Consider the following 72,089-nt stretch of genomic DNA (forward strand, 5'->3'; position numbering starts at 1 on the left):
TTTATTAGGGCAGGGGGCTTTTTATTGACAACAACACTTTTTTTTTTTTTACACATATACTAGAAGCCCCCCTAGGGGACTTCTAGTATATACACTTTGATCTCTCATTGAGATCTTTGCTGTATAGTTATACAGCAAAGATCAATGAGATATCAATGAGATAGCCGAAAACAAACGAGTGCCGAGTCGGGGACGGCGCCATCTTGGAGCAGTCCTCGGCCGGCTTCAGTAACGGAGATCGCTCCTCCGGGACCTCCCCCACTAGACACCAGGGAACGGCTGAATCCGGTAATCGGAGGCAGCTGTCATCTTTGACAGCTGCCTCCGATTATCTAATTAGCGGGCACAGCGATCGGACCGTGCCCGCTAATAGCCGCGATCCCGGGCTACATGAGGCACCCGGGATCGCGGCGGTTCAGAGCGGGGTCGCCGCGGGGCCCCGCTCTGAACGCCCGCACCCGCACGAGGACGTACAGTTACGTCCTCGTGCGGGAAAGAGTTAAAACTGCCCATTGTATGGTTGGTTTTATCATATGATATTATATACCCAGAATGGCACAGTTTTCTATAGGTGCATCATTCCCTTTTTTTACTGTAGCTATCCTATATATTTAAACAAGCACTTTTTCCCATTTATTTTGGCCAATTGTACATGTACTTGGTTAAGGAATCTCGCAGCAAATGTTAATTTCCTCTACAGCTCCCCCTTAGGAGAAATAAAAAATAACACAGCTTAGTCCTCCAGAAGCATCATCCAGTCCTCCTATAAGACACAGCGAGCCACGCTGTAAATGTATGCTGATCTCGTAGATCACCACTCATTACACGGTTCAAGTTTAGTTTGGGGTGGGCAGCATTAATGATTGCTGGATTGTTTGTGTGGTCCTTTCATGCAATCAGGCATCAGCTGCACATCCCCTATTATGCAGGGAGATATGTGGCTGGCAGCCGATGAGGAGGCCAAAATGACCCGATCAGCTGATGAATGGGTGTTTGCTTCTTTATCATCTTACTGCTGATCCCATTACATGGGGCAATATCGGCCTGTTTGGTGATACTTGCCCTGTGTAAAAAAATGGCTCCTAAAGTGGTTATCCAGCGTTAGAAAAACATGGCCACTTTCTTCTAGAGACAGCACCACTCCTGTCTCCAGGTCAGGTGTGGTTTGCAATTAAGCTCAATTCACTTCAATGGACTTGAGTTGCAAAACCTACACCTAAACTTGAGACAAGAGTCAGGCTGTCTCTGGAAGAAAGTGGCCATGTTTTTCTAACACTGGATAATCCCTTTAAAAACTCTTTGCTGTTTGTTTTTATAACTTTTTTTTTATCCATTCACCGCAGAGGTATGCATTTTTATTTATTCCTCTCGGCTTCTTCAGATTACAGCTGGACGATATACATGAAAGCCGAGCCAAGCTTTGTCCCTAACTGATTCTCCAGTTTTATTCTTCAAGGGAAGAGCTGGAAGAATCATTAAGTGACAATACTGTCTGTACGATGATGGACTGCAACAAGTGCTTATTGACCTGTGACTATTTTACAGATTTCAAAGCTGATCTAGACATGTGAACCACTTACTTGGCATGGTAGACATCCCTGGAATTACTGACATGTTCTACATGTATGACATGGTGTATGACTGGTATTTTTTTTTAGATTTTAAAGTGTAAATAACTAGTCATTTAATTCTATTAATAATATGTATAAACAATGAACCGTGTAGGTGACGTTTGACAGTGTTGATAGCCCTTAGTTGTGTTTCTATTTTCCAGCTATAAATTTTCTATGATATGGTAAAGTATTTCTGGGTTTTTTAGCAAGAGATGCTATACTGGAGTATCTTAAAAGGAGAACATTTTTATTAAAGTATTGTATTGCCCCCCCCCCCCCCCAAAGTTATACAAATCCCCAATAAACATTTATTACGGGTAATGCACATAAAGTGCTCTTTTTTCCTGCACTTACTGCTGCATCAAGGCTTCACTTCCTGGATAACATGGTGATGTCGCGACCCGACTCCTAGAGCTGTGTGGGCTGTGGATGCTTGAGAGGATGATGGCAGAGGGATGCTCTGTGTCCCTCCAGTGCCCTGTGTCCCTCAGTGTCCCCCTGCCATCATCCTCTCCAGCAGCCACAGCCCGCACAGCTCTGAGAGTCAGGTCGTGACATTCCCATGTTATCCAGGAAGTGACATCCCCATGTTATCCAGGAAGTGAAGCCTTGATGCAGTAGTAAGTGCAGGGAAAAAAAGCACTTTATAAGCATTTCCCGTAATAAGTGTATATTGGTGATTTGTATAACTTTTGGGGGGCAATACAATACTTTAATAAAAATTTTCGCCAGACTTCTCCTTTAATGAAAATAATCTTGTAACACAGCACCAGCATGAATTTATGAGGGATCGCTGCCATAATAATCTGATCGGTTTCTATGAGAAGGTCAGTTATAGACTGGAGCTGGCGGAGGCTGTGGACATTGTGTATCTAGACTTTTCAAATGCATTTGATACTGTGCCGCATGTAAGGTTGGTCTATAAAATGAGGATGCTGGGACCAAGGGAAAATATATGTAAATGGATAAATAACTGGTTGAGTGATAGAAAACAGAGGGTGGTCATTGATGGAACATACTCAGATTGGGTCACAGTTACTAGTGGGGTACCACAGGGGTCAGTGTTGCGTCCACTTCTTTTTAATGTGTTTATTAAAGGGGTTATCCAGCGCTACAAAAACATGACCACTTTTCCCCCTCTCTTGTCTCCAGATTGGGTGGGGTTTCAAACTCAGTTTCATTGAAGTAAATGGGGCTTAACTGCAAACCACACCTGAACTGGAGACAAGAGCGGGGGAAAAGTGGCCATGTTTTTGTAGCGCTGGATAACCCCTTTAATGACCTTGTGGAGAGGCTACAGAGTAGAATTTCCATTTTTACAGATGACACTTAACTGGGTAATCACCACAGAAGAGGATATATATATATATATATATATATATATATATATATATATATTACAGAGGGATTTGGGGAAGCTGAAGGTTTGGGCAGATAAATGGCAAATAAAGTTTAACGGGGATAAATGTAAGGTTTTGTACAGTTATGTCCTAAATAAAAAAAACACTGCGTAAAACTGCTTCGGAAAAGTATAGGGGGTATAGGTAAACTCAACTTTAGTGATCAGTGCCAGGCAGCAGCAAATGGATGTTAAAATCCTGGGATTCATCAAAAGAGGTATAGATGCTTAAGATGAGAACATAGTTTTGCCTCTTTATAAATCACTGGTCAGACCACACATGGAATACTGTATATATTTTTGGGCACTGGTATATAAGCAGGACATAGAGCGGGTCCAAAGGAGGTCACATGTCCACTATGATGTAATATATGAAAGGTCCTAAACGATTTTGTCACACTGACATGAGTAAGATTGTCATGGTAAACAAGCAATTCAGTACTGTGAATTTGAATGGGTCCCATACACGCAGTGGATCCGCTGCGTGTATACCCGGCCCCTTTAACCCCCGCGCCACCTGCTCGCCCGCAGCCCCGGCCCCCCGTCCACCTGCTGCCCCGAGCATACATTACCAGCTCGGTGCCGCGGCTTGATTCAGGCTCCCGGCTCCCCTCACTCCTCTTCAGCCAATCAGGGCTGCTGTGCACTGTGGCTGAAGAGGAGCGAATGGAGCCGGGAGTTTCACACAGCCGCAGCACCGAGCTGGTAATGTATGCTCGGGGCGGCCAGTGGTGCGGGTGGACGGGGGGCCGGGGCTGCAGGTGGGCAGGCTTTCGGCCGGCAGCGCGGAGGTTAAAGGGGCCGGGTCCCATATGGGACCCATTCAAATTCACAGCGTCAAATCCGCTGCGGATCCGGTAGGTGTGAACTTACCCTTAAGAGGCGGTACCAAAGTCTCTTTTAAAGTGTTGGTATCAATCTTGCTCTTAAAGGGCCAGGGCCACATTCGCTTATAAAGGGACAGTGTCAAAGTCACTCTTAAAGGGACATCGGTACCGTGCTTTTAAGAGCGAGTTATGTAATGTCCCTTTAAGAGCGTCTTTGGTACTATCCTTTTAAGAGCGACTTCGGTACCTTCCCTTTCAGAGCAACTTTGGTACCGTGCTTTTAAGAGCGAGTTATGTAAAGTAGCTTTTTAAAGGGCCATACTAAAGTCACTTTTAAAGGGACAGTATTAAAATTGTTCTTAAAGGGCTGGGGCTAAAGTCACTCTTAAAAGGACAGTACTAAAGTTGCTCTTCAAAGGGTGGTACCTAAGTCGCTTTTAAAGGGAAAGTACATACGTCACTTTTAAAGGGTTGGCACCAAAGTTGCTCCTTAAAGGAACTGTCCCAAAGTCGCTCTTAAAGGGTATCAAGGGTTAAAGTTTTCCTTAAAGGGAAGTCACTGTTAAAGAGGCGCTCTTTTCAAGCACTATGTATTTCTCTGGAAATACAAATCTAGTTATTCTCATCATTAGTCAGTGGAAGGATGTGACTACACTCTTATTAGGGTCTTTTATACTGAGTGTTCCTTCTCTGGTCACAAACCACAAGCACTGTCACGCACATCCCTCGAGACCGGATGTGAAGAGCATTTTTACTGTGGTAAGCAAGAGGTTAAAGCCAATGCCACATAAAGTATATTTCTAAACACAAATTTCAAAGGCATCTGCAGGTTCTGCCAATACCAGTTCCTGAGGGAGCACATTCCACATTTAGTGAAGACTCATAGGCCGAAATTAAATCGGTTTGCTTCCGACCTCAAGGATGAGCTCACATCCCTGACATTAGTTTGTTACGTCTGGTATGGAAGTTTATATATCTGTATACAGTGATCATGTTTCAATAGACTTAAGGCCAGAGCCACACTTAATATTGTCCGCACAGTCGATTTCGTGCGGCCGCACAAAATTGAAATGTTAGTTTTCAGTGTGTCCGCATGGAATCCGGGCCAGAGTGTATACAATGTGTATATACTCCGGCCAGGATTCCATAGAACACAATGTCATTTGACATTTTTAATAAATAGCGGCCGGTGTAGCAAACTGCAACAACGGCCATTATTTAGTAAAAAAAAAATAAGTTGTGAAAGTGGCCTGAGGGTACGTTCACACTTACCGGATCTGCAGCGTATTTTCTGCTGCGGATCCGCTGCAGATTTCATTTAAATAACTGAACACAGCATCAAATCTGCACCATCAAATCTGCTGCGGCTTCTGCTGCGGATCCTGTAGGTGTGAACGCACCCTGAGGCTAAGTTCACACTATGAATCTGTGCAGCTGTATTGCGGGCGGTAAATCATCGGCCGGATTTTTCCGGTTCATACGTACGTTGGAAAATATACGATATACGGCTGCACAGTGCACACTATGTATGAACCTACGGCCCTATCGTAAACGGACCCGTAAAAAATGAACAAGACCATTGTTTGCGGCTGGAACTGTGCAAATTCACGGCCGTGGATTGACAGGCGGTCCGTACGGAGTACTTCAAAAATAGCCGGCAATAATGCCAAATGCCGATGCCTCTAATAGTTAATATATTAAATTAATAAAACACATTTTCTTTGTAATAAAGTCACTTTCGTTGTTCAATAATTTAATTCTAACAAATCCATCATTTTGCAATTAAATACACTATTAAAATAAATATATATATAAATAAATGTATATTTATATATATATTTATTTTTTGACAGTATATTTAATTGCACAATGATGGATTCGTTTAAATTAAATAATTGAACAACGAAACTGATTTTATTACAACGAAAATGTGTTTTATTAATTAAATATTAATTAGTACAGGAAGCTCCAGTAAGCCGGTAATTCATATTGCCGGCAATAGAGCATTCTGTACTAATCATCACTTTACTTTAATGAAAACATCAAATGTTTCTTCTAATTATGTTATCACAATAGCATTATTAGAAGAATCATTTTGAATTATATGTGCGCTCAGCTGATTGGCTGAGCGCACATATAAAGAGCCGGTCCGCAGTACAGTGACTTCATTGTGCTGCGGACCAGCGAAGAGACAACATCGGGGTGAGTATAGAGCTCTCCCCACCCCCTCCCCTGCACTGCACCCCTCCCAGCAAGGAAGGGGGGTCACTTAACCCCTTCCTTGCTGGGAAGGGTGCAGTCTGACATCAGTCTGGCCCCCAAGGGGTTAAGGGGGATGCAATACATCCTCCCTTAACCCCTTGGGGGCCAGACTGTAAGCAGCGATCTGTAAAGATGCTGCTTACTGTAAGGTGCACAACACCGCTCACAATGATGGGTGTTGTGCTCCTGTTTGTGTGTTTTTTGTGTGTTTCTCCCTTTTCATTTTTCAGATATCGGTATCCTGTGGATTACGTCGGATTCGGTGGACTACGTCGATGACCAGCGGTTGTTTGGTGTCAATGGTCAATGAGGGGTGTGGGGGTGTTTTTATTTGAATAAAAAAATTTTTTCACTTGTGTGTTGTCTTTATTTCTTTACTTTATAGACTTAGTAGTGGAAGCCATCTAATAGACGGGATCCATTACTAAGTCGGGGCCTAGTGTTAGCCGGTATAAAATGGCTAGCACTAACCCCCCATTATTACCCCAGTACCCAATGCCACCAGGGGTACTGGGAAGAGCCGGGTGCCAGTGGTCCCGGAGCGTCAAAATTGGCGCTCCTGGACCGGGCGGCAGCAGGCTGGTAAGATTTAGGCTGGGGAGGGCCTAAAACAATGGCTCTTCCCACCCTGGTGTTACCAGGCTGCTGTCGTTTGGTTTTTAACCCGGCTGGTTATAAAAATAGGTCCCCCCTATTTTTATAACCAGCCGGGTTAAAAACCAAACGACAGCAGCCTGGTAACACCAGGGTGGGAAGAGCCATTGGTTTAGGCCCTCCCCAGCCTAAATCTTACCAGCCTGCTGCCGCCCGGTCCAGGAGCGCCAATTTGGACGCTCCGGGACCACTGGCACCCGACTCTTCCCAGTACCCCTGGTGGCATTGGGTACTGGGGTAATAATAGGGGGTTAGTGTTAGCCATTTTATACCGGCTAACACTAGGCCCCAACTTAGTAATGGATTCTGTCTATTAGGCGGTTTCCACTACTAAGTCTATAAAGTAAAGAAATAAAGACAATACACAAGTGAAAACATTTTTTTATTCAAATGAAAACACCCCCACACCCCTCATTGACCATTTTATTAAAAAATCACAACAAACAACCGCTGGTCATCGACGTAGTCCACCGAATCCGACGTAATCCACAGGATACCGATATCTGAAAAACAAAAAGGGAGAAATACACAAAAAACACACAAACAGGAGCACAACACCATCATTGTGTGCGGTGTTGTGCTCCTTACAGTATGCAGCATCTTTACAGATCGCTGCTTACAGTCTGGCCCCCAAGGGGTTAAGGGAGGATGTATTGCATCCCCCTTAACCCCTTGGGGGCCAGACTGATGTCAGACTGCACCCATCCCAGCAAGGAAGGGGTTAAGTGACCCCCCTTCCTTACTGGGATGGGGAGATCTGTATACTCACCCCGATGTTGTCTCTTCGCTGGTCCGCAGCACAATGAAGTCACTGTACTGCGGACCGGCTCTTTATATGTGCGCTCAGCCAATCAGCTGAGCACACATATAATTCAAAATGTTTCTTCTTATAAGGCTATTGTGATAACATAATTAGAAGAAACATTTGATGTTTTCATTAAAGTAAAGTGATGATTAGTACAGAATGCTCTATTGCCGGCAATATGAATTAACGGCTTAATGGAGCTTCCTGTACTAATTAATATTTAATTAATAAAACACATTTTCGTTGTAATAAAATCAGTTTCGTTGTTCAATTATTTAATTTAAACGAATCCATCATTGTGCAATTAAATATACTGTCAAAAAATAAATATATATAAATATACATTTATATATATATTTATTTTAACAGTATATTTAATTGCAAAATGATGGATTCGTTTAAATTTAATTATTGAACAACGAAAGTGACTTTATTACAAAGAAAATGTGTTTTATTATTTAAATATATTAACCATGAGAGGCATCGGCATTACTGCAGAGGATCGCAAACCCCGGTAATAGCGATTCATGTAAACTGTTTCCCTGCTTTCCCAGATGCATCCAGAGGTGTTTGCATCACTTTCTTAAGATTTTATTTGTTATTTTTAGTTGAACCAGATTTCCAAGTAAATGACCGTATGTTTTCAGCCGCATGTCTATTTTTTCCCACGGCCGTAGTTTCAGCCGCACAATTACAGCCGCATAAAAAATACAGCCGCACAGATACATAGTGTGAACATAGCCTAAAAATGTAAATTTCATGTGTTTCTGGATAATTCTATTTCTTTAGTATATTTATCTCTTTTGTTGGTGAAAAGTGACCTTTGAACATGTAACCTGTTATACACCCTCCGGAACTCATTAAATACTATGGAACCTAATACACTGCATCAACTACAATACAACAAAGCCTCAACTATGAAAACCACACTGCATTAGAGTATCATAAACCAGCAATGTTCACATCAAAGAGCATTTATGCTAGGCTTTGTACTTTTCTTTATGAGTAAATAATGAGGAGGTATGTGGCTTTGTAGTATCCAAAAACCTATAAAATCATTATCGAATACAGAGCTGCACTATGTATGACATAAGAAGAAAATATGGCCCCAACAAGGAGTGATGGAGTTTATTCCGTGTATAGAGGGCTGTACTGTACTTGCTTTTATTTGTGCGAACATAGCCTTAATTTATTTTTTTTTTTTTACTTAATAATGTATTGTGGAGCCAAAGAAAAAAAATATATGGTGAAACTGGGGGGGAAAATGCACTTTTAGGCTATGTTCACACTACGTAAAACTACGGCCGTAGTTTTGAGGAGTTGAACATAGCTTTATTTGCAATGGGATCCCGGCCGGAGCGTACACACATCGTGTACGCTCCGGCCGGGATCCCATGCGGCGCCAGAAAAAACTGACCTGTCAGTTCACACAGTTCCAGCCGCTCGCTTCACTGTGTGCTATGGGAAGCTATGATGCGGGCACGCGCTGATGCGCCCGCATCAGAGCTCTCCGGCCGAACGGATCATCTGGCCGGTACTTCAGTACCGGCCGCTCCGTGACCCGAAAGTGTGTGTGAACATAGCCTTATGCAATTTTGTAGTACTTTTATCCCAGGCAGTAAAAATGAAAAGGTTTTTATCTGTGAAATTTTTGTATAGATGGAATTGCAATTTTTTTCTCCAAGATTTCTGTGATGCAAGGTACCAAAAGAATTTACCATTTTTTTATTTTTTTTTTTGCGATTAGGAGTTTGTCAGTAAGTTTATTGGGTATTTCCAATAGTCAATGAATGGTCCCTATGCCTGTGTAATCTGTATTACAGATCAGAATGTACTTCTTCCCCCTGCCTGTATTGCCTGTATTCCTGAATGTGCTTCAATTCTCCTAGTTTGAAGAAAGCAGGAAGAAAACGTCATGGTATATTATATTGCAGGTCAAACAGATCATGAGGCCAAAGTGGAGACGGGAGAGTCAATTGTATTTACAACCCTACCATTGATAGTCCAGTGCTGGTGAAATTGACCCCAATTAATCTAGATGACTATTCCTTACGTGGTCACAGAATGGACTCGCATTTTAACTTTGTTCTTAAAGTCAGGAATGCATGACCCACACTGGAATCTGGTCAGGCCATCCAGGTTAATGTCTCCCGTTATATCAATGAAACATAAGTTATCCAGGGTTATGAACGTATGCAAAGTCCCTATACTATTGATCTGAACAATGGATTTATTATTCTATTATTCCAATTTAGTGGAAACTTTTGTGAACTAAATAAAAAAAACAAAAAACAAACACGGGACCTCCTATATGGCACAAAAAAATTATCACATAACTCATAAGTTGTGAAAACATAAGTTGCTTCAAATCTAAATATATATATTGGCATATAGGATTAAGTAACTGGCATTAGAAATTGTTAAGTACCAAGAATAGTTATCACTGAACTCAAGGAGAACAGTGAAAAAAATTCCAATGAAGTACTCAAGAGTCTCCACTGATGCCCCCAAAAATTTAAATATGCAAAACAGGAGTCCGTGGAGCCTCAGTTACGAGTCTCAAAACACGGGATAGCCAGATATCTCTAGCCTGTTGCCACGGGGTGCCTCCATGATAGGGAGAGCACCACACCACCCTGATAAATAGCCCCTTAAGTCCCACTCGGTTGCGAGTATTGGAACATAAATAGGGAAACACCAGGGTGGCCCCTTTTTGTCAATGTCAAACTCAAGGTGTGAGTATTGCGATCATGACAAGGGCTTGCCAAGGCAGGCCAAGGCGGGGCATCAGTGGAGACTCTTGATGGAGTACTTCATTGGAATTTTTTTCACTGTTCTCCTTGAGTTCAGTGATAACTGTGTTTTGTTGGTCGATTTGATATTGCCCCAACTAGCCAGAATCCTACTCCACACTGACGAGGGGCAAAAACCCCGAAACGGCTGTCTGTGGATGGAAGCCTGCCTTGGCAAGCCCTTGTCATGATCGCAATACTCGCACCTTGAGTTTGACATTGACAAAAAGGGGCCACCCTGGTGTTTCCCTATTTATGTTCCAATACTCGCAACCGAGTGGGACTTAAGGGGCTATTTATCAGGGTGGTGTGGTGCTCTCCCTATCATGGAGGCACCCCGTGGCAACAGGCTAGAGATATCTGGCTATCCCGTGTTTTGAGACTCGCAACCGAGGCTCCACGGACTCCTGTTTTGCATATTTAAGTACCAAGAATACAAGCAAACCTTAGGCCGGGTTCACTTTTCGGGGGGAAATGTACCATTTATGCAATCATTTTTGCGCTTGCACTTTTTTACGTACTGCGCAAAAATCTCTGGTCCATGCACAAATATTTTCATTAGGAGCATGGGCCTAGATAAATACTGGTCATTTTTGCACTTTTTTGGCTAAAAAAAATGGCTAACCAAAGACAGGGTCTGGCTGGAGTACTGTTGCGCAGTATTCTTTATGCAAAAAAAAAAAAGAAATAAAAACGCACATGATAAATCTGAGTAAAAAAGGTAGCTAACTTAACGCACGTCCCTAACATGCCCCCTCCAAGGGAAAAATCTGAAAAATGCTAAAATGCTCAAAAATAGCGCAAAGTGCTTTATAAATAATCCACAAAATTACGACCTGCGGAAAAAAAAAAAAGCCAGAATAATGGCGCAAAAAAAAAAAAAAAAAACTGTACATATGCCTCGTAGTATTTTGGTTTGTATTTTTAAACAAAACAAGAAGGACAGCATTTTAAATGTTTTGAACCCACTCCTGGCTTTGGCTACAAATACAAAAATACCATTTGGGAACGCAGCCTCATAGTTTTAACAGGATTGTAAGAGGTGATTCTTCTTAAAGTCATTGTATCATGTTGGATAACACCTTTTTGCTAACAGAACAATAAGCTGCTCAGAGTGTCTTCTGGTGACAACCGGTAATCAGTGGGAGAACCTGTTAGAGAGAGCTCAATTCTGCTACAGAGCATTAGGGCAAACCGAATATATTTTATTAAAATCAGTAAACTGGGCTTGTCGTACATAGACATAACTATATTAATCCTCTAGGACACTCTAATATGGATAATGGAGGGTCCTGTAAGGTGGGGGACGCTCCAATGACTCCAATTTACCTATTGAATGTTTGTGAATGTGTTTTATTTCCTAAACCCGATAATGTTAATAAAGCCTGAAATTAGAATGTTCCAGTGAGGACATATATGTAAATTTAGACAAAAGAATGTCCTGAATGTGTACATTAAAATGCAGAACTGGTAGGCTACATGTAATTTGGCATTGGCTCTCTTTAAAGTCAATTTAAAGGGAAACGTTCAGCAGGTTAGAAGAATGTAACCTGCTGATTACAGATGAGTGAATCTCGAGCATGCTCGGGTCCGTATGAGCACAAGGGTGCGGCATATGATTACCAGTGGCTGAAGGTCACTGGAAAACCCCTATGGCTGTATCAGTGTGTCCCAGGTATCCTTAGGGACGGACTAAATGCTGCAGATATGTCCCTATAGCGCACTGGCGGCTGAGGATGAAGGTAGCTTTCTTACCTTCATCCTTGACACAATTTCCATGATATTAGCAGTTTATTTCCCATGCTAATGAGGTGTTTTGGTGCCCTGAGGGTGGGACTACCTCTAGAAGAATCTGGGAGTTATTGGACCCCCCAGGGGTGGATTATAATGTGAGCGGTTTGGATGGTCGCCCAGGACCTGAGGCTCCTGGGGGGCTGATGACCGTCCAACGCCCACATCATAATACACTGTGCGAAATGGCACTGCAGCGCAGCACATTACTCAGGGACCCATGGAGGATACTTCAGTGGACCCCTAAGCACAATTTCAGAAGTTTTGTGAGTGCTGACAGGGCCTGTGAGTTTAAGGGGAAAAAAATAAATTCAAATTTGAAAAGGCTGCAAAACTATTTTATTGCAGAAGAAATATTTATAAAAAAAAAATACCATATGAAATACATTTTTGTGAAGCATTTTTTTTTTGTATTTATACATAGGCTGAAAAAGATGCACAGAGCAAAGAAACAAAAAAAAAATCTGGCTTATTTAGACATAGTTTAGAGATGGACTGTGGAAAGTAAATCACACCAGATCTCTGGCATGCTGACAGATGAAAGTTTTATTCAGAGTGAAAGGGTGGTTTCATACTGAGGAATTCTTGCAAATAAACTCTGCGGAATTCCGCAGTATGTCCGTGCGCATAGCCGCGCCCCTTTCCACCGGCTCCATAGACACCACTCTATGGGCCGGCGTATTCTGCTATCCGCCGAAAGTAGTGACAAGTCACTTCTGTCGCCGAATAGCAGAATACGCCGGCCCATAGAATGGTGTCTATGGAGCCGGCGGAAAGGCGCCTGGCCATGCGCGCAGACATTCTGCGGAATTCCGGAGAGTTTATCCGCGAGAATTCCTCAGTATGAACCCACCCAAAGAGTGCAAATTATGTGAAACACCTGTAGTGTGCAAAATAATATTGACCATGGCACATGAATACCACTAAATTCCTTGAGACATCTGCAAGCTGTCAGTTTTTCCCCTCATATAAAGCCTGGTCATATACATGAGTGCACAGGAGATAAAGCTCTATTGTACTGCAAAGAAAATACTTTCTGGTCACTTCCTGTGGAACCAAAAAAAGGTTCCATTAGATTGACCCCAATGGAACAAGCAGCCACCAATCATAGTGTGCAGAGTGTCTAACCTTGTGCTAATAGCATTACAAAAAAAAAAAAAAAAGCGAATGTCATGAATAAATGAAGAATCCCCTGTGAAGAAAATAAATGTACAACCCTTTATCTTGTATGTAAAAAGAATTATTTTGCCAGCACGTTAAAAGGAAACTTAGTAAATAAGAAGCATGGAATAAGAGTCTAAAGGCACTTTCTTCAGTCTTTTAGTGTTGTATGCAATAAAAAGATCAATATTTCTGACTTTCTTTTCTTAAAAATAGTATTTCTATGGTCAAAAAACGTATAGATGGGAGTATATGGAAAAAAGTGTTAAAATACACTTTAGTACGTATGCTACAAGAGTGCGAATGTGTTACACAGTTGCTCTTCTTTAATTTAGGGTACATAGCATGAGACCCATAGATACCAGTTGGTGTGGTGGGACACCAAAGCAACATTTCTAAAGGCCAACAACTAAGGAGTTCAGGGTTCCCCCCTTAACTTATACTCAGTTTTTACCTGGAGAAAGGCATTTTACACATACCCCCCACTCACCTGTAATAACACTATAAATTACCTTATAATATAACAAGGACATAGACCAATGGACAATTTCACTTCCTTCAACCAATCATAACTGAAAACATATACAAAAGTCCTTTTTTTTTATATAAACCTTCCCTTTCTCCCATAGAGTCCAACTAAAATTAAGCCATGTCCACTTGAAGCCCAAGGTCCAGTTCTTAGAAGTATAGGAGCAAGTCAAATGTATAACATTGCCTCTGTAAAAAGAATATTCATTTTGAATAGTTTAATAACCTAAAAAAAGTCATTTCCTTTTTCTTTCTTCCAGAAAGTCCATAATATAATATTGACCTACGAACCCCCTTTAATGGTCAAGAAACATGAACTTGAGGCTACCAAAGTTTTTTGTTCATTCCTATACTCCAATCTCATCATCAAGGTCATCATCAAACGTGTAGCCTTGACCTTCTTCATCATCATCATCGTCCTCCTCATCATCATCATCATCATCATCTATCTCTGCACGGTGACTGACGTGTAGATGGTTGTCTTGTTGCTGTGGACTATCTGCGATACCTTCATAGACAGAGCGTTTTTCTTCTTCACTGTCTTCTTCATAAACAGACGTGTTTCCTTCTGGATGGTCTGGGGTGGAAACAGAAACATTTTCAAAACCAGCGTTTGTCATTGGCAGAGTGCTGGATAGACTATAGTGGTTTCCGACAGGCTCTGTAACAGTGGACTGAGTGTATATATCACTGTCTGTTGCATGGACAGGAGCAAATTTAAAGTCAAAATCTCTCTGGTCATCTGGATTGTTCCATTCAGACGTCGGAGGATCTCTATTCATCACGCCTAATACATCATCCAAAATAGATGGGCCCAAGTCGAGATGGAAGGATAACATGGATTCTGCATGCTTCAAGCCACAGTCTCCAGGTGAAATCCAGTCAAACTGATCTGAAGTCACACCCATGTTGCTGTTATTCCACAAACTGTCTTCTTTTGTTGATACATTATTGACAGGGCTTGAAGAAACGCTTCCTGCCCCAGAACCAATTCCTGACGACTGTGAGCGCTGGCTTAGTGAATCTGCCATTTTGATTTCTTCATGATCCCCTGTGATTTTCATAAGACCATTTTTGTTTGGCACTTCCACTGGTGGGGCCGGGGCAGGGCCATGGTTACTGAGGAAGGAGGTATCTCCAAACGCATCACCTCCTCTTCCAACATGCATGGTGTGTCTAAAATCCCCCAGTGGGGCACTGATCATCTCTCGATCAATGCGGGTTCGCTTTTTTGAGTTGCTGGATTGCTTGAGGATAGGCATCTTGAGATGGAATCTACAAGGAAAACAAAAACAAACAAAAAAATTAAGTAACCTTCAATAATTCTAAAAAAAAAATAAAAATTAACACAATAAAACAAAAAACACTCTTATTGGAGAGGACAACTTATAGCTTTTCTGTCATAACGAAGAAATATTGGTGTGAACTGAACACTCATACTTCCTTCCCTTTACCCTGATCTATATTATCTGTAAACTAGAGAGATGCATACAGAAGGGTCCACTCAACCTTTCTGCAATTATGTTAAAGAGTATCAGTCATTTAAACAAAAAAGAATTTGGACATGTTACACGTTTTTATTGGTTTGAGGGTCTGAGAGTTTAAATCACAACCGATCAGGAGAACATGTATGTAGAAGCACATGCTGCCACGCACCACTGTGTCTATGTAAGTGAGACAGCCCTATAGACTTACATTATGCTACTATCTCAGTCATGTGACACAGAGTCGGGAGAATGTATTGAGCGTTGACTTTTCCTACTCCTTCTCTGGATCAGTCGCAGTTTGAACACTTGGACCCCAATCGATAAAATCATATCAAGTGAATGAAAGACCAACTTTGACTGAATGAGTCTCTGGGCCCTATTACAATGAGATGGTAAACAACCAAATTCTAGTTTGCCGGCTGATCAGATCATTTGGGGCAGTTGAATAAAATCCTTAGCCATGGGCAGTACGTCTTCCAGGGTAATAGAGGATGTGCCGCTAACAGCTGGTTGTAACTGTCACACACTTACTGAGCCGTGTAATAGGCTTTGTAGAGGAGCACTGATCTAGGAGATTGGTTCTCATTTACTTAGCAGCTCAGGCCATGTAATATAGCCATTATTGTTAGGCACATGTGAGGCAGGTGTTTTTCTAGAACATAATATGAGGCTACTCCAACCGTTTTCATCACTAGTTCTTGTGGATCTATCTAAAGATGTACAGTTATATATAGACAAAGATGGCCCACCACCAGCATTATTAAGACCAAATAAGAACATAACAGAAGTAAAGGCTTATCGCTTGCTTATAGCACCAGTCCTGATGTTAAAAAAATAAAAATATAACAATATTAATCATCCGAGTTGTGAAACGCGTGATAAGGTCATGCAGGACATGCATGATGTACTTTGCTCACTCCATTCCAGCCTTACCAAGAAAGGTAAAAACATGTTTGTTACATGGCAGCAATTTTCATTACAAACACCACCCAACTATTCAGAACACAAAAACACGTCAAGACTCCGATCCTGCCAGCTGTAAAGGCTTCAAAGCCCAGCCCCAGGCAGTACCCTTGTAATCAACTTATTTTACACTGACAAATTACACACGTCTGCTAATAGCACAATCCAGGCCAAGCGAGCGTGTCAACCAACAGGGTAATAAAAGGGCAAGCAAATCATTAAAAGAGTGCTTTAGTCCCTAGTGTAAGAGATATGTTAGATGTCACCATGAGTAAGCTGGTCGAAACTGTTCATGATGGACCATGTTGACTCGTAATGGGGTCCACCGGGGGTTTTGACGGTCATTTGTTGGCAGTAACATTAACAAATGACCAACGAGTTTCTCTGTAGCAATCTATCATTAAAAGACTAAATGTATGGTCTTAAAAGAATGTTCTATTTGATTGTCACAAGACCAAGCAAGCCACTGCACAAATCCCACAAGCCTGATACACCAAGAATTTTTTTTCTATTTTTTGAATTTTCTTTTAGTCAAGTGTTTGGAGGGTCACCAAAAAGTCACACTAGAGTCTGGTGTATTCTAAACGGCAACAAACGTCAATGTTTTGTCCACTTCTGCAATAGTCAATGCCCAATCAGTCATAAACTCTAAATAGTACAAAAATAACTGAATGTGAAACAATCAGCGTGATTCATTCACCTGTTTGCCTAAAAAGTTATTGAACATTTGTGTGAAATTGAGGAATATACTGGCAGCAACCTTGTGTTTTGAGTCTTTTTTTTTAATAAAGATAACCTGGCCACAGAATTTTTTTATGAAGTACCTCTAAAAACATTTTAAAAATTCTCTCTTCGATAAATATTGTATAGGAAATAGTCACTGCCCAACCTACAACTCTGCAGCATGCCTCCAAAATCAGCAGAACAGACGTAGAAAATAACTCATTTATCACACCCACCGCCACAGCTGTAACTTCCCATAGTGAATCACCAGCATATTTACAGAATATCTGATGTGACACGCTTACTTAACTATGTGCAGCCTGTAAGGCATCCTATAGGAATGAAGGAGAGGTCTCAGAGGTGGCAGCAGAAATACAAGAAAAGGACATGAAAAGCAGTGACAAAGAGCGGTGGTTACGTGTGAACCTCGGAATGATAGGACTCACATGGGTGAGAAAAAGAGGACTTCTTATTCCATCACATGCCACAGCTAAGAAAATACCATCAAAAATATGCCCGATTTTATCTACACGTACATGTATATACACCTGGTACTGCGGTTCTGCCTCATTGGCTCTAATAAAGACAAACTTATCAATCAAGCATTCCTGATCAGATTAATTTAAAGGGGTTCTCGGACTTTGAAAACATCTATAAAAGTTAAATATGGAAAATAGTTCGCCAATTTAGTCACATTATTTTATTCAGAACATCACATAATACTTACCCATCTCCGTGCCTTCGCCACCAGCTCATGGTCAGCCTCCGATTTTCTGTTTTCTCCCAGTTCCTGTGTTGCTATGATGCGGCAGGAACTACCTGCTCAGCTAGTCAGTGACTGCAGGGATGTCCCGTCTCAGGCCAAGTGGGCATTTCTGAGCTAGGTCATGACATCATAGGACCAGCAGCTACAGGAGACCAATGGGGGGTCCATGAGTGGTGGCACTGCAGAGGCACTGAGATGGTTAAGTATCACTACTTTATTATGTTCCCACCCCCACCCTGGCCACTCTGACTTTTTACATTTTTTTCCAGATAAGAGTCATATAATGAAGCATTCTCTTTTTCTAATTGGTTGCTATATTTTGATTCTAATTTTTTCAATAATTTTTTTTATTTATTTTTGGAACATTTTTATGGGGGCAACCATCTTGTCAGCTGTTTTTAAACAACCTTTAGAGATATGTTTTGCAGCAAACCTCATAGATCAGCAACAGACTGGAGCTGTTCCATTGACCTGAATGGGAAAGGTGTTTGGGCATGCTCCATAACATTTGCAGAAGTGGAGGCCGAGCTCCTATCGCCTTCTCAATCAACGAATGCCATTTTTCACTATAGTATTGTACGATTCACTTTCCAGCATTCTCCTCAATTATCATCACAGACAGATCAGGAAATCTAAGACACCAGGATTATTGCTAGATTACAGCCAGGAGAAGAGCGTGGTTAAGCACCTTACTCCCCTGCTTGCGGACTTGTTGCACAAGAGGGTCTCCATAGAGTTTCCTACAATAAGCCAGTGAGTGAAGCTTTCTTCCATGCACGACCGACTTTAGTATTAAGTGTATGGACACATTTAGAATTGGATGTTCTAGTAAATCTGGGTCAACGTGTTTCCTCTGACTTTTTCTTATATGAATGAACCATCCCACATGGAAAGTCAGGTAACAGAATGTTTTCACTCACAATAATACAATGTATATCAGACAGATCAGTGTCTGCGCCATTTTCTCTGTGTGGTTACAATAAAACTCCCCCCACCCCAAAACTAAATATTTAACAGATCCTGGCTGCTGCGGAGTGTCTGACACTTGAATAGGGAACAAAGCCCCTTCTGTCTGGCCTTGGCACATGAATTACAGCTTCAGATGAGACCAGAATCCCCCCTTTTCCTCTTTTCTCAGAAATGAGACACCATCCCCTTCCCAGCAGAACCATGCAGATGCTGCGCCTTCCTTTGTAACACATTTATATCATTACAATCTGTTAACCCAAAACTTTCTTTGCTTTTATAATTTTGGTAGTCTGGACGTTGAAACATTAATCTAATACTCTGTATGTTTAGATGGTTTTCAACAGTTACACTATTTCTACAGGGAATTAAGATGAAGACATTGAGTAACTTTGTATACACGTTGTAATACGTCCGCTAACTGGTCCAGAGCTACAGCCTGCACCACAGTCCTGATGAGGATTCATTATGTTGCCGTTTGTCATTGGAAACAGTCAGCAAGCTTGTTGACAGACACACCAGTTTAAGCTCATGTACAGTTCATATTCCTCAATTATTCTGTACCTTAAAGACCTACATTTCCCAGAATATAAATCTGACTGTGAAGACAATAAACTGCAAGGAATAGTGAAAGATTTCAGCTCTGAAGTCTTCAGTTTTGTGAATGCAGCTCTGGAGTATAACATGGACTGAAACACAGTGTTAATTAAAGAGAATTAATAGTGTTAAGTTTACGCAACTTCTTATATAGTTCAATGTTATATTATATACTGTATCTGGCACTGGCTATCCGATATACATACATATATATACACACACACACACACACAAGAGTTTAAATATGTTACCAGGAGCGTGGACAGGTGAAGTATTAAAGGGGTAGTGTGGCGCTAAGTAATTATTTACAAAATAACACACATTACAAGGTTATACAACTTTGTAATGTATGTTATGTATGTGAATGGCCCCTTTCCCCGTGTTCCCCCCCACCCACGCATAACTAAGCTCAGCCAATCGCGGCTGAGCAGCTGATGACGCGGCAGAGGGGGGCCGGCATGACAACGTCATTGTCCCCAAGATGCCGGCCGGGGTCGACACGAATCAGGTATGTATAGTGCACTACACTTCCGGAGGTGGGGGGGGACGCGGGGAAGGGGGCCATTCACTAACATAACATACATTACAAAGTTGTATAACTCTGTAATGTGTGTTATTTAGTGAATAATCTTCTAATGCCGCACTACCCCTTTAACTGTTTGGGCAAGGGCTGCACGGACATCGCTAATGATGTCCATGCAGCCCTTGCTAACCGATTATCGGGCAGTGTAACAGGCCCAGTAAATGAGCACCAATCTAGCAGAACGTCGCTCATTTACAGTATTGATCTGACCTGTGTAATTGCATGAATTGAGCTATAGTATAGGTGTACAGAGCCCATCTACTATAACCAGCCATTTGACCTTCATTCTTGGGACCGATGGGGCTCCTAGCAGTTGAGCCCCTCTAACAACCCATGGGATAACTATAGATCCCTGGGTAACCCATCTAATTTCCTGAGATCACTGTCTGTCGTGTTTCTGAATGCTGTGCCCCAGGCATGTGGTAGTGATGAGTACAGTACGCCATCGTAGATCATAGATCTTGAATTGCTACCATTATGAAAACACATTTCACCACAGATTCTGATTGCTACAAATGTGAATAAAACCCGATACCGTCTACTGCCTTCTGGTAATACAATGCTTTCCTATATCGCTTATGTGCTGCATTAATCACCCGACCTGTGTCAACCAAGGCTGAAAAGACGTCCTGGAATCTCATTACAAAGTCCTTATGGGGAAGGGCTATTTATTTTAGAACAATGTTTAAGCTTTCTGCCAAGTAGTAAACTCCTAGAAGGCTGTAGCTTTGGAAGGGGCTTCAATTCTCCTTAAAGGGGGAAAAAAAGCTTATTAAGAAGCTTCTAATCGTGTTCACATGTATGTGTTTGAAAGTTTGTTCCGTTAGGGAGATGAAACAGTGACCATGAGGACAGACGGTTTTATGGATTTCCTGCCAGTGACATCATTGAGAATATCACAAATAAACCTCTCCCCAACCTGAACTGACTACTACCAAGATACAATACATTGCATTATATTCCACAGAAGAAGAGAAATGCAAATCACTACTTCGGGTGGATAGGAGTGTGACAGCAAAAAGATCATAGCCCCCATGGGGGGGGGGGATACCATGAAACCTGCTAAAGCGATTGCTGACGGGTCTTGTCAGCAGGCACTGCTGATGCCAGGATGAAATAGAGGCCAGCGATCCATCGCAGATCACTCACCTTTCCAGGTTTTAATCTCCAATTTTAAACGATAAGACATAAGAAAAAAAACTTTAACCCTGAATGTAACACGGTACCTAAAGTACTTGTATGTTTAAACCTGAGACATATTCCTAAGGTATTCTTGAAAATTCTGTTATCCCTGTTGCCCAGAATTATAATACAGAAGCTATCTGATGTATGAGATATATTTAAATAATCTTAAAGTGAATCTGTACCGGCGGCTACCCTCGCCTAAACTGCTGGTACCATTTTGTACACGTCATCATGCCATGTCTGGTCCAGGGGTCAGCCTTTCTTGGGCCGGTATTTTGGCAAAAAAACAAGTTCTATTCTGGCGGGATAAAGAGGAGTCAATAAGGTGGTGCCTAGAGCATCCACGCCCTAGGCCTGCAGCACCTTTCCTAATTTTTGGCACGCCCCTGAGCTGGATACAGATGGCCTAGGTAAATACCAGGCCCCAGGATCGGACATGACGTGATTAAGTATACAAAACGGTACCAAAGGTCTGGGGGTGGGTACCGGCTGGTACAGATTTACAGATTAGCTTAAAGTTCGTATACATCTACCTCTGATCTCTGCCACTTTGACACAGGACAATTGGAAGCTGAAAATATGCCTCTAGTAATGCTCATGGACGATAAAATTTGTTCCATGTAAAAAGGCCTTAGGCTCTCCTGACCTCACGTTTAAACTCAATATGATGTCATCAAACATATGGTATCACTATTGCAATATAGTTGCATTAATTATTCATATGCCAAGGATGATTCTTCTGCCCAACATTGGGGCATTTCTTAATGTATATAATCAAATGTAGTTCCTGAACATAGAAAATACCCCTTTAAAACCCTTTGTCCTTTTGGTCTGTCTCCGCTCAGTGTGAGGCTTATACTTCGTCCAGATGGAGTGAGAGAGGAAGGAAGGAAGGGCAGGAGTAAATCAGGTCCTTATTATATGTTTCCTTCCAGCCTTGGGAGACCCAACAGCTGATTTTCAGAGTAGACAAGCTTCTCATGCAGAACGCTGCCGAGTGAAGCAGGAAATGTCTTTACTGGTACAGTACAGGTTGGCCTATGAGCAAACTGCTGGCCAGCTCCTTACTAGTTCTTGACACCTCCTTAGTTTATCTCTGATTTAGTGGTCATCCATTGTTTTGAGTGATTTAGAACACTGGATGGTAAAAAAAAACTTTTTGTGTGTGTGTGTGTGTGTGTGTGGGGGGGGAGACAAACAGTGCAGTGATAATGTTTGGCACATGGCTTGCCAGTGTCTGCCACGCTTCATGGGCTTCAGCTGCGGGTTATGTGATGTTTTTAAATGTGACCAGAGTAAATCAGTACAAGTGGATAGCTTCAAAGAGACTAATCTGCCTCTAGAACGCCAAATTAAAGAGATGCACATGGGCCAAAGGGAAGAGATTACTGTAAGAATCCACGGGGCGTCGTACAGGAAAAAGTTTAAAGCTTAAAAGATGTATGATATATGAATACTTGGTGTGTATATATCTCATTGACAGAATTTTCCTGTATTTTCTTGTATTCCAGTCTGTCTGAGCCAATATCCACATGGACTTTATATGTTTTACATGTCCAAAACACTGGCCCATTCTTTGTACTGCATTTTGGACTGTGGTAATGCCCATTATAAAGGGGACACTTATGTGTGTTCTCTATGGGAATTGGTACATCGCTGCCTAACACCTCTCGTTGTGGCTTATATCTCCATGAACAAATGGGTCACGCAGTGAAATTCCATCATCCCCAACCCCTATCTCCACCTGCAAGTGTGTTGATGGAATCTCAGGAGACCCCCATATACTTTGTACTGACTAGACATGAGTGACCCTGGCAAAAGTTCAGGTTTGCACGAACGTGAACGAATAGCATTTGAATATCGCTACCTGGAGAAGGTGGATGTAGCCAGAGGATTTTTCTATCAGACACTACTGAATGTGTGATTTCAGCCTAAAGTGAACATTTGGGATCACCAGACAATCCTGACTTGGGTGGCTGCTTGGCATAGGATGCTACTTTTAACATTCAGAAGCCCTTTAAAGCCCCTAAAGCTGTTGGCGCTACTGATCACACAAGGATGGTCAGATATTTATGCATCAATCTTAGCTAAATCAAACGGTAATAGGGAAGTTCAGCTTTTCTGGCCCTTCATGCAGTTGCCTCATAAATTGTACAGAAGATACTAAGGCAAATTCTAATAGCGCAGCTGCTTTACCCAGCTGCCCCAGATCAAGAACATATTCAAAGCTTGTGATGTGGACAACAGGAATAAATTAAGTACTTAATGCTTTAAGAACCAGTTAGACCACTCCATGGGCCAAGTTTTTTTTTTTTTTTTTAGTATCCAGACATAAAAAAAATAGTAATAATCTCCGTTAAAAGGTATTAGGAAAAAAATACGTTTGTTACAACTCACTAGCATTACTGGTCATAATGTTGCTGGGATTTTCCAGTCTTAGTGTCAATCATTTATAGAGGACATTGCCTACTTATTCTTGGTCTCTTCTTCTTACATATTTAAGAGAACATAGATTCCATTACCCCAGCTTTGTAATCTGACTGAGAAAGGGAGGAAAGAGCAATGCATAGTGCAATCATCATTGTAGTCTGTATGAGCTAAAAGAGTGGTGGTCCAGCTGCCCCTATATCTCCTATAGACTATAATGAAGAAAGCAGCACAGCAGCACCTTTTGTACCCTCACCACCTGCTGATGGCCAAGGGATTGCTAAACATTGGTCCGTAAGGTAAAGGGTCAAAATGTGGGACCACCAAAATGCGCTTATAACTGGAATTCCTCTTATTTTAACATTTTTGACGTTATGTTCAAGGGTCAAGGATTTTCAAACAATTTTTGAGCTCTTAAGAAAATCTGTCAACTACAATTCAGGTTCTGCTGACACTGTCAGATAACTGTTATATCAAAGAGACACGTGGTACCTTTTATATATCCAACTGTGATTGACAGTCAGCTGGAAGCTAAGCTCCAAGCAGGGATAGGGTTAGGAGAGAGAGTAAAGAGGCCTTTCATCTTGCACCAATCCAGGAGCTTTGCAAAGCCTCTGATACCAGAGAATAAAAGTATTTTTCTACATTCTAGAAGCACACACAGATCAATGAAAGGTACCATGTGTCTCCTTGACCTAACAGCTTTAAAATTGGTACTTCTATTCAGACCATTGTGGAACATACACAGGGACCCCATCTAACAGATTGGGGTATCCTACCACAGATCAGCAACTGATGGGTAACAATCCTTTATACAATTTTCCAACCTGTTTTATAAAGCATAACTTGAATGGGGATCACACAGAGCGAGACGTTGATTCATCCGGTGATGAAAACTATAGAAGTTATTCTAGTTCCTCAGCTGTCATGTCCTGGACAGATGAAGCATACTCTTATCTGGGTCTATTAATGGTCATTTACTAGATAGAAAGAAAGGAATGTCCAAAATGTCTATCTTGTAAAGTGTTGCAAGGTTTTATAAGCTGCATAATGGACTGATACCATTGAATTATTATGGACTTTACAACTCCTCGGATAATATAGAATTGGGGTGGGGGAGGGTCTAGTGTTTGGTAAAAGTAAAAGGTTCAGTTCTAATCCAATGGCTCAGTAGCCAGGAATAATTCATGGCCACATTACCTAACATGAGCCGTCGCTGTCTCCGTGCCACGTCTCTCCAGCCTAGACAACAAAAATGTCTTAAACAAAGCAAGAGCAAGTGAAAGCAGGTGAAGCTGACACCAGAACCTGTCGAGCAGCTTTACCATTCCTGCCGTGACTAATCCCTGACTTACTCAATTTTACTGAGAAGGTTCAGAAATCTACAGTAAGTCTGAGGAATGGGGAGGCGCAGGGAGAGGGTGGTGGCATTTAAGGGTTGGCCAGTGCGTCATAAACGTATATTCCTTCCTTGAGGCTTTGTCTTGGACCTCAGCGGAGATGAAGTTATGTTCATTTTCTCATATTTTTTATGCTTTTGACAAGTGAGCTATTGTTTGTAGTATGTAATAAAATGGTGCCTAGCGCTTCCCTTCAAACAAACTACATTAGTACCTTATAGTCCATTCAGTGGCATACAGAAGGTGGCATTTCAATTGCTATTTTTGTCATATATCTTGCTGATAGATATGCTCCCCATGAGACCCACCGGCACAGGGCTAAACATCACAAGCCTTACTAGCTAGGCCTCTGCATATTAATCCCCCCATGTTCTTGTATTGTTTTGATAACCTGTTACTCTTTCGCTCAGTTCTGCAATCTCCAGGAAGTACTGGTAATTGGTTTTCAGCTAGAGGACTGTGGGAAAGTGTGTGCACTGTTGCATAGCAACAGTAGGGTCACAATTCAGATAGAAAACAGGAAGTGATTAGATCCATGGGTAAGAAAAACAGCACATTTGTCCTCCATTACATATACGTATGTGATACACATCTGATTTTGCCAATTTTGTCTCATGCTACAATCATTTTACCTGTATATTATATTCGTATTACGGCCACTGGTCAACAATGCACTCCCCCTTGAAGTGGTGTGGCGCTCTTAACACTACTCCCTCTTTGTTCTACCAAACATGTGTCACAAGACTTACACCACAACAGATTAGTCACTTACAGATCACTATAGCTATGTGTCATCAGTGCCGTATGGTAAATAATAGTCCCAAATAATCTAACCTTACATAGCTTTTCCACACAGTTTGTTGTATGTTATAAAAGACACAGAGCCCCCCCCCCCCCCATATTAGGTCTCCTACGGCTTCTGAATACTCATGTACACAATGTCATAGAAAGTAATGCGACTGTCTGGAAAGTACCTGGTATCTAAATAATTTAGCCGCTATTTGAAAATTGTTTGTGTCTTGTACTTTGGAGGTAAGCCGATCAGTCCCCCCCCCCCCCCCCACTTCCTCAAATTACGCCTGTTAGGCATCAGCAGAAGTCAGTGCCCTCTAAGAAGAAACCATAGAAAGTTCTATACAGCTGAAAAGACTAAACATGACACTCACAGCCCAAATCTACTTAGCTTCTAGCAATACTTAAAAATGTCAGATGTTGCTATGATAAAAGAACCAAAAATCCTCCGTTTGGTTACCAGGAGTTTACACTTCGGATCCACTTTGTGCCTGAGGAGAAGGATTAGTTCCTGATAACTCTTCTGAAGTGTAAGTGGTTCACAAGTTATCACCTCAGCTAATACTGTAGATTCGGTGTGAATCCGTATCCTGTAAACCAGACTGCATCAACCTTAAAGGAGTCCTGAGCTTAGGAACAGACATAAAAAAAAACAAAAAACTATTTTCTATAAAATGCTCATAGAGTATGTTACTAAAAGAATGAAGGCGGAGGCATTAAAGGGGTACTCCAGCATGGGGGCATTTTTTCCTAGGACCGGTGAGGAGGTGGCTGAGGGAAACGACGTCCACTCACCTCCCCGGTCCCAGCAGCGGTTCCCGCATCGCGGTGCTCTGGTCCCCGGCTGCTTCCTGGTGTTTGATGTGGGCCTGAGACGATACAGCTCAGGTCCGCTCAGCCAGTCAGTGACAGAGGCGGGATCTGAGTGGACTTGAAACGGATCCCGCCTCGGTCACTGACTGGCTGAGCGGACCTGAGACGTCATGTCTCGGGCCCACGTCAGACACCGGAAATCGTCCGGGGACCGGAGCGCCGCGATGCTGGACCCACCACTGGAATCGGGGAGGTGAGTGGACGTAGTTTCCCTCAGCGACCTCCTCCCCGGTCCCAGGAAAAAAAATGCCCCTCCCCCCGTTGGAGTACGCCTTTAAAGTAGTATTCATTCCAGAACTTTTATCTAAAATTGTGCTTTTGCAGTCGGGAAACAAAAAAAAAGCTATATACTCCCCTTCCTTACCCACCACCTGCGTTATTCTCACAGAGCCAGTCCTGATCCACAGCACTTTCAGGTTTGGGATCAGTGTGTGGTATCGGCTACATCAACCCCAAACCAAGGAGGTAACTTTTTCTTTTTTTCATTTTTAATAGTTTCTGCCTGCTCAAGAACAATTTTAGATTAAATTTCATACCGAGAATAAACATTAAAGCAATAGCTGCAGTCAGAGCGGCTGACATGGGCAGCCAGCTAAAAGAGAGACAAAACAAATGAATGGATTTAGATATATTAAAACCACTCCCCATTTGGCTTATACAAGGACACCCAAGCAGGAAAAGCCCCTTTAATATACATAAGTCTAAATAGGATGTATAGACAGGGAATGTATCCAGAAGAACTTATAAAGACTTCCCAACTGTGCTCCAAGCAGATTGTTGAGAAATCAAGGAGTGACCTCCAATATGTCTGACATATCAATCATAGGATAAGCCGCCGCCAGACTGGCTGTTGAAATAAATATGCATGCCAAGGTAAAGTCATTGGGACTAACCTTTTGTGATGGGGCAAATACAGTAATAATTGCAGTTATTTTATGTGTGTGGCCAACCTTTAAGGTACTATGCACATCAGATTAAAAAGGTCAGATTCATACGAAAAAATTGCTGAACTGCCATGCTGGCAATCGGCTGTTGTTTAGACATTACTATATGATAGCTGATCATTTGCTATGCAAATACGGTTGTTTTTCTAAACAGCAATCATCTTGAATGCTGGGGAAGGAAACCGAACTGTGGTACAGATGAACTACTGATGTCTATAGTGACCTTAAAGGGAACTTGTCGTTGGTCTCATGCTGCCTTAACTATGAGCAGCATAACACGTATGATTAATAGTTTAAGAGCCACCTGGGAATACAGCTTTGAGTCAAACGGGTGGAGCTAGCCAGATTCTCACCATCCTATGCTAAACTATGTGCAGGGAGAGACAGGTCTGGAGACTGCCCCAATGACTCGAAGTTTTTCTGAAACATTGCAGCGTTCCAAAGTGAATCACAAGATGTTTGTAAGCTAGGAGCCTGACAAGTTCCCTTTAGGACACGTTCCTGATACCGGTGTAGTCATCAAAAATAATGCAGGTGTTTGTGCTGCTCAGTAAAGTTTATGCTGCGGATAATGTAAGATATGTTCTACTAAGCAACTCCAGGGATTAGAGGTAATTACACACCAGGTAACAGGCTTCTGCAGAATGTTCTAGTGTGTTCAAAGAGAAGCACACGTAAGGAGATTGTCAGTAACCATATAGAAAATGGATGGAATGAGTCAGGGAAACGTAAAGGAAAATAACTTATTTTCTGAGACACAGTTATTAAAGGGAATCTGTCAGATGGATTCCCATTGTGTAACTAATCAAAGCGGCGGGTAGGGGATAAAGCACCTTCAGGCTATGTTCACACACAGTAACATATGACCAAAATACGGCCGACATTTTGAGTGAAAAGGTGAAAGAAAACAACTGTTTTCACAAAAACAGGTGGTAAATAATTAGCATGTTTATTATTTGGATGGTCACAATCAATAATGGCCGCTATTCTATATGTTGTGTGCATCGCCAGGCAATTGACCATTGACTTCAATGAAGCGCATTATTACATTGAAAATATGGCCATATTTTGCTTTCATTTAAAGGAGATGTCTGATGGAAGGCCAAAACCTGCCGGCAGGCTGGTGGGGGCAAGAAAATAAGATCTGAACTCACCTGCCCTCATGCCACTCCTGGGTCCTGTTCACATCAGCCGGTGACTTGCAGCTCTGCTAGCTGCAAGGCCACGACCCAGGCTGAGTGATTGGGTTAGGACTGCGATCTCTCAGCCAGGCAGTGATATTTCGGCTGGTGAAGCCAGGTATGTGAGGTAGCAGATTTCCAGCGGAAGCTGAGAGCCGGCTGCTGCCAATGGGACATCGCTGCCACCAGGACAGGTGAGTTCGGGACTTCTCTTTTGACTATGTGTGAACATAGGGAACCTCACGGTCCTAGCTGTAGATTCATATATTATGTACCTCTACCTTCAAAATGAGGAGTTGTTTTAATTTTAAAAGGAAATAAATTGCAACTAAAAGTGCACGTATATATAGGTACTGCTTGAAGGAGCTAAAGTGCTCCGAGATGTAGTGGTGGTGGTGGGGGGGGGAGGGGTTGATAAGTCGCGACCATCGCATGCGGGCCAAACAACAGGCTGAGGCTATGTTCACACAATGTATGAACAGCATCCCTTATTTGACACTCAAAACATTGGCCAATGTTTTGAGTATCAAAGAACGGTCGTTGTTTAAAATAAAAACTGCATTGAAGTCTATGGACAACGGACGGAAATTACTGACATGTTTATTATTGTGGCAGCCGTAGCAAACAGCGGCTGTTGTTCAATACATTGTGTGAAACAACGGCTGTTGTCTGACTAAAATACAAGTTATAGCATTATAAAAAAAAACGGACGTTATGTAAATTGAAAACAATGGCCGTTCTTTTCATAAAAAGTATGTTGTGTGAACATAGCCTAAGGCTTATAAGAGCCACCTCTGTTCCTGAGTTGTGTATGGTATTGCAGCTTAGGTTATTCACACATGGGTACTGATTATGTATTCCCTTTGTATACAGAAGGAGTACCCCATGGCTATACATGTGATCTAAAAGCAAAGGATATTTTCAGTTAGAAAGCCCCAGTGCTGTAGGAAATACAGCGCTCACAGCTGTGACTCTGCTACAAGACACCAGGGAGCCTGAGCTTTGACCCCTTGTTGTTATACCACACCAACCCCCTGCAGTGCCCCCGGGGGTTCCCACCGGATAGCGGCATCTGCATTCATGATTATATTACAATATGAATGCCTATATCATCTGAGATGCTGAAAGCTTGTAGGCAGCAGATATACCACTGTCTACATCTACACCGATGCTTGCAGTATTATTAGTGTTTGTAACATTGCTGCTCGGTTGCAGTGTTTATGTTGCAATATTTGCAGCGACCCTACTTCTGACTCTTCCCGTTATCCAGGATTAGAAATGTATGATGATTTTACCCATCCTTCCTGCAGAAAATCCAAGCACCCCATCAGGTAGGGACTTCATAGTCCATGGTTAGGCACTACTGATCCCAGCAAGCCTTGCAGAAATAGATACACAAATACCCAGTATGAAAGCGGAAACAGGCAGATGCAGCACAGATGTTATGGGTGCACTGTTATGGCTTCCTACAAATTGAAGACTATATGGCACTTAAAAGAGTTATCCAGGATTAGACTACCCCTGTCCTCAGGTTGTGTGTGGTATTACAATTTAGCTCCATTGACTTTAATGAAACTGACCTGTAAAACCACACCCAAACTGAGTACAGGAGTGGCGCTGTTTCTGGAAGCAAGCTGCCATGTCCTCAAGCTGTGGCTCTCTAGCATTCTCTGCCATCCAAGGAGGGGGTCACCCATCAGCACCTTCCTTTAAAAAGGTCTGGCTGGTCGTGGCTTCCAGACTTTCAAGGCCCGCACCTACGGCGCTCAGATATTTTTGGCGGCAGCTCCTATGTAGGGAAGGCCATTTAATGAGGCAATCCTATTAAATCACATCCAGACACAGATGATCCCCCACCCTCCCCCTACTCTCCGCCGATTCCCATGGAAGAGGACCTGCATCCATTGGATTACTATGGCAGAATAATGACGATAAACAATCGCTTCATTCTCACGTCCTGGTGCAAATGAAACGGATCTGGCCAGATGGCAGAAATTTCACTATGACATTTTAAGAAAAACATCTCCCCGCTTTCACGTTCCATAGAGTCTCTCTTCACGGGACTCTTAGCAGGCAGCACATCCTGTGAGCAGTAACTCACAACAGATATGTTTATACACTACACACAGACAGCAAGTTTAACTATGGGAACAGTTTATCAGGATAGAAAACATGGCAGGAATACACCTTAAACTAACAAGCATGACTGGAAATGATAATCCCAGCTAGAACATGTACAGAGGACTGGGAAAGAATCCATAGCGTTCAGCTATAACAAACGCTTCCCACGCACGTATCATTTCCATGTCACATAAACACATATACAAGCTAGTACATATGGGTGTTTGTACAGCTTTTTAAGACTTCTAATGAACCTCTGTAAGATAGGACCAAGTGATCACAGATCCTCATAGCAAAAGTGTGACCTTTACCATCCGAGGGATGTAGATTATGGGTCACTTCTCTCTTCTAAGTCTAAAAGGGTCTTTCTTCTTGTGCTGGTTCACATGCCTACTTGCCTCTAAATCTCAGATAGGACGGCCCGGTTCTTGCGCTCTTGCTTTTGCAGCCATTGTAAGATAGAAAGACTTGATGACTTCCTCTCTTTTGTTTGCACACATTGCATTGCTCGTGGGTTTACGGCCCCAATGAAGAAGGGTGAATGGGTTTCAGTGTATGTTAGGACCCTCAACAGCCGCAGCATCTGAATCTATGTTTAAAGGGTTGTCTCTGGAATATCACCTCATTTTATTTGCCATATTAAGGATTATGGACTTTACAGAGATTGGTCCCAGGTATAGCCATCGTTCTAACCTACACTCTTGGCCAAGCCAAGCATACATGTTTATAGGAGATTGGGAGAGATAGCTGTCAGCTTAAAAAACAAAAAAACTTAACTATGCTGAAAGGGGTAGTGTGGTGGATTATACTCACCAAATCACTGTCGACCCCAGCCACCATCTTGGGACAATGACGTCATCTTCAGGAGGCCGGCATAAGGGAGGGCTGGAGTTGTCCGGCCGGCCTCCTGAAGATGACGTGTTCGACCCAAGATGGCGGCTGGGATCGACAGTGATTCAGTGGAGTATATTGCACCACACTTCCGGGGTGGAGAAAACATGGGGAAGGGGGCCATTCAAAGTTGTATGACTTTGTAATGTGTGTTATTTAGTGAATAAATGTTGAACACCGCACTACCCCTTTAAATCTGTTATATTTAGTGGCTGCGCTTGTTCCCTAGTAGATGTACACCATCTGGAGTATATGGCATATGACCATATAGTCTTCTTTTTTTCTTAATATTAACAGTCTGGTGCTGCATATGGCTAGCTCCTCTCGTCTCAGTCTGTAGGGGGAACACATCACACATTACCCTTGAACTGTGCAAACACTCACTTCTTTTAGGAGATCAGGTTGTACCCATGTTGGCAGATATCTTGTGTTCAAACCAACAGTGTCATTGTAGGTCTCTGGAAGGTAGGAAGCTGCTACAGGCTATCTTGCCTACCGTAGGTCTATTTAGTGTGTCTGCCGGTATGACTACAGACATTTATGGTTCCGTTAACACTGGTCCCACCAACTGTATGTAGATGTTTCCCCAACACACACACACACAATCTGGGTAAATTCTTGGTCTTTCACAAGGCCAATGGGCAACCAGCTCTTAATACATACATTTAATGACACAGCCAACTACACTTCATAGCACTCAGTAATTCAGCTTCCTGGCTCCTATACACTACAGCATTTCTGAAGGCCCCATTGTATTTCCTTCCTCTCTCTTCCAATTCCAATAGAGCTACAGGTCCCAACTCTAGTACAGAGCCTTACCACAGCTCTTCTGGACCTTGACCATCTTCCAGCTTTACTCACTCAATCACTTTTTGTCAGATCCCCCCAGACCTCTGTTCTCTCTCTTACAGCAGGTTTCTCTTTTTGCTTTGCACCTGACTGCATACATACTCAATGCCATAATACAATCAGCAGACACTGTTGACACAACAATACACCAGGTGGCTCATACCTACACATAATACAGTTGTCTTAACTCCATGTGGTCAAACAACAATGTTCAATACAACGTAACAGAACATAGCACACAGCTTTACCCCCTCTCTTACAAGTACATACCATGTCTATAGTAACTGGTTATAAATATAAAATAGCCATTGTAGTGGACTGCTAATTCCCCTATTAGCATGCCATCTATGTGAAAATGTTGGGGAATGGCCAGGTTTTCATCTATCTATCTATGTATGTATGGCTAGGAGTCCATATCATTCAGGTTACTGAAAGGACATTTTTTTAAAAAATTGGCCTCATATCAAAACTAATAGGATCCAGAAAAGCATTTCCCTCTCGGCGAGTTGCGCAATACCGGTGCGAAGGTTAAACAGCTAGATATCTTGAGAACAATGCTACAGCAAATACTTACATGGAGATTAGGACCCTCCATATTTAGAGTATGTCATTTGTCACACTTATGTAACACTAAACCATTAAAAAAGCTTGTCCAACCCATTCAGGTCAATCACCCATAGACACATGTTAAGTGCTCACACTGTCCCATACTGTTATATCTGTCTGTGGACATGCTGTGACAACCCATACAAACACCATTATGGCTAGTGGCTATCCTTGAAGTTGTCACCCAACCTTCCTGGAAATCAAATCTGTGAACAGTTTATTACTACATAGTATATTGTATAATAGAAGCTATACTTTTTTTTACGCTCCAGTTTCCTAGAAACAATATATACTGTATACCATTACTGCACCTATAGAAGTCTATGGAGCATAAAGGTGCATCCATATGCAGTGGCTGCCGTGGATTATGCTTTTGGGGGGGCAGAGACGTAACACAATGACATACAGAAGCAGCACATAGAGCGTCAAGTGCCAAATGGAATTTTTAACAACTTGACAGAAGCGGACGACTCAATAACTTGCAGACATTCTCCATTATTGGACTCCGAAGCATTGATGCACGCACCTGCCAAGCTAACACTGAGAACACAACCTTTAGAAAGCTGACAAAGCACCCGGCGCTGGTTTATTGTGTACTGCTGTGAATACATATGCTTATTCCCCGAGCCACTGAATAAATGAACAATCTCCATTTGAAAGAGTCAACGCATAGCAATCTCAAGGCAGCAGTCAGACGGTGACAACTCAAGGGCAGGGGCTTCTAAGCTTTTCAGGGAAACTTTTCTCAGCTTGATGCTTTAAAATCCATATGTTGCCTGCAAAGCTTCTGCATGATGACAGGCCACAAAGACAGGACATGCCCATGTGCTATCAATTCCTATGGTCATGCTACAAATGGGATTGAGGGTCCATTTACACAGACAGATTATCTGCCAAAGATTTGAAGCCAAAGCCCGGAATGGACTATAACCAGAGATTAGGTCCTAAAGAAAAGCCTTGAGATTTCTTCTCTTTTCAAATCCATTCCTGGCTTTGGCTTCAAATCTATGGCAGATAATCTGTCAGATAATCTTTCTGTGTAAATAGACCCTTAAGGTGTCCTATGAACTATAGCCACTCATGCACATTGGATAGTTGGCAAACACCTAATCCTCCAGACTTCCCCATAGACATGCATCAGCCAAGCATTCGGAGCAGAGTTTTATCCTCCATGGGGACGTACAGATGGGTATGCTGAAATCCAACATGCTTGAATCCCTCTTTTACCCAACATCTGTTGTTGGAAGTGGGTTGGACCCCCCCCCCCCTTTTAAGAGATCTGCATGACAATCCAAATGCAAATGCCTCTGTACAAACAACAAATGCAAGAGGAAGATGATATGAATGCAAACGATGCTTTGTCCATTGCTGAAGTGGACAAGTCATAGGTATCTGTTACATACAATCAGAACAAACCAGAAAAACACACATTGTAAACCTCTCAGCATGAAACACATCCTCTGGCCACTAGTCACAGCTTGGCTATGTAGCCGTTCACATACTTTGTCCACTTACTAATTAAAAGTACCTAGATTCCCATGCATACAATGATAATTGGTAGTGACCTGACCGAAAAAGATGGTGGTAATAAAAAAAAAAAAAAAAAACTGGGATATTTGATGGAAAAAAAAAAACCTCATCATTACAGTCACGTTAACAGTGTCTGTCGGTAAGACTTTGGCTAATTGTTCGGTGACTGTCCACTTTAAGGGACAATAAACCACCTAGAGACACATGTTGCACAATCCATTGATGTTTCTACCATTCCATGCTTTTACAGCCCCAGTCACCATCAGCAATTCCCAGCAGCACGCGTCAGCACTCACTTCCTGTGTTAATGATCTCCCAGTCTGACTCCCTATTCCGGGCCCCACCAGACTCCAGAAGTCAGGAAGCCCCCTGGCTGCAGGCGCTGAGCCCCCCATACCATCCAGCTTCTACAATGAGGATTAGGGTTTGTACAGGAGACTTTTTGCAAGGCAGATGACATCAGCAAGCATCAAAAGTCCCCCCCCCCCCCCATGCTGATTTTAGGAGAGGTCATACCCACACAGATGCTCCCCTCTAAGGAAGTGATCCCTAAACCATGGCAAAACTACAACTCCCAGAAGTTATAGCTTTGCGATCACTGCTCTAAAAGGAACATAACTATAGGAGAGAATTATGTAAAGGAAAGGGTTAAAAAAACGTTCTAATGAGGATTCCACACAGCTGGTTAACCCTATAATTACACAAGCTTCTAGGGACTGTTATCCACACTACCTGCAAATCCATCTAAGTATCTGTGTGCTACATTTCAAGGAAGTCTCCAGAAAGCCAACTCACCTTGTGAACGTTACAATGTGGCTGAATGATTCCTCCACTTCAGGTTACTCTTAATCCTCCCCAATCTTTTATTCTATTGTTATTTTTGTTTTGTAATCCAAGGATCAAGCAGCAGCAGATCACTGAGGGGGGCTTCTCCACAAGCTGGTCCTATTCACAGGGTGTTGTATGTCAGCCAGCACAGGCGCCTTCTAGATCCCTCTTCTTCCTCGGCTATAGCACTTCTGGGCGGGGGCTTCAAAGAGAACTCCTTACATCTCCTAGAAGAGGGAGATAAAGCAATGGCACCTCAGAAATGGGATCAGCAAACACAATCCAAATCAACTAAATAATGAAACACAACCGGTAACTAGGCTTTAAAACCTATGATAAAAAATATACACTATAGGTATAAAGAATACAAATAAAACAGAAAAATACAAGCTATAAAGTACAGAATAAGTCAAAATAAATGCTATGTAAACTCAAACAAAATATTGATACCTAAAAGTAATAAACAAATAAAAAATATCTAAAATAAGAATATACAAATATATAACAAATAAATATGTAAATATATCTAATAAATATATGTATGTAAAATAAACCTAGGGCTCCTTGCTGCCGACCACATTCCCCTGTATATGAGTAGTCACATGGACCTACCTGCCATCCACTAGGGCTCAGAGTCCATTGTGCACTAGCTGCCTGTGTTTTCCTGCCCTCACCTCAGACACTGTGTCACCCAGGACGTATAGGAGGATAATGCAATCCACCTCCAGCCCAGAATCAGCTAAACTCCTCACTCTCCTCCCCCTTCCTGCATCAGGCACAGGAAAGAGTTAAAGGGGCGGGGGTGACGTCACACATCCCGAAAGTTTCCCAACTTTTCTGCTGCAGCTTGCTGGCAGCCTGTCTGCAGAACATTCAGTGAGTGGTCCCATGTAAGAAGACCCCTGAACAATCGGCTGTTTGTGACCCTAGCAGAGAGTTGTGCACTGTGTACTGTATGTGCAAGGACAGAAATGTGTGTAAATTCACATAGTAAGAGAGGGGAGGAAATGATAGAAATTCCTCAGTCTTGCACGACCCCTGCCCTGTAGACCATTGTTGGAATTTCCTGAAACTGTTTTTAGTGTAATTTCTTCCAGATTGAGAGATCTGCATTGTGATTCATGCCTCGAGGTTGTGGGATAAGGAGCCAAGATGGTTCCTCTCACAATGTTCAGAAATCAGTCCAGAGACTAAACTGCAAACACAACAGGAATGATGCAAATAGGTTTTGGCTTGTGTGAGTATTAGAAACTCATCCCAGGGTTAGATCAAGGTTAGATCAGTAATGCTTCACTTTCAGGATCCAGGTGCTTGTCACATGCATTTACATGTATGAATGATGGGGGTTTCCAGAACTAGAGGTATACAGCTGATTTCTCAGACAACCTCCCTGTATACCTTTAGTGTCACAGAGACAAGTTCTGGCATGGACTTGTGATAAGGACAAAATGCAAAGCACCCCCCCCCCCCCCAAGCCGGCCGTACTGTCACATATAAAGCAGATTTGTTTTATTTTAACATCCTGCAGCAGTTGGTTTAGGCTGTGTTCACACTGTGCATTGTTGCATTGTTACTACGTGTTTTTGTTCACACCAGCAATGCAGGTTGAGACCATTGGATCCAAAGCACACGTGCACATAGTGTGAGCAAATGTGGTGGAATTCCGCCTACCTCAGTGTGACACTGCCTCTCTAGTCTTACGTGACTTACGTGAATTGACAAGAGAGTGGCGGAGGCACGCGAACCCTCTCATAGAGAAGCAGTGTCACCAGTGGCGTACTACTACAGAGGCAGGAAAGGCAGTTGCTATGGGGCCCCTGGGAGGAGGGGGCCTGATGCACAGGGAAGATAAGAGCCTCCTGTGTCCTTTTGCTCAACCCCTTATGTACTGCAATGTGTGAGTGACCCAGCGTTCTCTTACATGCTGAAACACAAAAAAGGGTTAAAGGGAACCGGTCCCCGCAGACACGGGCACAGAGCCCGCTTCGGGACTGGCTCCAGAAGCGGGAATCGCCGGAAAGGGTAAGTATCCTGGGGCTGGACTGGGGGTCAGACGGGCTCTGTGCCCACGTCCCCAGTGACAGGTTCCCTTTAATAAGCTAAAGACAGTTAGCTCTCTGCCTCACTGCTCTGATAACCCCTGACCTCTGCTCTGATAACCCCAGCGGACTGAGGCGGGCACGCCTCATTCTATGCAGGGACAAGGTCCGCCCTCCGTCCAAAGAATGAACATGTTTATTCTTTGGACGGATGATGGAATCTGCCCGTGCATAGAATGGAGTCTATGACACGGGTGGAGACGTGCATGCCCGCCTCCGTCGCCATTTCGTAGTGTGCACGATTCCTTAGGCCGGGTTCACTCTATTTTTCTCTACGAAAAAATTACGGCTGTTGTTTGCGTAAATAAGGCCGTTGTTATGAAATACGGGCATGTTTTTTACGTAGCGTGAACATAGCCTTAGGGTGGGTTCATACTGAGGAATTCTCGTGGATGTCGGCGGAATTCTGCAGTATGTCCGCGCGCATCGCCGCGCGCCATTCCGCTGGCTCCATAGACACCATTCTATGGGCCGCCGTATTCCGCTATCCGCCAAAAGAAATGACAAGTCACTTTCGGCGGATAGCGGAATACGCCGGCCCATAGAATGGTGTCTATGGAGCCGGCGGAAGGGCGCACGGACATACTGCGGAATTCCGCTGAGTTTTTCCGCGAGAATTCCTCAGTATGAACGAGAGTAAGGAGGAAGGAAACTTAAATCAAAAATGGAAATTTAGGGCGAGTGTGTCAGGAAAGGGTTAAGCGGTGATTCATAATTAGCTGCTTTTAGGGCTCATGTTACAGCCTCACCACCTGGACCCTAGTAATTCTATTATTGCTCAGGTGTGAAAGTTCAAGGCTTTTTGGTTGTAAGAGTTCTTACTGGAGATATATTCCTTATACCTTTTCTTACCATCTATGTTTATGCAGTTTGGAAGAGTCACTGTCATTAATAATAACTTCTGACATATTAGACATTTTAAAAGTTATTAATCACAGCGGGTCTCACTGGTGAAACCCGCTGTGATCAGGAGATATAGTCAGGGAGAGAGCACGGCAGTAGCACAACTCCCCGTCCATTTACTATTACTGACAATGTAGCCTCATAGACTTTTATTTTTGGATTTAGCCATTACAAATATATGGCTAATATTGGTGATCTCCCCTGCACGGGATGGCAGTACAGTGATTTTATTAATATTGTGCATTGTTACACAATAGACATATGTTTAGTTCCCATAGGCAATCTAATTTTTTTTTTTTAAAGCTGTAAAAAAACATTGGGAAATAAATCTAGGAGGAAGTAAGTAAAATTCAGTCTGCAACATGTGGAATGCAACTAAAGCAGGTGAAATACGGCCGTGACACTGACAGATTTACTGGGGAGACGGCTTCAGATTCCAGTGGTAAATTCTTTGTGTGTCCTTGGGTTTGCAGCATGGCCTGGAGAGTTTTGATGTCCATGGGATAAAGCTTCACCTGTCTGAAGTTCACAGCAGTATCCCAGTGACTCAGCGCTCCACCAGAATCACCATAATATCTCATTACATGTTACATGCCATCATTCACACAAGGATGACTTATAAACAAGTCAAATATGTTCTGACCAAGTTGTGTACAATGCATAACTACCCTCATAGTAGCCATAGCAGTGGGGGTCCAGAGGCTGAGGGGTTTTTACCACTGCGTATTTTACGCTGCGTTTTTATCGCTGCGTTTTTTACATGCGAGTTTTGATTTTCACATGAAAATCATGTGAAAATTAAAACGTGCATGTAAAAAACGCAGCGATAAAAACGCAGCGTTAAATAAGCAGTGGTAAAAATGCAGCGATACGGTACGTGTGAAGGCACCCTTAGGTGCCTTCACACGTACCGTATCACTGCGTTTTTAACGCTGCGTTTTTATCGCTGCATTTTTGGTGCGTTTATGGTGCGTTTTTGGTGTGTTTTTTACATGCGCGTTTTGATTTTCACATGATTTTCATGTGAAAATCAAAACTCGCATGTAAAAATCGCACTAAAAACGCAGCGTTAAAAACGCAGCGATACGGTACGTGTGAAGCTACCTTAAGGTGTATAAATCCTCATAGAAAACCACCCCTGCTGTGGACAGTTCCTGGAATGGACAGAGGTGACAGCAGGGAGCACTGTGTCAGACTAGAAAAGATACATCCTGCAGGACATACAGCAGCTGATAAGTACTGGAAGATTTTATTTTTATTTTTTTTTTAAATCTATAACCTTCTGATACCAGCTGTTTTAAAAACATCTTTTTCCTCTGGAGTACCCCGTTAAAGTGACTCTGTACCCACAATCTGACTCCCCCAAACCACTTGTACTTTCAGATAGCTGCTTTTAATCCAAGGTCTGTCCTGGGGTCCGTTTGGCAGGTGATACAGGTATTGTCCTAGAAAACAACTTTTAAACTTGCAGCCCTGTGCCCAACGGCCGTGGCCTAGAGTGTCTGTGCATTAGGTTGGCACAACCTCTCTGTCCCTCCTCCTCGCCCCCCTCACCATTAGGAATGCTCCAGGCAGGTATTCTCCTATTCATCACCTGTGTGAGCATGGCACATGGGCTGGATCGTTAAGGCTCCTGTGCAGTGTTCACTGCAGAGGAATAGGAACAATCCTGCCAGTGGCATTCCTAATGATGAAGAGGGTGGGGAGGAGGGACGGAGGCTCTAGACCACGATAGTTTGACACAGGGCTTGGATCTTGGATTAAAAGGAGCTATCTGATGGTACAAGTGGTTTGGGGGGGGGGGCAGTTTGTGGGTGCAGAGTCGCTTTAAGAGATCCAACTGAGGTAATTGTAATCCCATATGGATCCCTCCTAAGAGTCCACAATCCAGTATATTGATGTGTATGGAGAGATTGGTAGAGAGAGCTGAGGGACAAAGAAAAATGTGCCCCACAGCTATTGAAGGTGTAGGCCCCACATTATTACTGTATAAACACATACAACTTTTTCTCTCCTCTACTTGAGAATTACAGTAACATCACATAACCCAGATAAAGCCCCTGAATGCCATTCCACCGCTCAGCTTGTGATTCCATGTAAGAAGTGCTGTTTTCATTCAATTATAAATGCACAATACCGCCATTCACTGCTCACTAGCTGCTATGCACATACTTCACAGTTTATAATTTAGTTTTATGGAGCTGTTTTTTTCATTGAAAATAACTACAAGAATGTAATTAAATATAAGCTCCCAGTCAGCGTGTCAGGATCCGGTGACAACGCATGTGGACTAGAGATGAGCGAACCGGGTTCCGGTTTGAGTCCATCCAAACCCGAACGTTCGGCATTTGATTAGCTGGGGCTGCTGAACTTGGATAAAGCTCTAAGGTTGTCTGGAAAACATGGATACAGTCAATGACTATATCCATGTTTTCCACATAGCCTTAGGGCTTTATCCAACTTCAGCAGCCACCGCTAATCAAATGCCGAAAGTTCGGGTTCGGATGGACTCGAGCATGCTCCAGGTTCGCTCATCTCTAATGTGGACGTTTGGTTTGCACCAGTCAGTACATGGCTTTGTGGTTTGTCTGGTTCTTTAACATGGGTGTAAATAATAATGGATGAGCTGGGTATAGCTGGGATGGCCTGGACGTTATATACTGGGTATAATACAATGGCCTTACATATTACAGGACAGAGGTGGATGGAGTAGGAACTATCTAGGTCACAGTTAGAGGTATTCCATGAAAAATTTACTTTTCCCCTATTCACAGGATGGGGAAAAGTATAAGGTTGTGGGGGGTCCCTCTGTATCAGGCTTCTGTATTATGAATAGAGGCGTCGGTACGGTACGTGACCCTCTGCTCTATTCATTCCTATGGAGTGACGATAATAGCTGAGTACAGTGCTCAGTGCTATTCCGGTGTTCTTGACTCCTTTCCATAGGAATTAATAGAACCTTGGGTCACTTCCTATACCCCCAGCTCTATTCATAATACAGAAATTGGGTTCCGATATGGAGATCGGCAGGGGGTAAGGAGGTTGGACCCCTGCAATCTCCTGTGGATAGGGGGAAAGTTCATTTTTCCTGGAAGACCCCTTTAATGATTTGGAGAGAATATTTTATCTCTGGTCTGCCTCAAAATTTTGCACAAGCCTTTGGATGGTGTGACCTAATGGGGTAAAGATTAGTTCCTCCATATGGTATTATTTGGGAGATGGCGCCTGTAAAATAGAAGTAGACTTTAACTATATGAATTTTTCTTCTGGATGAGATGCTGGTCAGCAAGGGGGAGAGAGTTTTCATTCTACAGAAGAGAGGATTTGCATTCTTATTCCCATTAACTATTGCCTTAAAATAAGTCTTTATACACCACTGTATCTAAATCAGCTGCCGGAACGTCATATAGCTACCCATACATTTTAGAACGTTCATTCAGTTGATAGCTATCTCCTCTCATACACGTGCACTCCGCTCTGTGGAAGGTGGAGAGGGGAGAAGGATGCTGCCAGACACATCTGCAAGAATATAGGGATTAGGTATTTTAAAATCCATCATGCCTGACCATTCTGTCCTATAGCACTGACCATCGGGTTTATAGTTGGGAGGCCCTATACACATAGATGGATGGCCAATCCTGCTGAAATTGCTGGGTTCAGACAACAGAATTCTAATCTGTATGGCCTTATGGTGGTACTGGTTGATGATCTGCCCTGGCCGCTGTAGTGGGGAGGATGGGGGGCGCAAGCGACTTTGGCTAGGGTATTTAGTTTCAAGACTGGGGCAGTAAATTATTTCCCCCAGGTAAAGGGCCCTATTTCACAAAATGATTATCGGAAGAAAAATCTGTATATCGTTTGAATTTAAACAATAATCTTTCAATATGTTTGTTCCAATATGACATTCGGGATGTTCGCTAATAGGTTTGCAGGCAATGACTGAACGACTAACAAAGATTTGTTCGTATGTCGTTGATCGCATCTTTTGAGCTGACCACAAAAGCATTGTTAGTCGTTCACAACCGGTGTTTGTACACATCGTTCGTTATTACGATTGTTCATATACTCAAGTATACGACTATCCTGTATATTATGGTGAAGGATTTCATGTCGTTTGCAAAATTGCTCATTGCAATCTTTATCAGAGAAAACGAAAAAAATCGCTTTGTCTAATAGGACCCTAACAGAAGGCCAAGATGTGTCTCTGGTAGCCAGTATATCTGCCCATCCTATACCAAAGGTGCCTCATGTCAATAAACAGACGTGTCTGAACATGATGACAGACCTCTCTATGCACTTGGTCATGCAGCTTTATAAAGCCCCAACTTCACATTCCATAGTAGACTATACTCTGTGTTCTAGACTGGTTCATTACTTATGCACAATGACAACCATTGATCAGAACAATTGACATAACCAACCCCAGACTTGTGACTGACTGATGGAGATAAGTCAGGTCCACCCACCTTCTCTCCTTAGAGGACCTCCTGTGTTCTTCTAATCTCCACTTATTTAATTGCAGATTAAAATGGCTTCTGGACAGCCTCCCTCCCACAGAGAGGTACACAGGTCTATGTGTGTTTTCAAATGAGCTGCCATGCTTTCATTCTATTATGTGGGGTTATTAATTCTAACACCTTTTGACCTTTGCTGGTAAAGAGTGTTTATTTTGGAAGTTTATGTAAAAGGGGATTTTTTGTTGGCAATTCCAGTATACAAGATTAAGGATGAATTGATGTTTCAAGTGTTTGGAATCTTGAGTATGAATACATTAGTGGTTACCAGAGCTATGGGAAAGGTAGTTTATTCTATTTATTTAATGAATGAATTACATATTCTTCACATTCCCTTTCTTATATGTATATTCTGCTAAATCCTCCCTATATGTATATTATGAATCTTCCCTCCTTTTCAGTATATTCTGCATTTCTTCCTTATTTGTAGAGTCTGCATATTCCCTCCTTATATGTACTGTATATTCTCCCCTATTTCCCCAATTATATGCATATTCTTCTCTTCTCTCCTTATTTGCACATTCCTCCTTATATGTATGTTCTGCATATTCCCTCCTTATATGTACTGTATATTCTCCCCTATTTCCCCAATTATATGAATATTCGTCTTCTCTCCTTATTGGAACATTCCTCCTTATATGTATGTTCTGCATATTCCCTCCTTATCCCGTGTTCTGCATATTCCCTCCTTATATGTGTATTCTACGTATTCCTTCTTTATCTGTATCACATGTACTACTGTTTCTGCATTGTGTATGCCAATGTGTGTTCCATTAAAGTCAATATAACTTGTTAAAGACTTTAAGGATTGGCAACCATATGAATTTCAGAAAAAAAAGTGTGAACAGGATTATTTGAAATCCCATTAACTACAATGTACAGGTGCCATTACAATGGTCCTAGACATCAGATATCTGTTGAATGACCATATGGCCAAGAGCTTTATCCCAGACTCCCCCATAGACATTACCTAGCAGGACCATTCTTCTTCTGCTCTTAATGATGGAGTAAGATAAGTGACTCCCTTATATATCTGATGCCACTTTTCTTTAGAGAAAAATCAAGCCAGTCAGATTCTAGATGCCACCAACAAAGCCTACTGTGCTGGCTTTGGCAAAAACCATAGACATGACCATATAGTGATGATATGCTCTATCTTTCAAGGGAGAAAAGTCACCAGAGATGTCTGACAGCAGTTTATTATATTCTCCTATTAAGAACAAATGAACCCTTAACAAAAGCAAGTATTTATGTATATGGCGGGGTCAGGAGTTATAGTTATAATGTTGGTCAAATACGACTGCAAGTCATGTGTTTTGTTCCCCTGTAGTTGGTTGCCAGGGATGTACATGTATGGTGCAATATGTGACGTTAGCCCAGTTTGTGATGTTTTTGCAGGGGCGGTCTTGGTATTTCTGGGGCCCCAAGCGAAGTTATGTCTGGGCCCTCCCTCGACACGTGTTCCAAAACAATAGACCGCTGTGTGTTGCCCCAGTAGTATATACCCCTTGTGCGCTACCGCCAGTATTATATACTCCTTGTGTGCTGCCCCCAATAGTATATACCCCTTGTGTCCTGCCCCCAGTAGTATATACCGCTTGTATGCTTCCCCCAGTAGTATGTAGACCCCTGTGTGTTCCCCCAGTTATATATAGCCCCCCCCGTGTGCTCCCCCAGACGTACATAGACCTCCTGTGTGTTGCCCCAGTTGTATATAGACCCCCTGTGTGCTGCCCCCAGTTGTATATACCCCCTGTGTGCTCCCCCACTAGTATATAGGCCCCCTGTGTGCTCCCTCAGGGGTATTTAGCCCCCTTGTGTGCTCCCCCACTTGGATATAGACCTCCTGTGTCCTCCCCCACTTGGATATAGACTCCTGTGTGCTCCTCCAGTAGTATATAAACCCCCTGTGTGGTTCCCCCAGTAGTATATAGACCCCCTGTGTGCCCCACTAGTACTATATAGACCCCTTGTGTGCTGCCTCAGTAGCATACAGACCCCTGTGTGCTCCCCCAGTTATATATAGACCACCTGTGTGCCTCACAAGTAGTATATAGACCCCCTGTATGTTCCCCCAGTAGTATATAGATCCCCTGTGTGCCCCACCAGTAGTATATAGACCCCTGTGTGCTCCTCCAGTAGTATACAGTCCCCCTGTGTGCTCCCCCACTTGGATATAGACCTCCTGTGTGCTCCCCCACTTGGATATAGACCTCCTGTGTGCTCTCCAAGTTGTATATAGACCCAATTCTGCTGCCCCAAGTAGTATATAGACCCCGTGTGCTGCCCCAGTAGTATATAGACCCCTCTGTGAATCCCCAGTAGTCTATAGCCCCCCTGTGTGCTCCCCCTGTTATATAGCCCCCCTGTGTGCTCCCCCCATTTATATAGACCCCCGATGTGCACTCCCCCAGTTAAACAGACCCCTGTGTGCTCCCCCTCCCATATAGTATATAACACAATAAAAAAACAAACACTTATACTCACCTGGGTCCGGGCATCTCCTCTTCTCTTCACTCTTGTGGCCGCAGGAAGGGTTTTCCCTGCGATCACAAGAGGCCACACTCCCCTTGTCCTGGCGCCGATGCTCCAGTGATGTCACTGGAGCGCCGGCACCACAAGGACAAGGCTGCCACTTGTGACCGTAGGGAAAACCCTTCCTGCAGCCACAAGAGTGACTGACAGGAAGGGAGAATGTCTCCCGCCCTGTCAGTGCTGCTGCATGTAACTATGAGCGCTCATTACGAGTGCTCATAGTTACAGTTCAGATGGCAGCAGCGAGCGGGGCAGTGGCCCTGCCCAGCGGTCTTGAGCACAAGAGAGGGGCGTGGGGGCCCCCCTGGATGTTGGGGGCCCCAAGCGATCGCTTGGGGTGCTTGGTGCCAAAGACCGCCACTGTGTTTTTGTATCCAGATGTTGTTATGGAAGACATAAATGCCCATCCCGGCGATGGACTGCATGCACAGACAATCCGTTACTACAGTGTGGGCAGCCCATCAACCAAGTCATGACATGTGGTCTGCAGGAGATCTCGAAGCCTGGCGGGTGTCCCAGAGTGGCGGTCCAGCACTGGAGAGGCACAGGGAGAACTGAGATTAGTTTATCTCCTCCCCCCCGCCCCTGCAGTTTAAAAAAAAAAAAAAAATCACTTTGCTGGACTTCTCCTTTAAGGCTTCTTGTAGCGCTACAAGATTGATTTTAACTATTGAGTGACATCTGCAGTCCACAAGATTGCTTGTATCTCTGTGTATTGCCTTGGACTGTAGCTTGACGGGTAAAGGGTTAAAGGTCACCCTTTAGCAACTGTATACTAATAAGGACAGTGAGGCACTCGCTTATATACTTATAATAGGTGTAACCATGTAGCCAGCCTGTAAAGCCTTCTATGGCCTACAAAAGGTTATTCCCATTCATTCTCTATGGGGCTGCTGAGCACTGCTGAGCTCAGCAATATCCTGAAGCCCCATAGAGAATGAATGGAGTGTCCAGCATATGCATTGTGCACCATTCATTTTACCTTCAGTCTTATGATCAGTGGGGGGTTTTAGCAGTCGGACCCCCACCATTGGCTTGTTATCCCCCATCTTGTGAATCTTGGGAATACCCCTTTACCTTCTCTCTCTCTCTCTCTCTCTCTCTGAAGGCGATGTTTATAGAGATATTTACCAGTGCTAATGTTATTCTGATTTCAGGCAAGCCCAATAATCTGCGTAAGATGTTATATAATAAAAAGGTAATTGAGCCGCACAATGTAATAATGTAGGGCACGGCCAGTCCTCCCAGACACTCGAGTCTACAAATTAAATGTAATTAACCAAATCCAGGGCTGTCACTGCGCTGCTATTATGTAACCAAATGAAATGTAAAGGATTGTAATTTAGACTAGATCATTCCGGACTTTGGTATTGGCGCTGCTACTAACTGGTGCTCACAGACCACATTGCGCTGGACTAAGATCTCTTTGTTCCCCCATTCACACATAGCCTGTAGGTGTTTCTGCACAAAGTTGATATTCTTTTTGTTGGTCTTGTGTATTCATGTGACTGGCCGTCTTTTATCATTCAAGATAAAGACTGTTTCCAAAGCCAGACGCCATTGTTCCCATTATTGGCAGGCTATTACCTGGTGGAGCAGTACACACTCTTCTTTATCAAAAAAAAGTATGCTAATGGTACGAAAACTGGAGACAGTCAGTTCCTGGTTATGGCACTTTACACATGGCAATTGGTGTCTCGCAGATAACGGGTCACCGTCAGTCTTTTAGGCTGGAATTACACCTATAGATTTCCTCCCAATCAGATGGATGAGTGAATAATTAAGCAGTGGGACATAAGTCTGGGTAGCAGAAGAACACTGAGGGCCCCCATGCTGTCAACATGGCAATATATCTTCAATAACTGAAGGCCGACTGATTGTCCCTCAGTTATCTGTCCCATCTGGTCCCTGTCCTCGCTGTACACACAAACGTTAGGAGTGGCTGAGCACTTCTGTGTTTTCTATGAGAAGGGGAGGGTTAAACCGCAGCCAGTTTATCTCTCCCAGAACAAAGTAGTCAGGCAGTGATTTTCCATTACGCCTGACCCCTATCTTCACTGATTTTATCTATTAGTGGATGGGCGGGAGAGCTTAATATATCTTATAGCAATGTCAGAAATGGTCAGGAGCAGCGGCTACAGCTGACTAAGGTTAAAGGGGTTATCCAGTGCTACAAAAACATGGTCACATGGTCACTTTTGTCTCCAATTCAGGTGTGCTTTGCCTCTTTAAAGATGTATGGGGACCTTCAATAGCTGTCATAAGAATGTTTTTCAGACAACAGCTCTCATTCCTTCCTCTTTTCCCTTACATAAAGAGTAGACTTAATGAACTAGTAGACTACATCTGGTCCATTAAACTCAATAGGCCCATCAGAAGCATTCTGCATTGACATACTTTCTTGCTGATGTATATGACAGATGTGAACATCATGTAAATAGGGTATTAAATATATACCTGGTACCTTCCTCATTGGATTCTCTGTTCTGTCTTCTGAACCTGGCTACTTCTGTCCTTGGTGCTTGGTTATCCTGACCCACTCATCTGTATCATTACAGCGTCCCGGTCTGACATTCTCAGCAGTGCACTTTCTATCAATAAGCTAAAACTCCTGGGACCTGACTAAGAAACTCCATACCCCCATAGACATAAATGAATTTTTTTTACATTGCCATTGCTTTAGTATTGTATATGTGGACAATATAACATTCACAATATTTAGACTTCCTCCGTCAGCTATATGTGAATTTATTTATGACATACACTAAATACAGGGGCTACTAGGACCCCCGGGGAGCCCCTGACAGTCTCAGTAGTGACCCTCATCTGTGAAAACAATAGTGACCCGGAGGGCATTTCCCCCCTAAACATATTTCAGCCTTCTCCTGCAAATATTTAGCATGATATATATGTAGGTTTTATCTGACAACTTGAAAGGGCTAGCTTCAGGCAACTGGATGATAAACAAAGGACTCCTTAGTGTTGCCTGATGGCTCAATAAAGCTAAAGACCCTTTTTTGGCTTTCCCAATTTGATTCTGTGTCCTATTCAACCTTGGTAATATTTGTCCAACACGTCTGCCCAGTAGACTACACTAGGCATTCAAGGTCCCTTTATATGGGACAGTTTTTGACTAGGAGCATTGCTAGAAACACTTCTTCAGCTGATAAGTGGTCCATGTAAAAGTGACAGCGATCAACTGAGGAGAGGGATAATACCGATCCAAGGTTGATCACATGTTTTGTGTTGGCTTTGAAATCTATCCCTATTGGCTGTAAATTCTCCTGTGTAAACAGGAGATGTGTGCCTGATAGCAATAGCTTTAAATGACCACACAAATAAGCCAGTGATTGTTCATGTAGTCTGGTTGCTCAATTAGTTGTGCCATCTAAAGGCACAGCAAAACAGTGCCTATCTCAATGACTGGAGCATTTAAAAGAGTGCTGAGGCCTCTTTCACTCTTCTCTCGACATTTTTGCAGTCAGTGCTTCTTAACTGTAAAAACAGAGGAGGAAAAAAAACATATTCACCTACTGCAGTGGTGCTCTCAGCTGGATTTTCCCTCTGTCTTCCAGCTCCACAAGCGCACAAGGGACATCACTCATGTGCCACAGCACGTGTGGGGGTGGGTTGGAAGGGGTTGCTGGAGGCATAATACTGCCTCTCCCCAAAAGATATTGACAGGGCTAGGAGCCAATGGCTCCTGGCCCTGTCAAACACAGTGCTGCATTTATGTGCTCATTATTAGAAAAATGTACAGTTAAAGGGCCAGTGCCAGCACCCAGTGGCACTTTCCCGGTTGCTGGTGTTGGACCAGGCTAGCATACTGTGCATCCGGAATTCCAGACCGTTTCATGACAGATGCGCATCCAGAGCTTTCCAGAGTTGTGGATTCCCCCATAGACCGGTCCTATGGTTTCTGGGCCAATGGCGGACACCCTTCAGGAAAAACTCAGTATCCATGCTGAATAGAACACTATGGGTCAGGAAATCTATCAGGATTTCCTAATAAGAAATTCAGATAGATTTTCCTAAAGTGAAAAGGGGTCCTTAGTTTTCATGTTTGTGATAGTTATCATTTTTATTTGTGAATATTCGGACTCATCCGTGTTAGGCTATGTTCACACACTGTAATACAATGGCCATTGTTCGACAAACAACAGTCGCTGTATTACATATTTATCCGGCTGATATAGCATATCGACCCATAGAAGTCTGGAAGATGTAGGGGTGTGAATGATAATGAATTAACCATTGACTTTCCTTAACACTACGGCCGGCAGGACGGCCACACAGTGTGCGAACTGTATATTTTCTACGGCCATTGTTTGTCTGTGGCCATAGAAAATAGACATGATCATTGTAGTTAATGCATTGTGCACACTACAACGGCTGTTGATCTATTGAGATCGATAGAATTCAATGAATTCAGAAACCTATGGCCGTTGGTTTCAATGACCATTACAAACGCAGTGTCCCAAATTCATTACAGTGTGTGAACATAGCCATAGCCTTAATATTTTGTGAATTACACTGGAGAGTTGCTACAAATGCTAAAACTAGACAAGGTCCCTGACTTACTAAGCTTCTGTATATTGTAGAAACTTTTGAGCTGGGACTGTGCCAAGGGAAGGAAATAGGGAGGGGTGGAAGTGGGGAATGGCTCACAAAGCACTGCAGTGACAATACAGGACCACATTAAGGTGTCATTGGTTCATTGTTTTACAAAGAACTGGCTTTGAAATAAAATAAAAAAAGCACTGTGTCATATCCTTCCTTTTCCAAAGAGTATTTGTGGAGTGAAATGGGACTATTTCTTTAAGTAGAAACTTCCTTAATTAGAAGCATCAAGGAACAGACGAACAATACACTAATATAGTTACAGCACTGGGTAGATACTGTCAGCGAGAAAACAGAAAGGTTCAGACCTCACGACAAAATGAAGGCATGTCGCTTTAAGAATATTAGCATGTATGTTATGCCATTAGAACCAGACCAGAAGGGGTGTTTCAGAATTAGGATGGGGTTGCTGTAAAAATAATTAAATAAAAAAGTGATACTGATTAGTCCCCTACAGCTCCTGTTGTGGCTCTTGCTGGTCCACATCTGCCCATCTGCTGTTTCTGAGGTGAGATTTTAGAGCAAGACCTGCCCTCTCAGCCAATCAGACAGGACACGGCTGCAGCTAGTAATAGGCTGAGTGGCTAGATCCTTCTGAGACATCTTGTCTCAGAATCAAGGAGAAAGGAAGGACGAGCAGTGGAGGACTGGCCAAAAATTACAACAGGGTAGGTTAGGTTAGCTTCCTGGTGATTGACGCCGCCCGAGACGCTACGTCTCAGGTCCGCTCAGCCAGTCAGTGAAGGAGGCGGGATCTGAGCAGACTTGACACGGATCCCGCCTCCTTCACTGAGTGGCTAAGCAGACCTGAGACGTAGCGTCTCGGGCGGCGTCAGACACCAGGAAGCGGCCGGGGACCGGAGCACCGCGATGCGGGACCCGCCGCTGGAACGGTGAGGTGAGTGGACGTCTTTTTCCTCAGCCACCCCCTCCCCGTTCCCATCAGAAAAGTGCCCCCCCGCCGGAGTACCCCTTTAAAGGGCTTTGTGGGCTCTTTTCCTGTCTAAAGGTCCCCATACACTTTATACTTTTGTTGACCAAACCTGCTCTCCCAATGCTCCACTGACTGATTATGTCAATAGATATAGGGGTTGGGCGTGGTGGAAAATCACTGCCCGACCCCTTGGTCTTAGAGAGAGCATCCCATTCCCCATAGAGAATACATGAACGCTTGGCTTTCCCAAAAGTTCCTGTGTATGGGGAGAAGGAGACAAAGACTCAGAGGGTGGTATTACACGGGCTGATGGGGGCACGATAATACCTGTAAACGAGCAGCGATCTGCTAGATCAGTGCTTCTTAATTCCAGTCCTCAGGCCTCACCAACAGGTCATGTTTTGAGGATATCCCATACAAAGAACAGCTGTGATAATACCTGATGCACTGAGTATAATTATATCACCTGTGAAATATTAAGGAAATCGTCAAAACATGACCTGTTGGTGAGGCCTGAGGACTGAAATTGAGAAGCACTGTGCTAGAATGTTGCTCGTTTACTGGACCTATTACACCGCCCGATAATCGTTAAACAAGGGCTGCAGGGACATCGTTACTGATGTCCTTGCAGCCCTTGCTTAACTATATACAATACCTATCCACATTCCAGGGCTGCTGCTGCAGTCTTCTTCTCCACGGGTCCCGCGCGCTCTAGCTTCAGAGTGGCCTGTCAGCTGACAGGCCACCCGGCCAATCACAGGCCGGGACCGCTGCGGCCTGTGATTGGCCGGGTGGCCTGTCAGCTGACAGGCCACTCTGAAGCTAGAGCGCGCGGGACCCGTGGAGAAGAAGACCGCAGCAGCAGCCCTGGAACGTGGATAGGTAATGTATATCGTCAGTCGCTGGCCGCGCACCGCTATTACACGTAGTGATGCGCAGTCGGCGCCTGACGAAAATAGGTCCAAACATATATCAACGATCGGCCGATGATCGTTGTCATTGCCTGATCGTTGTATTTATTACATGGAGCGATAATCAGCCGATTCGGACGATTATCGTTCCATGTAATAGTACCCAGAGAGTGGCCGAAGACTAAAGGCCCTATTACACAGAACGATTATCGTTGAAAAATTCGCTAAAACACTAATAACACCCAACAATGAAATGACGAATGAAAAACAGTTCATTTTTGTCTTTCAACATGTTGAAAAATTAACGTTGGTAGTTCGCTGATCGTTGGCATATTTATTTGTGTAATAAGGCGTTCGTCGATAAAACATTTTGTGTGGGCTGTCCTGAGGAACCATTAGCGACCCTATAACAGCGTAAAAACGTTCATAAAAGTAATCGGTGAATGTAATAACCTCAGAATCGTTTGCTAAAAAATTGCTAGTTATCGCTATAATCACTACGTGTAATACGGCCTTAAGCAATCACTTGTTTATCGGCTGATCACTGGGATTAAGTGGAGAGCTGTACTATCACTGAGCTGTGTAACAGGCTTAATAAATAAGTTACAGTCTGCTAGACCGATGCTCATATCAGGACGGTCTGTCAAAAAGCACTCTTAAGGCCCTTTTACATGAAAAGACTATTGGCTGAATTTGGACGATAATGGCCATTACGGCCGATAATAATTTGGTGTAATAGAAGACAACGATCAGACGTCGGCTGATCGTTGTCTGTCATTGTCTTTCAACATGTTGAAAGACAAACGGCTAGGATAGCAATGATGTGCTGCCGTCGCTTCATGGAATAGGAGCGGGGGCAGCAGACCGCTGCTGTCTTCTATCGGCTGCCCGGACGATCCAGGGCAGGCCCCCCGCAGCTCTTACCTGCTCGCTGCCGATGCGTGTAATAGTGCCGGCAGCAAGCGGAGCGAGGAGCAAACGAGCCAGTGAATCACTTAACCAGTGATTTGCTGAGCAGCCTGTCAGTGCAGACACTGGACCAGAAGAGAATAGAAGGTAGAGTTGAAGCTGCAGAGACCGAGGAAGGCCGCTGATCGTTTCCTTTCCTATATAGGCTACACCATAAAGGGCAAGGTCAGATACTGCAGGGGGCACCCTCCAACTGAAAAGCTGGTCCTAACAGAAAGTTTATGTATATTTGCTTTGGGCAAATCTCATATACTTTGTTTAACCAACTGTAAGGTCAGAGGGGCGGAGCCTTTATGTTTTAGTGTCATGCTCCACGCCCTCAGGCACTGTATTAGACATAAACACAGGTCAAAGTGTTCCAATGAAACTAGATTGCAGTTTGGATGCAGCTTCCGGCCACAAAGCATTATGATCCCAAGCTGCACATTTTTAAATAATCACCCAAGATGTAACTATCCCTGGATGGAAGCTTCTCTGCTCTTTGTTCCCAAGCATCAGCCCTGACCTTGCCGACTTCCTTTCCCTGCAGCCCACCTGTTGCTTATTTCCAGCTTCACACACATCTCTTCTAATGGATTCCTTTCAGCACTGAATACATATTCCCCCGAGTCAGATCTTTATTTGCTTCCCACATAAATTTATTTCATGCAATTCCACATATTTTCTTGGGTACAGCTAAATGTTTTAATTTACATTATTGGGTTTTATTAGAAACTTTATTAGTAGAGTAAGTAATCTGTAAAGTTAGTTAAAGGGGTTTTCCAGAATAAGGTGAAAATTGCTGCTTTCTACTTAAAACAGCAGCACATGTGTGGGTATTGCAGCTCAGTTCTATAGAGGGAAGGGGTGGTGCTGTTTTTGGAAAATTCTAAACAAGTGAAAGTAAGTGAATTAGTCCTCTAGGACAGACCCCTTTTAACTGTGGCATCTATAAGATATCCTAATAGAGAAGCTATTGAGTGCTTATACACCCACCAAATGGAAGTGCGAATCAGAGTATCAAAACATAGTATGGATGGATATGTCCGATTCAGAAAATTGCTGCTTTCCAGAAAGTTGACAATGAATTCCAAACCTTACCTGTAAAATATAACCTTTATTAGTATCATAGTATCATTGGAGCGATGGAAAGAGCGGAGTACGCCGGAATAGTGATGTACTCAGCTCTTTTTATTGCTCTATGGGAATGAATAGAGCTGTAGGTCATGTGCTGTAGCCGCGGCTTTATTCATAATACAGAAGCTGGGGCCCGATATGGAAATCGGCAGTTTACAAAAGTGCTACCACTAACCTCAAAAAACCCCAACAAAACACAATCAAAAGAATAAGTTGGGGGGTGATATATTTACTTCCATGGGTTCCTTGCACCATTTGCCCTAGATTTCACGCGGTACAACAACATGTAAACAAAAGCTTTATATTTCTACAGGGGGCACAGAGGTCGGACCCCCAGTGATCTCCTACTTTTCCCCTACCCTGTAGGGGAAAAAGTTAATTTTTCATAAAATACCTCTTTAATAGAAATATAAAGCTTTTGTATACATGTTGTTGTACCAAGTACAGCGTGAAATCTAGGGCAAGTGGTGCAAGGAACCTGTGGAAGTAAATATATCACCCCCCAACTTATCCTTCTGATTGTGTTTAGTTTGGGGTTTATTCTTTTTGAGGTTGGTGGTAGCACTTTTGTAAACTCTATTTTAACATTGTAAAGATATAGGGGGAGATTTATTAAACATGGTGTATAGTTAAACTGGCCCAGTTGGCCCTAGCAACCAATCAGATTCCACCTTTCATTCCTCACAGACTCTTTGGAAAATGAAAGGTGGAATCTGATTGGTTTCTAGGGGCAACTGAGCCAGTTTCACTATACACCATGTTTGATAAATCTCCCTCATAGTGTTTTTTAACAATATGAGCAATTAGGAGAATGTTTACTATATTGACAAAATAACTGTGTGTATGTCCCCGACTATAGATAATACAACTCAAGAATATCTAGGAAATCAGCGGATCAGGAAAAACTCTTCCCAGGCCCGTCTGCTTCATTTCCCATACTTGGTTGGCTTTTCTTCTGTTGGCTTTCCTTCTTCTTCTTCTGGCTTTCCTGTTGTGCTTAGCTCTTGAAGGCCAGTCCGCATTTTAATCCCACAATGGATGAAGGACCATTTATTTTCTCAACTTGTCAGCAACTCCAATATTTATAGATCCGTCTCACCAGTTGAAAGTAAGATTTCCATTGTCAGCCCAGCTATTAAGTTTTGTCAACCTGGGTGGCATAAAGCCTCCTGACACAGAGGTCACCTAGCTCTATTAGCCGTCTGGACAACATAATCGGTAAAACCAATCTCACAAAATATCCTCATTAAAATAATTAGATTAAAACATGGAGGCTTTTTAAAAATCATTGCTGTAATCTAAATATCTACCAATTGGCCGTCATGTTAGTTGTCATTGACCACAGCCGCTGAATATTGCCGGCTAAGGATCTTGGCATACAGCTTAACTCAATTTCCGTCTGAGAGGATGTGTTAATTGGAGTCACCCGCTGTTCTGTCTCCAGTCCACTGTGCCGCCTCTGCCGAGGAATAGATTTTGACTCATTGAGAAGGAGACAAGCATTATGTAGATACAACATGGGTTCTGTTTGGTTCCACAATGGTGCCGTCTAAAGGGGAACTTGATCCCACGGCATCTTAAATTGCCTTTTCTTAATCTCCGAGTCCTGCTGCTAATAAGCCAAGTTTAAAAAGGCCTTAATAGCTCGAACCAATAGTTCACACAAAGACAACATCCTGTTTCTATAATAACAGAACAGCTTGAGGTCTTTAAAACAGAGAAAGTTCAAGTGTGTCCCTGTCATTGTTCACTTTGTTGTTTCTTCTCGGTTACTAGCAGTGACTTACCCTCCCTCTCGCTTTAATATGCAGCATGATTTAACCTTTAAAAAAAAAATAAAAAAAAATTAATGGGAAAAAGAGCTTTTGATTTGATCATTACCCTAGATGTCGTGGGATCCAACAAGTTTTTCTTAATGAGAGAGAGACATCTGTTATGTAGACACAATACTTTCCTTGCTCCCCTGCATTAGGAAGTGGGCCATAGAGATAACAATTTTTCCAAAAGGTCTAATCTCTGTCACTTTAAACGACCTTTGACTTATCAAAGAGACATGTCAAAAGTTTTGATTGGGTACAGTATGGGTGTTCAGAACTTAACAAATAGTCAAAATGAGTGGGAGAAACACTCAGCTATGTGCTTCTCTCCCTGTCTTGCTTTTTACTACACAGGACAGGCTCTATAGTAGGTCAAAAGCTTTTAAAGGGGTACTTTGGGGAAAAAAATATGTTTTTCAAATCAGCTTGTACAAGAAAGTTATATAGAATTGTAAATTATTTTCTATTTGTACTTAGATGCTGTATATCCTGCATTTTCTTTCCAGTCTGTAACAGTGCTCTCTGCTGCCACCTTTGTCTGTGGCAGGAACTGTGTAGAGCAATAGCAAATCCCCATCCTTTCCATGACTGCCAGAAGTTGTGCGATGGAATTAATTAAGAGTGATAAAAACATCCAATCTATATGAACTTGATACCAATGAAAACTACAGATTATGGCACAAAAAATGACATCTCATACAGCCCTGTAGGTGAAAAAATAAAACAATAGACTTTTATGATGGTTTCATTTTTCACCTACAGGGCTGTCACAATAGAACCGAAAAAAAAAAAAAAAAAAAAAGTCACAATTATTTGCAAAATAAAGTTTTACAAAAAAAAAAGTAAAACGTTAGAAAAGCTATGAAAACATGCATATCGTGTTTGGACTGACGTAAAGAATGAAGATATCATGTCAGATTTATGGTAAAGTGTATTATGTAGTCATGGGAACCCCTCAAAAGTTACATAATTGTGTTTTTTTCCCAGTTTCGCCCCATGAATAATATTTTCGGGGTTCCGTCATGCATTTTATGGCGCCATTACATAGTACTCCTGAAAATAAAAAAACCTCACTAGCCCTGTAGATGATAACATAAAGGTGCTATAGCTCTTAGAAGGTGAGGAGGTAAAAACAAAAATGCAAAAATGAAAATTTAGGCCATTATAGGCTGGGTCATGAAAGGCTTAAGTAGCCCACCCAAAGGTGGCCTCAAATTTTGGTTATTAAGGGCTTTATTATAGATGTCCTATCCTTAGGAAAGGCCATGAAAATTAGGTAATGATCTGACTCCTTCACTGATCAACTGATTCAAGTGGTTTGTGGCACTCCAGTGAATCATAGCTCCCTACATTGTGTAGTGGCTGTTCTTAGTACTGCAGGTCAGCTACATTCACTTGAAAAGGACTGAGCAGCAAAAAGCTGTAGCACCAGCCAGAGACACTACAAAGTGTACAAAGCTATACCTGGGAAACAATAACAACTACTTATATGGGACCTTAGTTAATACAGAGTAATAAAAGTATTTACTTGCCATCTACTATTTGACTATGCAGCAATTAAATCATCTTCTTTTGAACTTCTATTATAGTAGCCAGATATATTGGGCACTAAAAAAGACATAATTTTTATTACCCCATTAATCCAAAGTTTAGCTTTACTTAATGATGTCATAAAATTTAAGTTTTTACTTCGTGCCACTTATAATTGCCTACTATAATAGGAGATAAAAAAAAAGGTTATAATGGGTTACTAGAATAATGATAGTAGCTCAGAAGAGGGTATTTCAGTTGCAATGCAAGAAAAGGGTTAATAGGAAAATTGTGAAATGCTAGCAGTTGGATCACTACTGATACCACTCCATCAATCAGGGCCGGCGTCAGCGCAGGGCTAAACTGGGCAAGTGCTGGGGCCCACAGCGCCTCTAGGAGCCCAGAGAGGGAGAGGGGCCCGGTGTTCTAATGGTTAGCCTGCTCACTGTAGTGCAGGGTGAGGGGCCTAAACATTAGGAGACAGAAGAGAAGGAGCAGGACCTGCAGAGAGAGAGAGAAAACGGTGAAGGACCTTATCACATAACCCCAAGGTTCTCAACCTTATAGTGTGGAGAGCACCTGACAGAGAGGAAGAGGGAGAAGACTGAGCTGCAAGTGCTGTGTGTACTGTATGTGTGTCTGAGTGTGTAAGTATCAGTCAGTCAGGGTCTGTGTCAATCAGTCAGTGTCAGCCAGGGTCTGTGTCAGTAATGCGTGTTTTTGTATGTTAGTGGTGTCTAAAGTGATTGCGCATAGTGTGTGGATGATGGGTGCATAGTGGATGGATGAGGGGCCCACTGAGGCTCTGTTGCCTGAGGACCCACAAAAACCTGGAGCTGGCCCTTACATCATTTCAAAGGTCAGTGGTAATGCCCTTGTGGACCCCCAGTAATTACACATTTATAATGTTATTAGTGGGCAAATTATTTTAATGCTGCTTTCACACATGACAGTTTTTTTTGCAAAAACTTCCACTGCAGGTTTTGTGTCAAATCCAGGAGTGGATCGGGCAGATAGAAGTGCTTACTGTACTGCTTTACTGTAGCCATTACTTTGAATCCACTTTTGGTTTTTGCTCAAAAACTTCAATGCCAGTTTTTTTTAAAAAAAATTGCCATGTGTGGAACCAGCGTAAGGATTCTTTTTATTACCTCCCTAAAGTGATAGCATGATAGCGAATGATCTGCTCTAAACTCAATGGGGGAGATTTATCAAACATGGTGTAAAGTGAAACTGGCTCAGTTGCCCCTAGCAACCAATCAGATTCCACCTTTCATTTTCCAAAGAGTGTGAGGAATGAAAAGTGGAATCTGATTGGTTGCTAGGGGCAACTGAGCCAGTTTCACTTTACACCATGTTTGATAAATTTCCCCCAATGTCTTAAGGGGTTTCTTCTGGAATCAGTAGGCCCCTGAGTGGCTGTACCTTTTTAATGCACCACAACATGGGCCTGCTGCACTTAGAGAACATTACCAATTTATTCTGACTTTTTATGATTTTCGGAAAAACAGTTTGAGTTAAACCCCATTTTCAGCTAATTCCAGAGATCACATCCATATGTGATTGTGAGTTTCTCAAATGATGTGACTAGAGAATGATTGACACACATACAAAAATGTAATTATTTCTTCCCGGTAATGTTATTAGTTTGCCTTTTCTGACAGCTCAGAATTCAATAATTTCGAGTGTTTTCCTTTTTTTTTTATTTTTAAATTTACCCCCTAAAGCATAGACATTGTACACAGAGGGGATTCCGAGCTGAAATCCAATGCTGTAGGCTTTGCACAAGCCTGGGAAACATGCACTTTTAATGAACCAGGTGGTCCTTATCTGTCATCGTCCGCCTTGTTATTGTGTTGCTGTGTTGGCCTCTGAGAGGTATTACTGATTACCTTGTGTTTGTTTAACTATTTATTCTCCTGCTTGACTTGCACGTGTTACACGAAAACGGAAATCTAACGACTGTTCCACTGCTATGGTAATACTAATGGAAAGCTTAGAGTTGCTACTAGAGATGAGCGAATCGGGTTCGAGTCCATCCAAACCCGAACGTTCGGTATTTGATTAGCTGGGGCTGCTGAACTTGGATAAAGCTCTAAGGTTGTCTGGAAAACATGAATACAGCCAATGACTATATCCATGTTTTCCACATAGCCTTAGGCAGTGGTGGATTAAATGTACCCTGGGCCCCGGGCTGTCCACCCAACCTGCCCCCCCCCCCGGTCAATCCGCCCACATTATACTCCGCTACTGCCCCCCCCCCCCCCCGCTGTCCCCAATAAACACTGCCTGCCTCCCCTCCCTGCTGGCCCCAATAAACATAGTGTTTGGTCCCTTGCTGCTCCCAGTAAGCATTGTCCACCCCACCTCCACTGCCCCCAATAAACATACTGCCACCTGGTTTCAGGAGAGGAGGGAGCTGATCTTATAGGGGAGGTCGCAGGGTCACAGCAGCACAGAGGCTGTCAGGAGTGGAGGGTGCTGATCTTATAGGGGAGGTCACAGCAGCACAGAGGATGTCAGGAGAGGAGGGTGCTAATCCTATAGGAGAGGTCCCAGCAGTACAGAGGATGTCAGGAGAGGAGGGTGCTGATCTATAGGAGAGGTCTGAGCAGCACAGAGGATGTCAGGAGAGGAGGGCACTGATACTATAGGAGAGGTCACAGCAGCACAGAGGATGTCAGGAGAGGAGGGGGCTGATCTTATAGGGGAGGTCGCAGCGTCCCAGCAGCACAGAGGATGTCAGGAGAGGAGGGTGCTGATCTATAGGGGAGGTCACAGCAGCACAGAGGATGTCAGGAGAGGAGGGTGCTGATTTTATAGGGGAGGTCACAGCAGCACAGAGGATGTCAGGAGAAGAGGGTGCTAATCCTAGGAGATGGTCCCCCTCTTCCCACCTTATAGATGGTCACCCTCTTCCCTCCTTATAGATGGTCCCCCTCTTCCCCCACCCTTATAGATGGTCCCCCTCTTCCCCCCCTTATAGATGGTATCCCTCTTCCCCCCCTTATAGATGGTCCACCTCTTCCCCCCTTATAGATGGTCCCCCTCTTCCCTCCTTATAGATGGTCACCCTCTTCCCTCCTTATAGATGGTCCCCCTCTTCCCCCACCCTTATAGATGGTCCCCCTGTCCCCCCCCTTATAGATGGTCCCCCTCTACCCCGCCTTATACATGGTACCCCTCTCCCCCCCTTATAGATGGTCCCCCTCTCCCCCCCCTTATAGATGGTCACCCTCTTCCCTCCTTATAGATGGTCCCCCTCTCCCCCCCTTATAGATGGTCCCCCTCTTCTCCCCCTTATAGATGTTCCCCCTCTTCCCCCCCTTATACATGGTACCCCCCCCCTTATAGATGGTACCCCTCTTCCCCCTTATAGATGGTACCCCTCTCCCCCCCTTATAGATGGTCCCCCTCTTCCCCCCCTTATAGATGGTCCCCCTTTTCCCCCCCTTATACCCTTATTGATGGTCCCCCTGTTCCCCCTTATAGATGGTCCCCCTCTTCCCCCCCTCTTATAGATGGTCACCCTCTCCCCCCCCTCTTATAGATGGTCCCCCCTCTTATAGATGGTCCCCCTCTCCCCCCCCTTATACATGGTCCCCCTCTTCCCCCCTCTTATAGATGGTAACCCTCTTTTCCCCCTCTTATAGATGGTCCCCCTCTCCCCCCCCTCTTATAGATGGTCCCCCTCTTTCCCCCCCCTCTTATAGATGGTCCCCCTCTTTTCCCCCTCTTATAGATGGTCCCCCCTCTTTTCCCCCCCTCCGTGCAGGCAGATTTAAAACAAAACAAAAAAAACTCACCTTACAACCCGTTCCTCCGTCGATCCTCTCCTGTCCTGCAGGCTCCGTCTGTCCCCCGGCTGTTGCACAGCTGCCGGAGGTGTCCCGACCTATCCCCCGGCAGCGCGCGCGTCACAGCCACAGGTGCACGGGGAGCTCTCTGCGCGCTCTGCCGGGGATAGGACGGGACACCTAAGGCAGCTGCGCATCAGCCGGGGGACAGTAAGAGCAGGACTCTTGTGACCACAAGCAAAACAATGCTTGCGGTCACAAGAGCCTGCAGTGGCGAGGGGGGGCCGGGCCGCAGCGGCATTATAATGTGGGTGGCGTGGCATGGGCCCCCCGGAGCCTCGGGCCCCGGGCGGCCTCCCAAACCGCCCACATTATAATCCGCCATTGGCCTTAGGGCTTTATCCAACTTCAGCAGCCACCGCTAATCAAATGCCGAATGTTCGGGTTCGGATCGACTCGAGCATGCTCCAGGTTCGCTCATCTCTAGTTGCTACGGATCCGAATGAAAGTATCAAAGAGCAATGTGATCAGTGCATCTCACTTATTAATAATAACCATCAAATACACATATTGATCAACAATAATAACATGCTCCAACGTTTACACATGCAGATATAACCACAGGCTTACAGGCAGCATCTACTGGGCAACTTTGCTGGTAAAACTATTACATAAAAAATTGTGCAGCTATAGGTCACTGCATGGGGACATAGTTTAATCTGAGACAACATGGGTAACCAATAGACAATCAAAGTATTGGATCCGGTTTTTCCTCAACACCTGTTGAAAGCTGAGCTGTAATTGGTTGCTCTGGGCAGTTTACGCCAGGTTATATTTTACACCCTTTGATAACTCTCCCCCATAGTATCTGAGGATAAGTCATGTTAGTTTTTATTCACTCGGGCACAGTCATTGGTACAATTGCAACATAGTTATTTAAGACGACAGGTGTCTATGATGGGTCGGGCTCTATAACAGGGTAGGATGGGTCTACAAAGATATTTCTTGTCTCAATAATAGCAACTTAGTGCATGGCAGAGATTGATCTACCAGTTGTCATTGATTTATCATTCTATCTTATGGCCTTGACAAGCAGATCCAGGAACAACAAACCATCCAAAGTCTCCAGCTTAGATGGCTGACAGATCTTCTCAACTCTATTTCTGCCTCTGTTACTGATAACATTTACACATGTAAAAATACAAAAGTCTATGGAAATGACTAGTAAACCTGACTTTAGGCCCACGCAGTATTTTTGCTGTCCTTTGCAGATCCCAGATAATGGATTTTCCTACATCATGCTTATGATCTGTGTAAAACGTCTTGTATCTTTAAAGAGCGGAGTACAAACAGCTGGCAGGAATCAGCCATTTCCCAGAGGTCAGCTCTATACAAACTGTTTTCAGTCAAAAAGATTGGGAGAATAGTGTAAAAAAAATAAAGCAGGCCTCTTTGTGGAGAAACATTAGAATTGTAGAACAGGGACGAGTTTGGACGAACTGATCTCTTTTTAGACTTGGATTTCCTTTCCAAGTGTCTGAGCCAAAAACTCCAATCTTTCTGAAGAAAAAATCTTAAATTATTCATATAACAGCAGTGATTGTGAAGCTCGTGCCTCAGGAAGAAAAGGAGAACTGACTGAGATGACATTTTATTGGCCAGAAATACAGAACTGTAGAAAAAGAAGTTTAGTGGTCTTAAAGTCAATGAATTGTGAGGAAAAAGGTGGGTGGGAAATATATAAAAATCTAAAGAACTGTAAAGCTGTCCCTATGGATAGAAATGCTGCTATTAATATACAAGGCCTACAGGCCTCAGTGCATATAAACTTCCTTTATCAATCTATTCTAAAGCTGGCCTGAATACATTAAAATAATGTCAGCCGAGCCCACCAATTTCAGCTGGACCAGCCAACCATTTAATGTGTATGTCAGGGAGAGATGAATCAGGAAACAGCTCAAAGGGGTTCTTCAGGCTTAACGTACTGATCATTTATCCACAGGATAGCTCGTCATTCAATGATCAGCAGGGTGACAACACCCAGCACCAACCACCCTTGGCGATCAGATGTTCACTGCCTGCACTACACAGTGAATGGGTCCGGAAACCTTTGTCTCTATACACTGTAGGGGAGAATAATTAAAGTTGCACCAGAGAGAAGGCGCTGATTCCCCTCTGGGGAAGGTGCGGCACAGAGGGAAGGAGACGTGGCCTCCTCCAGCACCTAATTCATTAAGGTTTAACTGGCGAGAGTGTTGTCAGAATCCCACTGATCAATGACTGATGGCCTATCCTGTGGGTAGCTCAGTTTATTGTGGGCAAAAAACCCAGCTGAGGAACTCCCACACAATGGAAAAAAAATTGTCAGTGACCTTGATCTTGTCCAGCCATTTTATGAGTATTGGGACTCACAAGGTTTTATAGGGTTTTCATTCTGATTTTCAGAATAAGTTGAAGGCTCTTTTGACAGTATGGTGAGAAACATAAAAATGGGAACACTGTGAATAGCACTGCTGACTAGTACTATGACTTGTGTTACTTTTTTTGGAAATATTTTGTGGCATATATATATATATATATATATATGTATATATATATATATATACACAGGGCCGTATTAACAGCTGCTGCTGCCCTAGGCACAAAACCTAAAGATGCCCGCCCCAACATGGGGGAGCGTGGTTTCGGCTACATGCATTTCTTTACTTGTAGAAGCGTTGTCTGAATCACATTTTTAGGATTTTTAACTGCTTAACAAATAAATTTCTACATTGAATGAATGATTAGAGCCATCTGCATATTGTCTGATGGAATTCTCACCACAGGATTGGTAGATTGGTAGGTAATAGCTTCAGGCGTCACAGCTATACCAGACCTGAACAATACAGCCACACCAGAACTGATCATACCTCCCCCCCTCCCCCCCTCAAAAAGTCACCAAGTTTACTGGCAAGTCTGACCGAAGGTGGAAGACTTAAAAAAAAAAAAAAAAAGTTGTTTCCCCCCCCGCTCCCTGGTGCTGCCCCCCTGCAAGGTGCTGCCCTAGGCACCGGACCACAGGTGCCTAGTGGTAAATACGGCCCTGAGTGCTGTTCTGTAATGTCCTGTACAGTATATAGTGCTGCTCTGTAATGTACAGTATAGTGCTGTTCTGTAATGTCCTGTACAGTATATAGTGCTGCTCTGTAATGTCCTGTACAGTATATAGTGCTGTTCTGTAATGTCCTGTACAGTATATAGTGCTGCTCTGTAATGTACAGTATAGTGCTGTTCTGTAATGTCCTGTACAGTATATAGTGCTGCTCTGTAATGCCCTGTACAGTATATAGTGCTGCTCTGTAATGTCCTGTACAGTATATAGTGCTGCTCTGTAATGTACTGTACAGTATAGTGCTGTTCTGTAATGTCCTGTACAGTATATAGTGCTGCTCTGTAATGTCCTGTACAGTATATAGTGCTCCTCTGTAATGTACAGTATAGTGCTGCTCTGTAATGTCCTGTACAGTATATAGTGCTGCTCTGTAATGTCCTGTACAGTATATAGTGCTGCTCTGTAATGTACAGTATAGTGCTGTTCTGTAATGTCCTGTACAGTATATAGTACTGCTCTGTAATGTACAGTATAGTGCTGTTCTGTAATGTCTTGTACAGTATATAGTGCTGCTCTGTAATGTCCTGTACAGTATATACTGCTGCTCTGTAATGTACTGTACAGTATAGTGCTCTTCTGTAATGTACTGTACAGTATATAGTGCTGCTCTGTAATGTCCTGTACAGTATATACTGCTGCTCTGTAATGTCTTGTACAGTATATAGTGCTGTTCTGTAATGTCTTGTACAGTATATAGTGCTGCTCTGTAATGTCCTGTACAGTATATAGTGCTGCTCTGTAATGTCCTGTACAGTATATAGTGCTCTTCTGTAATGTCCTGTACAGTATATAGTGCTCTTCTGTAATGTACTGTACAGTATATAGTGCTCTTCTGTAATGTACTGTACAGTATATAGTGCTGCTCTGTACTGTAGGTAATTATTGGTGGGTGCCAGAACCAATTAAATACATTTACATTATTTCCTATGGGAAGATGCTGCTCGGTTCTCAAACTGCCTTCCTGATCCAATTAAGTTTGAGAACGGAGGTACCACTGTGTGTATATGTATGTGTGTATTATTACATAGGCACATACTGTTACTTGGAATTATGGCTAGCTCTGTTATATAGGCACTAATATTGGGGCACTAACAAGTACAAAACCTGTAAAATGATCATTGTAGATCATTCTTATGTCCATATGCATCAGAACTACCTAGATAGAAAGAGCTGCTAGACCTATCTCATTTGATAGTCCTAAACGTAATCTTTTTGGGATGACGTTGCCTTTAACCCTTCTCTACAGCAGACATCATTACTCTAGTTATCTCCTATAGTTTCAAGGTATCTGGAGAATGTACTCCCTTACCATTCCTGTCATACACATGTGATTAATATGTGAGCATGCGGGATGACAACTGGGCCTATTGTTCTTTGTCTGTAATGCAGTTTAAGATGATTCTTGACTATGTCTAAACCCAAAAAGAAGGTCATGGGACATTATGGTTAAAGGGGATGTGTTGCCACAAGTGGGAAGAGTCAGATACTAAAACATGTTCTTTATTTCTAATCTGTTTCCATTTTATAGATATGTTCCCACACCGTCTTTTTTAGGCCAAATAATGTCCGTTATTTTATAATGACGACTGTAAATAATGATCAGGATCATTATAAGATTATTTTAACACTGAGTAAAAGCGATGGAATTCCGCAGTGTGCCTCCGCTCAAAGGATTGACATGTCAATTCTTTGCACGGAGAGTGGGGGTAACAGAGTCGCACGAGCCCTCCAATAGAGACAGTGTAGGACACTGAGGCGGGCAGGATTTCACGGCGGAATTCCACCGCTTTGTGTGAACATACCCTAACAGCTGTCATTACAAAAAAAAACAGCATTAACATTCGCCTAAGATCGGCGCTCGTTTGCAGTGCCTTTACATGTCATGACCAATTGAGGGCCCGGGCTGCATGAACAATACAAGGATTGTTTGTGTAGCCCAGGAAAATGACAGCCCAGATATGTATATATCTTATCTGTCAGTTTAAAGATCACAAGCAGCAGTGTGTACTTACATCCATGCGGCTTGTGATCTGGCACATCTCCTTCAGTCCTCCAACCGCCGGCTGTATCTTCAGGTCCCGCCTCCTCCAGCTGTAAATTATTCCGGAGGAGGCAGGGCCTAAAGATACAATCAGCGGCCGGAGTAGAGGAGTCAAGCAGCGAGGCTGGTAAGTATACACTGCTGCTTGTGTCTTTAAACTGACAGGACATATATATATATATATATATATATATATATATATATATATATATATATACATATCTGTGCTGTCAGTTTTCTTTTATAGTTATCAGGCTCACATTCCCTGTTTACAGAGGAAGATGTGTGCCAGACAATGATAAATTTGAAAGTCTGCTCTAAAGACCTGATCAGCCAAGGATTGCGAGTTTTCCTTGTCCTCAGCTGATCTGTGTCACTTTTACATGGGCCAATTATCGTCCGCAGGAGCATTTCTAGCAACACTCCTGGCCGATAATCAGCCTGTGTAAAAAGTCCTTTATAATGGTGCTCTCTATCTACTGGTGTCACATGTTGCTGCAATGCTGTAGAGATCACTTTACAGCAGTCTCCTCTTATCACCACAAACACAACATAAAGTCTTAGCTTAGTTTTAGACCAAATGGTAAGAATGAAAACTGCAAGATTTAAGGATTTTTTTATACTATAGAGAATAAAATGGAAAATTAAAAAACACATCATCGAAAATTCTTAAAAAATATGTTTAACACAAAAACATGTTTTAAACAATGGGTCAATTGCTCATGATACATTCCCTTTAAATACATTCTTATTAGAAAGTTCTCCCAAACATTACTTGCATTATCAATATATTCAAGGTATACATAATGGGGGGGGGGGATGTATTAGGATTGGTGTTTCATAATAACCAACAGGGCTTAGACATGCTGGGTCTAAGGAGAGGCACACACTACTATATAAATCCTGGTGCATGTGAGCTGCCTGGATGTCCTCACCTCCTCAAATCTATGTGTTCTGTGCTAAGGCGGACGTCACCCCGACCCCCTCCCCCATTCCATCAAAAGCAGATTTCACAGAAATGACTTTTTGCCAGATCTGTGCATTTATATTAATTTATTATGTGTATGTGTATCTGTCTGCCAAATATACATAAGCATAAAAGTTTTGTCTACTTACCTTGTATGAAACTATTTAAAATTGACACGGATATACTGTATCATTTTAAAGAATACAACCAATGGCTGTTCATATTCATAGCAACTGTAGTATCTTATCAGCTGGAGCTAACCGAGGTTTTAAATAATACAGATGGTTTAAAGGAGAAGTCCCATTAAACTAAAAAACTGGCTTTAGTTGGGGGGGGGGACATATTAAAAAAATGTATACTTACCCAGTTCTCTCATAGCGCCGCTCTCACTGTCATGGACTGTCATGGATTGCCTGCTCATCCAGTCAGTGACTGAAGCGGTGTTCCACCAAAGTCACTGATTGGCTGAGCGGAGAATCCATCAGCTGGGTACATGACGCTGCAGGCAGCTGGAAGATATCGCAAAGGCATTGCTGTAGGACATGAGGATGGGTAAGTATACATAGTTTATTATGACCCTGGACTCCCTTGCCTTTCTCTGATTTTTTGTTTTCATTTCATGAGTGTTCCCCTTTAAATTGTATCAAAATGTTTTCAAATTTTTATTTATTTATTTGTATATAGCTTCATATACGTTTTGTGTTGTACAGATACATGCTGTAACTCAATAGAACTCTGGTTTCATACAGAGGCATGTTCCATCATCACTGTCTTTACATCATACAAAAGAAACGTATATAATACATCTTAAATGTACACTTTTCTCTGTTTTTGACTATTTTATTGTTTTTATTGTCATATTTACGTGAGTGAGTCAGTGTAGTCCTATATTTTGGCTCCCGGCTGTCTACTCTGTGAACAGATATGCATTGTTTATAGGGGCATTCACAAGAAGGAGTCTGGGCCTCTCCTAAAGTCAAAATTAATTCAATTAAGGGCAAGGCAACACCAAAAGGCATTCTGTATTCCATTAACTAGCTCCTTATTACAAGAGCCTGCTGGATAAATAGCTGGGAAAGAACACGCTTGGGAAAGAGTGTGGAGGGCTGGTCAGAATGCACAGGATGTGAATGTTCCCGCTGTATATCAAAGTAATCTGTTATATATCTCTGTCCTTGGTTTATCAAAACTGTCATGTTGGAACAAAAACATTGCATTGTGTCCCATTCATTAGCGGGGCCTGCAAAACATACTCGGTAATTAAATAAAAACACACCCTAAAAATTCTATGAAAAAAATCTATAGTAAAGAATTTTACAAATTCTTCATGAAAAAAAAAAAAAAAGTTCTTGTTGTGCTTGTAGATTGTTCAGACTGTGGACAGTTATCACTGTTATAGTTATAAACACTATTTTATCTCCTGTAAAGTATTTCTATCAGGTCCTATAGTGTACTAAGTTTATAATCATGGGGCGGCTGACCTATGGGTTGGACCACCAAATTTATTTGTATGAGTTCTCTGATTGCGTTGTTGTAGAAAGAGGAAAAAAAATTATTTTGGGACAGTGCCTTAAATTAGATATCAAAGATTGAATAAATGATGGTAAAAAAATAAATAAATAAATAAACACTGTTCCAAATCTGCATGCTGTAAAGTATAAGAAAAGTATAAGAAAGCCGTATTATTAACATTATCACACTTAAAGAATCAACAGAGTTTCAGCCACAGTTCTCTACCTCTTCCCTATCCATAAAAAAAGTTTTGGAACAGATAATATATGTAAAAAACATAAGTGAAGCCTCTAAGGAATAAACGTAATGGTTTCACATCTGCTTCCCGCTGACCCCAAACCTCTATAGAAGTTGACTTTTCCTTTATTAAATTATCCACTCCATAGTTTACACATGCATGACATGAATGTGCTAGAAATACTGTCCATCCTCCAAGCATATTAACTCATTCTTACCAGGAGCAGAATATCCCTAGTCTCCAGTCAGCAGTCAGCAGGGGTGAGACTCCTATTCTTTTGATCCTTAAAAGTGTCTGTGACTTTGAAGATAGTACATCTCCTTAAACCTTTTAAGATGCTCAGCATGGTCAATTAATTGTGACACTTATAACACATCCCACTTAGTGCGGCTATGAGATAACTTTATCTGACGCAACCTTTCGCAACTGGCTCTATGCCGTGGAGGAACAAAGGGCGACACTCTCCATCCAATAAACACTTCCACATGTAGTGTTTCCTTTCCATGAACCTCTCAGAAACAAATATAAGCCTTAGTACATGCCTCGATTTTTTTACCCATCAACATTTTTTTATCAGTATATTCTTTATAAGCAGTAGGTTGTAAATGTGATCATGTTGGGTGAATAGCACCAATGTTGCCTAAGGCCCTATTACACAAAGCGATTATCGGCCGATACCGACTGTTATGGCTGATAATAGCTATGTGCACAATGTCGGCTGATCGTTGTCTTCCAACACGTTGAAGAATCAGTGATGAGGATAGCAGCGATCTCCAAAGAATAGGATCTTCTATGGACTGCCCATATGATCTAACGATCACCCAGGCAGCCCCCGGCTCCTACCAGCTCTCTGCCAACGCGTGTAATAGCGCAGTGAGCGGGGTATGAGGTCAGCGCTCGCTTGCTCCTTCTCGTTGCCCTATGTAATAGGTTTTAGTGATGACTTATGTTAGAGGTGGGTCCCCGGCAAGTCTGCCTTCTGTAAATGTAGTTAGGAGCCACTCTGGTTAGAAAGATATAGCTATCTTCTTGGTGACAGAAGATTGTCCCAATAGAGTAAAGGCCCTGTTACACCAAACGATTATCGGACGTACTTAGCCGATTAATGCTGCTTGTTATTCCATGTAATAGAAGCGACAGCAGCAGACTGCTACTGACTTCAATGGGCCACCCAAACAGCCCCTCCTGCAGCTCCACAGTCCTTTCCGCTCACTGTCTGTTCTTGTATTAGCACAGGCAGGGAGTGGGGAATGAGGAGGAAGCGAGGTCGACAATTGCAGCCCCCTTCAGTATTGTGCAGGTAATAGGGACTTAAAGTAACACTGTCACCTCCTTTTTGCATTCTGACTTCTCTACACAGGTGTAAAGGGTAAATTTAGCAGTTTTCATACCTCATTTTATATTATACGTCATGGTGCTTCTTCAAGTAAAAATTGATCTTTTATAAACTGCAGATTGTGCTAAGTGGGCGTTGGCCATGCTTCTCTATGAAGTCAAAGACACATAGGCCCCGCCCCCGACGTAACAGAGGGGTGGGGCCAACAGTGGTGCAGTGGGCGGGGCTAAGTCGCGCTATTGCTGTGAAGCCCACTTGAAGTGACTCTGTACCCACAATTTGACCCCCCCAAACCGCTTGTACCTTCAGATAGCTGCTTTTAAACCAAGATCTGTCCTGGGGTCCGTTTGGCAGGTGATGCAGCTATTGTCCTAAAAAACAACTTTTAAACTTGCAGCCCCGTGCCCTACGGGAGTGGCCTACATTGTGCATGCATTAGGCTTGCACAACCTCTCTGTCCCTCCTCCCCGCCCTCTGCATCATTAGGAATGCTCCAGGCAGATTGCCTAGTATTCCCCACCTGTGTCAGCCCGGCACATGGGCTTAATCGTTAAGACACCTTTGCAAATGTTCAGCATGGAGAAAATTTTCCAGTGGCATTACTTATGTTGAAGAGGGTGGGGAGGAGGGACGGTGGGGTGGTGCAAAGTTAGGGCACAGATATTTTAAGCCCCAGCCATTGGGCACGGGGCTGTACGTTTAAAAGATGTTTTTTGGGACAATAACTGCATAACCTGCCAAACGGACCCCAGGACAGATCTGAGATTAAAAGCAGCTATTCGAAGGTACAAGTGATTTGGGGGGGGGGGGGTCAGATTGTGGGTACAAAGTCGCTTTAAAGGGGTAGTGCGGCGCTCAGAAATTATTCACAGAATAACACACATTACAAAGTTATACAACTTTGTAATGTATGTTATGTCTGTGAATGGCCCCCTTCCCCGTGTCCCCCCCACCCACCCGTGTACCCGGAAGTGTGGTGCATTATACATTACCTGATCCGCGTCGAGGGCCGTCCGCCATCTTGAGCCAAACGTCATCTTCGGACGGACGGCCGAGTCGTTACCACCCTTCCCCCCTCGTCGCGTCATCGCGGCTGAGCATCGGATGACGCTGCAGAGGGCGGCCGGCATTCGGGACAGTCGGAGCTGTTCGCCATCCGCCCGAAGAAGACGTCACTCGCTGAAGATCAGAGACGGGTGTCGGCACGTGACAGGTGAGTATAGCGCACCACACTTCCGGGTACACGGGTGGGGGTGGTGGGACACGGGGAAGGGGGCCATTCACAGACATAACATACATTACAAAGTTGTATAACTTTGTAATGTGTGTTAGTCTGTGAATAATTGTTTACCGCCGCACTACCGCTTTAACACAATCTGCAGTTGATAAAAGATCACTTTTTACTAGAACAAGCACCATGATGTATGATATAAAGTAAGGTATGAAAACTGCTAAATTTACCCTTTACACCTGTGTGGAGAAGTCAGAATGCAAAAAGGGGGTGACAGTGTCACTTTAACTCCTTGGTGGGGACATAACATGAAGGACGACTGTT

The 72,089-nt window shown here is 43.0% G+C and overlaps 1 protein-coding gene across 1 annotated transcript; it reads right to left on the minus strand.

Annotated features, from left to right (window-relative positions):
• Positions 1-12,459: 12,459 nt before the first annotated feature.
• Positions 12,460-36,264, minus strand: CDC42EP5 (CDC42 effector protein 5). Its single transcript, XM_069946834.1, has 3 exons — positions 36,157-36,264; positions 35,512-35,771; positions 12,460-15,107 (listed from the first exon to the last, which is right to left on the minus strand). The coding sequence occupies exon 3, from the start codon at positions 15,092-15,094 to the stop codon at positions 14,180-14,182; it is 915 nt and encodes a 304-aa protein (XP_069802935.1). The 5' UTR covers positions 15,095-15,107; positions 35,512-35,771; positions 36,157-36,264; the 3' UTR covers positions 12,460-14,179.
• Positions 36,265-72,089: the final 35,825 nt, after the last annotated feature.

The sequence above is a fragment of the Dendropsophus ebraccatus genome, chromosome 12, assembly GCF_027789765.1.
Source record: "Dendropsophus ebraccatus isolate aDenEbr1 chromosome 12, aDenEbr1.pat, whole genome shotgun sequence".
In the NCBI taxonomy this organism is placed as follows: Eukaryota; Metazoa; Chordata; class Amphibia; order Anura; family Hylidae; genus Dendropsophus; species Dendropsophus ebraccatus.

Excerpts from the sequence above, each read along its gene's own strand:
- CDC42EP5 (XM_069946834.1), bottom strand. The coding sequence starts at position 15,094 with ATGCCTATCCTCAAGCAATCCAGCAACTCAAAAAAGCGAACCCGCATT.